Source organism: Eleutherodactylus coqui, chromosome 1 (assembly GCF_035609145.1).
Source record: "Eleutherodactylus coqui strain aEleCoq1 chromosome 1, aEleCoq1.hap1, whole genome shotgun sequence".
NCBI classification, from domain to species: Eukaryota; Metazoa; Chordata; class Amphibia; order Anura; family Eleutherodactylidae; genus Eleutherodactylus; species Eleutherodactylus coqui.
In genome coordinates this window covers 198,808,895-198,873,975 of record NC_089837.1, presented here as the reverse complement: position 1 = coordinate 198,873,975, position 65,081 = coordinate 198,808,895, and the positions used below count along the sequence as shown (strand labels likewise).

General features: G+C 43.7%; 2 protein-coding genes across 6 annotated transcripts in view; one reads left to right on the top strand and one right to left on the bottom strand.

Annotated features, from left to right (window-relative positions):
* Positions 1 to 5,914, top strand: part of RNASET2 (ribonuclease T2) — a 56,858-nt gene extending 50,944 nt beyond the window's left edge. For both annotated transcript variants that reach the window (XM_066605395.1, XM_066605389.1), the window contains exon 10: positions 5,542 to 5,914. In XM_066605395.1, the coding sequence (XP_066461492.1) occupies positions 5,542 to 5,721 (180 nt within the window). In that variant the 3' untranslated portion in view covers positions 5,722 to 5,914. The remainder of the gene's footprint in view (positions 1 to 5,541) is intronic.
* Positions 5,915 to 17,922: 12,008 nt separating this feature from the next.
* CCR6 (C-C motif chemokine receptor 6) lies at positions 17,923 to 50,881 on the bottom strand. Of its 4 annotated transcripts, none has more exons than XM_066590667.1 (3): positions 50,801 to 50,873; positions 29,138 to 29,237; positions 17,923 to 19,634 (listed from the first exon to the last, which is right to left on the bottom strand). In XM_066590667.1, the coding sequence occupies exon 3, from the start codon at positions 19,608 to 19,610 to the stop codon at positions 18,531 to 18,533; it is 1,080 nt and encodes a 359-aa protein (XP_066446764.1). In that variant the 5' UTR covers positions 19,611 to 19,634; positions 29,138 to 29,237; positions 50,801 to 50,873; the 3' UTR covers positions 17,923 to 18,530. The 4 variants fall into 4 exon arrangements, with proteins under 4 accessions (XP_066446764.1, XP_066446774.1, XP_066446753.1 ...); XM_066590677.1 differs by lacking the exon at positions 50,801 to 50,873 and adding an exon at positions 49,838 to 50,065; XM_066590656.1 differs by lacking the exon at positions 50,801 to 50,873 and adding an exon at positions 33,034 to 33,066.
* Positions 50,882 to 65,081: the final 14,200 nt, after the last annotated feature.

Here is a 65,081-nt window from a genome sequence, read left to right as displayed (position 1 = left end):
GTGAGACAGCCTGAAATTGGGCCTTTGGCTACATTTTCAGAAGTATATTAATAAGTTTATTAATTTACATTTTGTCAGTGAGCAGATGTGGATCTGCTTTGCCACACACGGATTTGACTTGGGACTAAGGCCGCCTGCACACGAGCGGAAATCCCGCCGCGGGATTTCCGCCGCTGAAAGTTTGCATAGGAGTGCATTACAATACGCACTCCTATGCAGACGGCCGCGGTTTGGCCGCGCGAAATCTCGCGCGGCAAACAAACCGCGGCATGTCCTAATTTTCTGCGGGGCACGCACTCACCCGGCCGCCGGCTCCGGTCTGCGCATGCGCCGGCTGCGCGGCAGCCGGCACATGAAAGAGCCGGGGCCGCCAGGCGCGGGTGAGTACGCGCTCATCCCTGCAGGCGCTCGGGTCGGATCGCGCGGCGAGAATTCTCGCTGCCGGATCCGACCCGCTCGTCTGCAGGCGGCCTAAATCTGAAGGCAGCACCTATTACCCCAGTTTTCGCCCTTTCACCCCTCCAACTTGGATCTGTTTGCTGTGGGGTCCCATAGACTGTTACTCACCAAAATAATCTGTTATATCGCAGTTGACACTACACAAGAACAAGGCACGGTATCTGAGAGTATGAACAGAGACAAAACCAGACCTTGGCTCTGTACTTCTTTATCGCCTGCTGCCTGCCTTGGATTTTGGTACTGCTCCTGTGCCAATATCCCTTGGCTTTAGCCAGTTTTTTACTACTCTCCTGTTCAGACCTTCAGGTAATGTGAATCGGCGCAGTGCAGCATCAGCTGCCACATTAATGGAACTATCTGTGCATGTAATGGTTTGGGGGCCCCACAGTAAAAGACCAAATCCTGCTTGGAGCAATCAAGGGTGAAAACCAAGGTACCCCAGGTACTACCTCCACAAATAGCGCAAAGTCAATTCATGGGAAGTTAAACCAATATAAATGTTTGACCATCAACAGATAGCATAGTAGATCACTGCAGCAGTGCTGCAAGAGCTTCAGTGCAAGATAGCAAATTTATTTTTGCTACCTCCCGATTCATAGGGATTGGCACACAGAATGGTTTTACAGGATGTACAATCCCCGCAGGGAAAACATTCCCTAGTGGCGGTCGTAAACATAAATTGATGATGATTAGCAACATAGTGACTCTGGACCAGCCACATTTGGCTTCAGGTTTATGTGGGCCCTTGGACACTAGAGTCTCAGCGGGCTCCTGCTTTTTTTTACATTTACCACATTTTTAAAACACTGAGTTAACTTTATGTACTGTACCCGAGTATCACAGAAATAATGCTTTGGTATACTTGATTTAACAAAACATTCTTGGCAACCCATTGTGTTCTATAGAAGTTTGTACTACCTATGTGAGTCCACAACATCCAGTATGACCGGAACAATTATACAGCTATGCTAAGAGTTCTAGTTTCACAAGCTTTAAATTAAATATCTTTGAAAAAAATACAAGTAGTACAGCAAGAAAAAAACTATGTTTAGTGTCGTAGTAATCATACTGGCCCATAGAATAAAGTTGTCATTTTTGTTGCAGTTTGTGCTCTGTATAACTGCTTTCATAGTTTAAGATCAATTTAAGAAATGACATTGGTCACAAATAGTGGCAGTTAGAGCATTTACTATATCTCCTGGGTGGCTCAGAGCAGCACCATCTGATCAACACAACACAACAGTTTTATGAAACTGTCTAAAAGAAAAACTGTATTTGTTGCCATAGCAACTGATCACAATGTGGCTTTTATTTTTCAAGAGCAGAATATGAAATGAAAACCATGCTGTGATGCAGTGTTTCCCAACCTTTTCAACCTTGGGGCACCCCTGGGGAAATTTTTTTTACGATGTGGCACCCCTACCAAAAGGGGTGTGTGGTTAGGGGTGTGGCTAGGGTGTGGTCAGGGGTGTGGCTTATTACCACATATGATTTTTACCTCCATAGTTATAAAAAGGACAGTGCTGTTTAAAAAAACACACAGGGAAGAGCGCTGGGTGAGCTATTGATATACATTATATTTAAAATTAACATGCTGCGGAATTCCGCACCTCAGGTCCGTAATCCACACGGGTTTTGTGCAGATTGTTTCCGCACCGTGTGGATGATTTTCAAAATCTGATCCACTTTACTGCTACAGCTACTATAGATTCCACAACTAATCCACCCTGTGTAGTAATAGTGTCTGTCCATCCCCTCCCCATGTTGATGGCCCCAGTAGTCATAGTGACCCCCTATATTGCTGGCCCCAATTGTAATAGCGACCCCCATATTGGTGGCCCCAGTAGTAATAGCATCAACCATCAATAAGAAAAAAAAGACCTCCCCTTGCTGCAGCTTCTGCTTGCTCTTTCCTTGTTTTTCTGTTTGTAGGAGTATATCCACCCCCTCTGCCACTCAGTCCCAGTGGCTCGCACAGTGCATAAACATAATACGGCAACACAGGTTCTGTGAATAAATGTCTTCCTGCTTTGATAGTGCTCGTTTTATCAGGATAGCTGGAAAACGCGTTTCATTTACATATAAAAAAACTTGTTCACTTTTTTTTTAATGTAAATGAAACGCGTTCTCCAGCTATCCTGATAAAAAGAGCACTATCAAAGCAGGAAGTAATAGCGACCCCCTATATTGGTGGCCCCGCTAGTAGTAGTGAACCCCTGTATTGGTGGCCATGGTAGTAAAAGCGACCCCACAGTGGCTTTGGTAGTAATTATTGCGGCCCTGGCAGTAATAGGTGACCCCTATTGTGGCCCTGGCAGTAATAGGTGACCCCTATTGTGGCCCTGGCAGTAATAGGTGGCCCCTATTGTGGCCCTGGCAGTAATAGGTGGCCCCTATTGTGGCCCTGGCAGTAATAGGTGGCCCCTATTGTGGCCCTGGCAGTAATAGGTGGCCCCTATTGTGGCCCTGGCAGTAATAGGTGACCCCTATTGTGGCCCTGGCAGTAATAGGTGACCCCTATTGTGGCCCTGGCAGTAATAGGTGACCCCTATTGTGGCCCTGGCAGTAATAGGTGACCCCTATTGTGGCCCTGGCAGTAATAGGTGACCCCTATTGTGGCCCTGGCAGTAATAGGTGACCCCTATTGTGGCCCTGGCAGTAATTGGTGACCCCTATTGTGGCCCTGGCAGTAATAGGTGACCCCTATTGCGGCCTCAGTAGTGATAGCAGCCCCCTATTGTGGCCCCAGTAGTGATAGCGAACCCTATTGCAGCCCCAGTAGTGATAGCAAAACCTATTGTGGCCCCAGTAATAATAGCGACCCCTCTTGCGGCCCCAGTAGTAATAACGACCCCAGTAGTTATAGCGACCCCTATTGCTGCCCCAGTAGTAATAGCAACCCCTACTGCTGCCACAGTAGTAATAGTGACCCCTATTACGACCCCAATAGTAAAAGCGCCCCCAGTAGTTATAGCAGCCCCTATTGTAGCCCCAGTTGTAATAGCGAACCCTATTGCGGCCCCAGTAGTAATTGCGGCCCCAGTAGTAATACCCACCACTATTGGGGCCCCAGTAGTAATAGCAACCCCTATTGCTGCCCCAGTAGTAATAGCAACCCCTATTGCTGCCCCAGTAGTTATAGCGACCCCTATTGTGGCCCCAGTAGTAATAGCGACCCCAGTAGTTTAAGCGACCCCTATTGCAGCCCCAGTAGTTTAAGCGACCCCTATTGTGGCCCCAGTAGTAATAGCGACCCCAGTAGTTATAGCGACTCCTATTGCTTCCCCAGTAGTAATGGCAACCCCTATTGCTTCCCCCAGTTGTAATGACAACCCCTATTGCTGCCCTAGTAGTAATATTAACACTACAGTAGCCCCAGCAAAAATATTACCCTCCTTCCCCCCCAGTAACAACATTAACCCCCCCCCCCTCCCTTTCCCCAGTAATAACATTAACCCCCCCAGTGATAACAACCCACCCTCCCCAGTAATAACAACCCCCCCCCCCCCCCCCCCCCCCAGTAATAACAGGTACTGGTGTATCTTGACGCCACCAGCACATCCCTATCTTCCGTTTGGCTAGCAGCATCTGTAACCTCCAGCCCAGGCAAAAAGCTATACAGTGTGATTCCCTTGGCTGGCCGAGACACAGAGGTGTGCAGTGAGCTACGCGCCGGCAAGTGTAGCTGTCACTCACCCCCGGGGCTCTGCGTGCTGCTGTCGCTCCTGCACTGCAGCTCTCTGGCTCAGAGGTCTGACTCACCCCCAGTGCTCAGCTTGCTGCCCTCGATGCTCCACCACTGCCAGTGTCGCCGGCGCCGTGCACTTGATCCTCCTGCTGCTCACCCGGCATGCATGCTGGCCACCGGATCTGTGAGGCTGCCGGCTCTCTGGATTGAACACGCCCCCAGCCAATCACAGGCTGGGGTCATTAACTTTTCTCAATAAAGCTGTATTATGTCACGACGAGATGACAATGCGCGGCTGCAAGAGGACACGCTGGCACCCGGCTGGTGATTAACTGAGCTGCAGGAAAAGCTTGAGAAAGGCTGTTACATCAGCCGAAACGTCGCTCTGCCATTTTAACCTTGGCTGTCTCAATAAAGATGAGTACTTTCTACTCAAGAAAATGTGAAGATTTTCTCTTTGCTGTGCTGCTTGTCATTCACATATGGATTAACTGAGCTTCGGGGGCACGGCAGAGCACACTGAATGACAGACAATCAGGAGGTAGGGATGTGCCCTGCCACACCACTATCTTCACATAATTTCCAGCCAGAAAACCGCAGCACTCCTAGCAGCCTCTCGTGCCGCGGCACCCGGGTTGGGAATAACTTCTGTGATGGGATGCTATTGGCAACAAAGACCGTTTTACTACATGATTTAGCATTTTTCCTTTGCTAACTCCTAAGTGATCCATGATAACACAATTCGACTGTAATGGCCATTTCAGGTTTAAGCTGCAGCCTAGTAGAGTACACCACAGGATCTGCACAACAACCCCTTTAGGTAAATTAAATTTTGGCGGAAAGTAAATACACTAAGATTTCTACCTGTCAGCATACCTGACATGTCTGTTACAGGAAATAGTGTACTTTTATTCCCCATGGAATAACCATTCTGGAGTTTCTTTTCTTAGAACTCTGCATTGTACCTTACCTTGTGGGATTTCTTCTGGGGATTCCGTCACAGGTGCCGAAAACTGCATAGTGATGGAATGGAACCGCCGAACGTTAAAAAAATGGAACCAGTCAGTATCATTAGTGAAACAGACATTACTTTGGTGTGTGTTTGACAAGGGTTCAGGTTGTTTCTGTTACATTTGGAGTATAGAATAGTGTAGTCAAGAATGTTCAAGCTGGGCTGATAAGATAGGACTCCAAACACCATGTCCTTAGAGTAGCATAGAGCAACACCAAGAAGTAATAAACAGACTGTCTGTTTCAAAAAACACAGGAATTAGGTTTTTCCTTACTGCTTGTGCTTGGAAATGGGTACAGCATAAAATTTGACAGAAAATCTGCATAAAAAAGATTAAGTATAGAATCAACTCTACATGAATCTCTTGCTGTTGACTTTTCAGAGTGAAGATACACAAACTCTTGGACAAATTGAATTATGTTTCACAAAAGAATTTAAGATGGAAAACTGTACACACGCTGAAGAGATCCAAGGCGACCCACACATGAAATCAAAATCACAATATCTGCCATTACATGTCTGTGAAGATGGCTTGATATTTTATCCACCTGTAGAACAATAGGCTGCTAAAATTCCAATAGTAAGATGTATATATTTTCAAAATCGCTTCTTTTGTCTCACAGTTCTGTTCTGCTTTTGAATTTTTCTCTACTATAGAAATCGGTACAATTGATATTGTCACTTTTAATTATTTTATTGTGCCACTGGTGGTTCTTTGATCTATTCATTAAAAATAAAGATCATTTTGGGTATTGCTTATTGCCCCTTTTTCATTTTTCTCTTGCACTCATTTTGTTTTGTTTTTAGCATTCGGTTTTCCCATGGAAATTAATATATCTACACCCAGACCCAGGGGATTGGCTGACCTGAGCAACCACACCCAGCCAGCTCAATTAACCCCCCCACCTGTGCAGGTGTGCTCCTGGAACCCAGAGTACTACAAGTTCCAGAAGCACAACCTAAGGGCTTATTTAGACGACCGTATATCGGCTCGGTTTTCACGCTGAGCCGATATACGGTGTCCTTCTCTGCCGGGGAAGGGGGGGGGGGATGGAAGAGCCAGGAGCAGGAACTGAGCTCCCGCCCCTTGGCACTATTTGCAATGGGAGGGGTGGGGGCGGAGCTAAGCGCCGGTACTTAGCTCCGGCCCTTTCTCGCCCCCTCCGATTGCAAATAGGGGAGAGGGGCGGAGAGGGGGCGGGAGCTCAGTTCCTGCTCCTGGCTCTTTCATCCTCCTCCCCCTGCAGACAAGGACACCGTATATCGGCTCAGCGTGAAAACCGAGCCGATATACGGTCGTCTAAATAGCCCTGACGTTCACACTGAAAAAACACAAGTCCAGGAAGTTCAACCTACTATTCTACAATGCTGATCCTTCCCAACTCCAAATATGCCAGATAGACTAAAGGTACTTTCACTGCGTAAATCTCATTTGCTTGTCATACAGCTTGTCATACTGTGAGTTCCTTTTGTTACCTATCATCATAGAATTCAGTTTTTACTAGATTCTATGAGTCACCGGTAGGATGCTTCACAGTTTATTTTTTTTCGGGGTCTTAGTAGTAGGATACGCTAATTCCTCATGTATTTTTATTGATCTTTGAGTTAGATAAACGCACAACTTTAATTGATGGTCAGGTTATGAGGTCAATGGTTCACAGCTCTCGACGCGTTTCTCTGCTCATCATGCAGTTCATCAGGATTTTTATGAACCCCTCTTAGACCAACAAAGCACAAGAAAAGAAAAGCTATCTTTGAGTGAGAACCTTGTCAGGTGTGGGATAGCCAGATAGGTTATTATTCAAAATACAAAGTAGTCAGATTTCCCCCAAGATGGCCGCCACTATTCATTTTGGCTCCCTTACTCAGACGTGTGTCCTCTGAAGATGTCCGCAGACATAGGCTCGACCACTGATGAATGTCAGTCCATTCTCCAGATTTATGAGCTATTGCTGGGCCAGACAATGTTGCCGATGTCTCATACACTGCTCTTCTAGGATTTGTAATCCCTATCTCAATTTACTATCAGATGTGCTGCTTTTCTATAGTCCTAATATTTCATTGATCCCAGGTAACAAAAGGAACTCACAGCAGTCTTTGAATATTGTGTTGCTGCAACTATACTGTTCACTACACTCCTAGAATTGAATCTATGCTCCTCTATAGCGGAAATGCCTGTAACTAGGGGACTAATATAGAAAACTACTGAGAATTATTTTCTCCTTGCATGTTCGTCTGAGTCGTCTTTATTTAGGCACTAGCATAGCCTCGCTCTCTGTATGACAAGCGAATGAGATTAACGCAGTGACCTGTATGTCACAGAAGTTATTGACTTACCTCTTTGGGTGCCCCCCCCCCCCCTTCCCGTGTTGCTCCTCGGTCATCCTGGTTATGACAAGGACTATTCTTTTCTTCTTGTCGGGCGGGCAGCAGCTCTTGTAGGCGCGGAAACGAGCCTCTTCTCATCCGCGCATGCGCAGTAGTTTCTTCAGCCGGGAAGCCTTCCATGGGACGCGCGCCGCCGGTCGGCGAATGCGCAGTACACTCACTTCCTGGTTTCAGATACCAGAGGAGTGAGTGTCTGCCTGCCACTGCTGCTGGACGAGAGGCACCGACGTCATCGGGAGCACGCATGTCGGAGCATATACAGTGGTGCACCATGGGAGAAGACCCGCGGCGCCATCTTTGAAAATAATTTCTACAAAGTAAAGAAAAAGCTGCTGCAAGTAAGGGGAAAGAGCTATTTAAATAGCTTTTAATGTATCTATTAAGCGCTTTGATTCGCAGGTGGTCTCTGCAGAAAAAAAAAAAATTACTTTATCTGCAGGACAACCCCTTTAAGTGTTCAGCAATAACCCAATTATTAGCCCCAATCTGCTTACAGAACACATGGCTAGGCTTGTAATGGAGGAAACACCATTGGCTTTCAGGGCACAACTCAATGAATTTCAGGCCCCATGTCACACTTGTACAGGGAAAAATAAATTGACTGCCTAAAAAGAACCCTTCTCCTTTTTGACATTCCCTAGATCTTAGATAAAATTAATGTACATTTCTCAAGACATGGGGTTATTACAGAGGCCTGGTTGGAATGCCCACATGAGGCAATAAAACTGGGTATCACACCTTTCATACTTGCTTTAAACCCAATACCTTTTATTTGGGGGTATTTATCAACCTCAGTAGTAGGGACGGTGTAGAAAGTGACGCTCTGTGAGCCTTCGCACCTCCTCAGACTTGTATGCTTGATGAAGTGCGGAGATCTAAAATAGAAGGCGCTCGGCAACCTGCTCCTGGAACTACAGGAAAGTGAACGTTTCCTGGGACTTTTTGTATAGCATGTATGCATTATAGGTAGCGAACTGAATAAGGTAGATCGCTACCTTTTTGTACCAGGTTCTGGTCTTTCGCTTCACCTGGTATGGCTGAAGCAACTGGTTGGACAGGTCTACACCCCCTATAGATTTATTGTTGTCTGTGACGCAGACAGGTTTTCTCTTACCTATATGTGAGGCCGGGTCTACAAAAATCTGTATGTTAGAGCCTTATAATTGTAAACACAACTAGTCACACAAAAAAACAAGCCCTCACAGAGCTCAATTCATGGAAAAATAAGTTATCAGACTTTGAATGTAACATAAAAAAAAAATTCAAAAAGGTATTTTATTGTTAAAAATCCTAAAAAATATTTAGCATTTCAATCATACCAGTCAACAGAAAAAAATTAAGGACTATAGTTCAAAACCAATACAGGTTTAGGTTGTTTGGACCCGGGATCTAAACCAGGGGAATCAGATGACTTTTAAAGAAGCCCAGAATGAGCTGTTATTTACAATATTTGTAGCACAATGTAACATCCAATGAGCATAACCTCTCTTTCTCATACACCTACTTGTGCCATAAGATAATCAATGTAGGAACAGTTTCTCTTGGCCCTCAAAATCTCTCCTACAGGTTTGGCCTTGGTAGTGTGACAAGGATGATTACTGTCTGCACGGACTGGTGTCTTTTTTGCTAAGGGTTTCCAATGAGTTGGTGTGAAAAGCGAAGATTAACTTCATAATTATTTATGTAATGGTATGGCAGACGCAGGACACCTTCATAAAAGGAGGAGGTCATCGATGCATATTGCTGAAAATGGATTGTCCGAAGAAAAGTGTTTAGTGTTTTTATGTTTTCCATTTGATAAGCTGGATCTCCTTTTTTTTTCTTTTTTAAAATCTGAATAAATCTCAAATAAATATTAACTTGTAATATTGTTGCTCAGGAAAGGCATACAACCCCTCCAAAACTTTTAGTGAGTTCTCCATCACCACATCCTCAGGCAGAGAGTTCCATAGTCTCACTGCTTTTACAGTAAAGAAGCCTCTTCTATGTTGGTGTAGAAAGCTTCTTTCCTCTAGGCATAGAGAATGCCCCCTTATTACAGTCACAGTCCTGAGTATAATTAGTTCCTGGGAGAGATATTTTGTATTGCCCCCTGATATATTTATACATAGATATTAGGTCGTCCCTTAACAGTCTTTTTTTCTCAACAAAATAACCCCAATTTTTATAACCATATGGGTGTCATAGTGCGCCCATTCTATTTATTAATTTAATTGCCTGTCTTTGAACCCTCTCAAGCTCTGATATGTCCTTCTTGGGTACCAGTGCCTAAAACTGTACAAAAAATTTAATGTGTGGAATAACACATGAAAAAGCTTTAGCAGAGGTAGTGTGTGACCCACCGTAAGCTCTTCCGCTAGAGCTTCTCGGGCCACCTTCTTTTCACCTGCTGTGTGACGCTTTCTGTCTCTCCAGCACAACACAACCATACTCATCTGGATCGCTCTCTTTTGGTCTCTGACCAATCTTCTTTTCTTTCAGCATGTGCACTGTATGGTTTACAATTACTGCTGTTCTTTTATTCTTCACTGGAACAACAGCAACTGTCTGCTTTGGCTGATTGACCTTTCCCTTACAGCCTACTATTGGATTTCTTAGAAGGAGGGGCTAATGGCTTTCTGGTTCATGCCCATGCGTTGCCTTTATAGTCACAGAGAGCTTATTCTTTTTTTTACATATAGAGTACCCCTGCTTCCAGATTTCTCAGTTTTTTTCTCACGTACTTTAAACTAACCTTAATGTCATCCCTGGATGCTCTAGTGTCTTCCAGGTCTCTTTGGCAATAGGTCATCTGCTCCAGCAACCAAGGCAGTTGCTGCAATTTTTCTCTATCTTTTTTTGCAGAGGCAACTTTTTCCTTCAGGTCTTTTTCATCTATTTTAAACTCCTTCCGCATAGCTTGCAGGTTACTTTCTAAGCGTAACTTAGCATCCTAAATCCTCATTAAGGTCCTCCAACTGAGTTTTTATTTCTTCAACTTGCTGTTTGAAAACTCTCTTAGACTTTTCTAGTCTTTCCTGATTATTTTCAGCCTTATTTTTATTATTTTCAGCCTTATTCTTGGGGTGTACACCACTATTGCTACTGGGGGCCACTGTGGGGTGTCACTATTACTATTGAGGGCCGCTGTGGGGTGTCACTATTGCTACTGTGGGCCGCTGTGGGGTGTCACTATTACTACTGGGCGCCGCTGTGGGGTGTCACTATTACTACTGGGGGACACTGTGGGGTGTCACTATTATTGCTGGGGGCCGCTGTGGGTGTCACTATTACTACTAGGGGCTGCTGTGGGATGTCACTATTATTACTGCGGGCTGCTATGGTATTTCACTATTATTACTGGGGGCTGCTGTGGGGTGTCACTATTGTTACTGGGGGCCACTGTGGGGTGTCACTATTATTACTGGGAGCCGCTGTGGGGTGTCACAGTGATACTGGAGACTGCTGTGAGGTGCCACTGTGATACTAGAGGCCGCTGTGGGGTGGTCACTGTGATACTGGGGGCTGCTGTGGGGGGAGGGTCACTGTGATACTGGGCGTCACTGTGGGGGGATCACTGTGCTACTGGAGGCCGCTGTGGGGGTGGGGGGGATCACTGTGATACTGGGCGTCACTGTGTGGGGGGGTCACTATTATCGCTGGGGGGTCCACTATTATCGCTGGGGGGGTCACTATTATCACTGGAGGTGTCCCTATTATCACTGGGAGGTCACTATTGCCGCTGGGGGGGTCACTATTATCACTGGGGCCGCTGGGGGGGGGTCACTATTACCGCTGGGGCCACTGGGGGGTCACTTATCTCTGGGGGGTCACTATCACTTGTGGGGTCACTATTATTGCTGGGGGCCGCTGTGGGGTGTCACTATTACTACTGGGGGACACTGTGGGGTATTACTATTATTGCTGGGGGCCGCTGTGGGGTGTCACTATTACTACTGGGGGACACTGTGGGGTGTCACTTATTGCTGGGGGCCGCTGTGGGGTGTCACTATTACTACTAGAGGCCACTGCGGGTTGTCACTATTATTACTAGGGGCCACTGCGGGTTGTCACTATTATTACTGCAGGCTGCTATGGGGTTTCACTATTATTACTGGGGGCTGCTGTGGGGTGTCACTATTGTTACTGCGGGCCGCTGTGGGGTGTCACTGTGATACTGGAGACCGCTGTGCGGTGTCACTGTGATACTGGAGACCACTGTGGGGTGTCACTGTGATACTGGAGACCGCTGTGAGGTGCCACTGTGATACTGGAGGCCACTGTGGAGTGGTCACTGTGATACTGGGGGCCACTATGGGGGGGGGGTCACTGTGATACTGGGGGCCGCTGTGCGGTGTCACTGTGATACTGGGCATCACTGTGGGGGGATCACTGATACTGGGGGCCACTGTGATACTGGGGGCTGTTGTGGGGTGTCACTGTGATACTGGAGACCGCTATGGGGTGCCACTGTGATACTGGAGGCCGCTGTGGGGTGTCACTGTCATACTGGGGGCTGCTGTGGGGTGGTCACTGTGATACTGGGGGCCGCTGTAGGGAGGGGGGGTCACTGTGATACTGGGGGCCGCTGTGGGTCACTATCATCGCTGGGGCCACTGGGGGGGGGGTCACTATTATTGCTTTTGTGGTCACTATTATCACTGGGGGGTCACTATTATTGCTGCGGTGGGTCAATATTATCGCTGAGGTTGCTGCGGTGGGTCAATATTATCGCTGAGGTATGTTTACATGTGGCGGAAATTGGCAGGGCTGTTTCAAAATAGACAGCGTGCAGATTTTGACTGCTTTTTGGATGTGGAAATGCTGCAGAATTTTCCACAGAAATTTCCACTGAGGACATTCTGCAGTATTTACGCGTCCAAAAAGCAGTAAAAATCTGCACGAAGTCTATTTTGAAACAGCCCTGTCCTTTTCAGAACGACGGGGGGAAAATAGTACGTCATGATAAGCCCCGTCCCCTGTTGTGTTGGCATTTTGCAGTGAATAAGTGGGTTTTGGGTTGCAGTTTGGGCACTCGGTCTCTAAAAGATTCGCCATCACTGCTATAGTCTGCCTGTAGAAGCAGAAGATATGGATGAACTCTTTCTACATCAGATGGCCAAGTTCTCAAAAAAGTATTCACATAGTGATCATGGGAGATTTTAACTATTCAGACATTTGTGGGGAATCTCTTAGGCAAAAGTAGTGTGTCCAACAAATTCTTATCCTCTCTTGCTGACAACTTTATCTTCCAAAAAGCAGAAGAGAAAAAAAGGGGATCTTTTATATTGGACCTAATTTTTACCAACAGAGAGGAAATGGTCGAGGAAGTTCTGTTGGCTGGGACTTGGAAGGCAATGATAATGACATCCTTCTATTTTAGATAACAAGGAAAGTAGATGTGAGAGGACTGAAACTTTAAAGTTGGATTTCTGAAAAAGGGTAAGAAGGATTCAATGGATTGATGTTCTTAAGCATAGAAATATCCAAGAAGGATGGGGAATTTTGCAAAATGAGATTTTTAAAGCACAATCGTTAACAATCCCTAAAAGAAGGAAGAATGGGTAGTATTTTAAGAGACCAGGATAGATTAACATAGAACTTAAACACATGCTGAAAAATAAGAAAAAAATGTTTATCACATGGAAAGAGCTGGACATATCTAAAGACAAGTATAATGCACTCTGCAGAAACTGCAGGGCTAGTGTCAGAATAGCTAAAGCCAATAAGGAATTGAGGTTTGCAAGAGAGGCCAAAATCAATTTAAAAAAAAAAGGATTTTAAGGGTATGTCAAAAGAAAAGTCAAAGATGCTATGGGACGTTTACAGCATGAAAATGGTGAATTGCTTAAAAATGATATTGAGAAGGCTGAACTTTTAAATTCCTATTTCAGATCTCTTTTCTTCAGAAAAAATATGGAACATCAACTGATCTTCCCTGTGCTATTGGGGAAATAAAAGGATGCAGGCCATCTATAAGCAGAGAGATGGTGAGGGAACACTCAGCTAACTTAAATGAATTCAAGTCTCCAGCTCTAGATGAATTACAACCTAGGATACTGAAGTAAGCAGCAGAGGTAATTGCTGAATCTCTCGCCGTAATCTTTGAAAATTCCTAGAGAACAGAATCCTGAAGAAGGGCAAATGTCTGTATCTTCAAGAAAGGGAATAAGGTAAATCCAGGAAACTACAGGCCTGTGAGCCTGACTTCTATACTGGTAAAGATCTTTGAACAAATAATTAAACCGCATGCATGCAAGTACCTGGATGAGAACGGAGTAATTAACCAGAGCCAGCATGGGTTTGTAACAAACAAGTCATGCGAGACACATCTAGTTTCCTTCTATGACAGTATCACGAACTAGGTTGATCAGGAAAATGCAGTGAATATACTTTAGTAAAGCATTTGACAAAGTATCTCATACCATACTTATTGAAAAAATTACCAAATATCGGATTGACAAGGCAACTGTTAGGTGGATTCACAACTGGCTAAATGACCTTACTCAAAAAGTGTTCATAAATGGTTGCACATCCAATTGGAAGAATGTCCCAAGTTGGGTACCACAGGACTCTGTCCTGGGCTCAGTGTTATTCAATATTTTTATAAATGATCTAGATGAGGGAATTGAGAAGCTGATCAAATTTGCCAACTACACAAAGCTAAGAGGGATAGCTAATAAAAAAAAGACATAGACAAACTGAAGCAAGTTCAGAGAAGAGTTACCAAGATTGTGAGCGGTCTGCAAAACATGTCCTATGAAGAACGGTTAAAGGATCTGAGAATGTTTAGCTTGCAAAAAAGAAGGCTGAGAGGAGACTTAGCTGTCTACAAATATCTGAAGGGCTGTCACAGTGCAGAGGGATCAGCCCTATTATCATTTAGAAAAGGAAAAACTAGAAGCAATGGGATGAAACTGAAAGGGAGGAGACACAGATTCGATATTAGAAAAAACTTTCTGACAATGAGCGTGATCAATGAGTGGAACAGGTTACCAGGGGAGGTGGAAGTCTTCAAACATTGGCTGGACAGGCGTCTGTCTGGGATTATTTAGTGAATCCTGCATTGAGCAAGAGGTTGGACCTGATAACCCTGGATGTCCTTTCCAACTCTACAATTCTATGATTCTAAGTAGAGAGCTTGGAATACGATGACTGAGTTTTTATGAACAATGGTTATCAAGTTTGCTTGATCAAACAATAGTATTTGGATTCTTATAAACTCCTGGATCATGGTTTTTTATTAGTTACCCATTAGTTGGAGTGTCGAAACCCAAAAAAAATTAATTCTTACTTACAGGGAGTAAGTGGGTTCCTGGATGGCTCCTGTGTCACAGTGGATGCAGAAGATGCTACAAATAGCTGCTAGAACCCTTATGAGCACTACGTCCACCATTAACACTGCTTGTATGCAACTCGCTTAATTGGCCTTTTACTGATGGACAGAGGAGCAAGGGATGCTTATATAGGTGCTCAGCTCTCTGTCCTGATACTACCTGCCCAAAGCAGTATGGGTTCTGTGTTTAGCAGCCATTTTCATTCCCTAATGATGGTCCCCTAGACAAAATGAGCAGTTAGAAATAACTAAAGGCATCTATTTATATTACTGTACACAGTTTTTTTCACTATCTATTTTTTTCTGTTTCTCAGATAACCCCTTAAAATATTTTTGCTTGTGTTTTCTTTTCTTACTTTGTCATATATTGCTATTTCTATATAGCCAGATTCGTATAAGCATCAGTATTAAAAAAAGGCTTTTCAATTTGTAAACTTTATTTGAAATTTTTGAAGTCTATACAAAAAGAATATAACAGTGTTACATGTTAAATATCCTTTTATATTATAACCACTCTGCAACACAATCAAGACATCCTATAGGTGAACATTTTAAATCATGCATTCACACCCGCGTTTGTTTCTTTATGCTATCTTGTTAGAAAACGGTTGCAATACATGTGAGAGTGAGTGTGAGCAGATTGTGAAATTGTTCTGGGACATCAGCTGGTCCTCCATAAGTTTACACTCATCCACAACTGTTCAATTTTCTTGAAAAAGCAATTTCCTATAATAACATTTAAAAATACTCAATTCGAAGCTACACTTTAAGGTTAGCATTAAATTAAAATATAATCACAAGAGATTTTCTATTATCCATCTCATAATGTGTGACCCTAAAATAATCTTTGGTGATGTGCACTATGTACAGACATTAGATACTGTAAATTGAATTATTGCATTTATTTAAATGAATTTTTATTTTTTTATCTCAATACATTCTAAATTAGATGCGTATTAATTTAATTGCATGACATTGTATATCAATAATGGAGCTCCATTTTTAAACGGGTTGTACCAAAACTGACTTCATATCTATCCATAAGATAGGTGATAAATGTCTGAACAGTGTGGGTCTCACTGCTGAGACACCCACTAATTTCGAAAACACTGAACCAGTGTCCCCTTCTTCTCATCACTGTGGGCTCAAGGCACCCACCAGATGTAATGTGGATACTGAATGGAGTGGCAGTCGCTCATGCACGATGCCATTAAATTAATTTCAATGTGATTGTTCCCAGCAAGAGAAACCAAGTAATCTTGTAGATATGATACCTTTTAATGGCTAACAAAAATACATGATGTAATAGCGAGCTTGCGAACCTCTCGGGTTCTTCGTCAGGTTAAAAATGGATTAGATCTGAAGAGGCATGAATATTTGTACACACTTATAACATACATACTTATGACAAGGCACAGACATGGATGTGATTGGTTTGCACTTAAAAGGAATACTGCAACAGAAAACAAACTTTTTAGGCACTGATAGCGTAGTAAAAGTTTTATGGTACCTGAATTACGGTGGCGGCTGGGGGGGGGGGGGTTGTCAGGCTAGGAATGATGGTAGAGGTACACAAATATTTTTAACTAGACACTGATAAGAGATTATAAGTTTATGGTCCCGGAAATACTGTGGATGGGGGTTTTCACCAGGCCAGCAGTCTTATCTGTGTAATAAATGTCTTCACACCTACCATTCACGCATAAATCCTGGGGAATAATTTAACCCACTGTTTAGTGTGTCAAAAAGTCCATGGTCACATCAAAAAGTCCATAGTCTACAGCCAAGCCATTAGATACAACCGGATCTGCTCCAACCCAACAGACAGAGAGGAACATTTGTACCATCTTAAAAGGACATTTTTAAATCAGGGCTACCATCCCACCTCAATTGATGACCAAATCACCAGAGCCACCAGGATACGCAGAAATCAACTACTCCAATACAAGGAGAAGGAAAGAAACAATCGTTTGCCTCTAGTAGTGACCTACAATTCGCAACTAGAGGTAGTAAGGAAAACCGCAAAGAAACTCCATTATACCCTACACAAGGATGACCGTCTGAAAACCATATTCCCAGACCCTCCCCTTCTGTATTACAGGCAACCTCCTAACTTGAGGAACTTTATAATCAGGAGTGTATTGCCCTCTGACACACAAAAAGGAACTTATCCCTGTAATATAGGGAGCTGCAAGACCTGCTCACATATACTGACTGTGGACAGGATACGGATCCCCAACACACAGCAGGACTATAAGATCCCAGGGACATTCACATGTTCCACGTCTGATGTTGTGTACCTGATCATGTGCAGTAAATGTCCTGTTGGGGGGCTTCATGTGGGAGAAACAGGGCAAAGACCGAAAGCGAGGATGAGGTCTCATCGCCACACGATTAAACACAGAAAGAGAGAATTACCTGTGGCCGAGCACTTTTCTAACCATGGACATGACATATGAGATGGATATGAGAGTTTTGATATTGAAGGGTGGTTTCAAGTCACAAAACCATAGAAGAATTTGGAAATATAAATTGATAACAGCTTTTGGCACGCTGAACAGTGGGTTAAATTATTCCCCAGGATTTATGCCTGAATGGGAGGTGTGAAGACATTTATTGCACAGATAAGACTGCTGGCCTGGTGAAAACCCCCATCCACAGTAATTCAGGGACCATAAACTTATTATCCCTTATCAGTGTCTAGTTAAAAATGTTTGTGTACCTCTTGTAGCATTCCTGGCCTTACGACCCCCCCCCCCCCCCCCCCACACACACACACAGTAATTTAGAGACCATAAAACTTTCACTCCACTATCAGTGCCTAGACAAAAAAAAGTTTGTTTTCTGTTGCAGAATTCCTTTTAAGTGCAAACCAATCACATCCATGTCTGTGCCTTGTCATAAGTATGTATGTTATAAGGGTGTATAAATATCCATGCCTCTTCAGATCTAATCCATTTTTAGCCTGACGAAGAGCCTGAGAGGTTCGCAAGCTCGCTATCATTACATCATGTATTTTTGTTAGCCATAAAAAGGTATTATATCTACAAGATTACTTGGTTTCTCTTGCTGGGAACAATCACATTTTGCTCTACTGGCTAACACGGTACCAAACCTTTGTTTTCATTTTAATTCATTTCAATGGGACTCACAGTAATAGCCGAGAACATGCGCTTTACTATCTCCAGCAGTCCCATTGAAATGAGTAGAGCAGCACAGTGCATGAGTGATCGTCACTCCATTCAATCTTCTGCTCACTGTAGGGGTGCAATGATCCCACAATGAGGAGGGGAGAGGACACAGGACCCCAGTTCTCAGGATCAGTGAGACTTCCACCAATCAGACTTTATCACCTATCCTAATCACTTCTATGGAATTATGGAAACAGCATAGCAGAGCCCACTCTGCTGTTTCTGGAACTCCTGGCCACCACATGCAACTGGTGCTGCCCATTAAATCAACTCCAGTATTAACTTGTGTAAATGAGTTGATATAGTAAAATGATACATATTTTAAGCTTTAATTGATTTTCATTATAGCTAGAGATAAGCTTGTGTGTGTATATATATGTATATATATATATATTTTATTTTTTTTTGGATTATTTAGCTAGATTATACTTTATTTACAATGGTAGAGGATACATGTGATAAAGCCTTTTTTACAGATTACATAGTAAAGGATGAGCCACCTTCACTTGCAGATATTTCACTTGTTTTCCTTGAAGAGTAAATGTCAGAAGACGCTCTTGACCAGTGAGTTATAGGTGTGCAAAGTTTTCTAAAGCAGCATAGATCTTGCATTATTTTCAAAAAATAATTTCGAAATTTTACACCAATGAAAGCATAGATCACAGGATTTAAACAGCAGTGGAAGTAAGCTAATGTTTTTGTTATAAACACTGCATACCACTCATTCATTGTTTCTTGACAACTTGGCACTTGATCTGCTTTTGCAACTTTTCTCAAAAGAATAACATTATATGGAAGTTGGCATATCAGAAATATGATGACCACAGTGACAACTACATTAATGGCTTTATGTCTTTGAGAATTTTTAGCTTTCAAGAGGGCTTTAACAATAGAGACATAGCAAAAAAACATGACAGCAAAGGGAATCAGAAATCCTACACTGACCTCAACGATTATAGCTGCTAACTTCCATTTAGATGCTTCCAAATATTTAGGGTACTGCGCTTCACAGACTAAGCGGTTTGTATTTACTGTATAGGAAGCACTAAAAATGTATGTGGTGGCGGAGAGTATGACAGAAATGATCCACACTGACAAGCATAGTATTCGCTTATATGCTAAGGCCATTGTTCTAAGTCGAAATGACTTAGTGACTTGTACAATAGCGACATATCGATCAATGCCTACACATGCCAACAGCAGCATGCTGCAATTGAAATTTATCACATAAATGCTTCTTACCATTTTGCACATAAAGTCCTTGAAAATCCATTCATCATAGTAATATACTGCCCAAAATGGAAGGGTGAAAATAAATAATATGTCTGCTATCGCCATATTTAGTAAATATACATCCGTCATATTTTTTCTTCTCCTGTAGTTAATGAATGTTATCACCACTAGTATGTTCCCCACCAGCCCAAATACAAATATAAAAGAAAATGTAACAGGCGCAAAAGTTTTCAAAAACACTCTGACACTTTCTTGACTGCAAGGCTCTTGTGGTATGTAGTCTATATCCGGATAATATGTGGTGCTGGTGCTGAAGTTTGCCATTTTCTCTGTGCCAGTTCACTGGATCTGAAATTTTAAAAAAAGGCTTGTTAACTACTTATTCCTAAATCTTAAAATATATATGAAATACAGTATTTAAAAAAAACTGTCCTTGTGACCCATAGCAACCAATGAGTAATAGATTTTTTTTTTCCTGAGAAGCCTCCGTTTTTGTGAGCTAAATCTTACAGGGGCTGTCTGGGAATGCCACAAAATGGCTGCCATTGATGTAGCCTGAGGCAACCTGTCCTAAGACGGGACAATGCACTTGCAGAATGGAGAGGGAAGAGGGCCGAGGGAAGAGCCTAACACTATAGCTTTCAACACTGTAGCTACTATAAAGATTTCACAGTAAATACAGTACCAAGCAATTTACATAATGCCATTGCCAGTAAAATAAAAGTTTGATTTATAGTATACATAGTGGGCTTCATTTAACAACGTTGCTAAAAAAAAAATTGTTGGCCATGGCAACCAAGCAGAGCTCAGCCTAATTTCTTAAATTGCTCAGGGATATATTGAACAGGCAATCAATTGATCACAAGTTCATGTCTCTTATAGGGTCTATCTGTGTACTTGGCAATTTATACGAGTGCTTTTAGTGGAAGCATATTAAGCCCTGCCACAGGTAGGGCTTAATAGGCTAAAACCCATGGTAGACCTGGGGGCCTTCACAGGAACCCAGGCTACTAAGGCAACCCATTGGCAACTTCACGATCGTGTCACGGGGGCTGATGGGTAGCGGGAGAGAGCCTCCCTTGAGCTACATGTTTAGACACTACAGCATTTAAACAGTTAAACAGCCATAAGTGGAGATAGCTCTGACTGTGGCCATTGCTAGCACCTGTAAGAAACAACTTATAGCTGCTGTGTATTGAGCTTAAGTCATGTACCTGCTCCATACTCTCCCTGACAATCCATGACCGATGTATATGTCATAGGTCATTAAAGTGTTTCATAAAATGCTTAAGTACTACAGCCTTTACACTGCCAGCCTCCGGTACACATTTGGTTTATCCTCTCCTAGAATACAATAGTGATCACACACAGCCACAGGCAGAATACATAACAATTAAAGAGGATCGGTCAGCGCTCTTGACATGCCTCTTTTAGTAAATACTTGTATTATGAAATAGCACTTCTGGAGCATCTTGTCAAAACACAGATTTTTAAATTAAGATACTCTGGAACTGTTATCTCATACAAACATTTACTATAATAGACGTGTGGGAGGTGACTAGTCTCTTAAAGTAATGTCTTCTTTCACTGTACACATTCTCTTTGCTTTTCTTCTCCATTCAGCCGACACGGCTATAACGACTTCCTCTGATGACTCTCCTGCCTCTATAGAAACACAAGTTCACATCCCAGACCAAACCTTTAAATTGATTCAGACCCCAGCCTTAACACCTACATTAATTCAGACCCCAGGTCACCATTCACGGAACAATTATCACCTTTTGTTACTAAACAATACTAAAGTCCAAAATTCCCACCAAACAGTGGAAGATATTAGTTCTACACAGGAGCGCTGTGGATCATATAAGTAATTATAGAACAATTAAATCCAGTGACGTGATTGGAGTCATTCACTTACGCTATTTTTCTCCATCTGGCCCAGACTGCCATGGCAACTTCTTTCAGTTATGATTTGTAATGTAATAATAGCATTGACTTTAATGCTTCACACAGTAATAGTGCCCCCTAAACAGTAATCATTTCCAGAACACCCACACAGTAATAGTGCCTTACATACTATTAGAGTACCCTTTGTTCTCCCACACAGTAATAATAGCTCCTTTTTTGCTCCCTACACAGTACTGCATCCTTTTCTGCCCTGTACAATAGAACTGTTCTCCACATAGGAGTTGTCAACCTTTGTGCTCCCCACAAAGAAGTTCTCTTTTGTACCCCCGTATAGTATTTAGTTATTTTGTGCCCCCCACTATTGGTGCTCCCTTTGTGCCAGAAAAAAATGTAAACAATCACTATACAACTTAGACATTTCACTTTCAGCTACTTATTGTCTGCAACTAAAGCACTCTGTGGCTTTCCAGTTGTGATCACACTACAAATCCCAGCATCTCCTTATAATTGCTTTGTACTAATGATAACAATAGGGAATAATTATCAATAGCATTTTTCCTACATTTGCAAACAGAGTATTGTCCTAGATCTGTACTCAGCTCACCCCAGTGATGCAACCTAAAAGGCTCATGCCCGACGCGGTCTCCATTATTACTATATGCCGTGTTTTTTTTCATGCTCGCAGAAATCCGCAATAGAATTCCACATGTGAGCATTGGCAGGCCGAAAGCTATTTAGTTCGATAGAACCTAATAGCTGTGGAATTCACGTATGTTTTTCCACACCGGGAAATGCATAGCAATCCCGTCTGTGGGCATTCACCCTTACACTGGCATTATCATCAGTTGCTTTTGTTTGAAGCTGGGGCAAGTGGGACCGCACACAGCACCAGCCTCTCATCCATGTTGTAGGGAGATTGCACTACCCAAGAAACACCCCCTTATTCTTCACTGCCACATCTATTAATGCTATTCTGTTGCCTGGTCTAGGAAACAATCTGTGCCCAGGAGCTGCCCACAAACAGAGTTAATGCCAGCATTCACCATTCTTCAAGCTGGCAGAATGCACCAAAATCTCTGCCACCTGTGGAGAAGAAGAGGGAGGTAGACCACTGGAGGATCTGGAAGCTGGTAGTGAGAAACACAGGCAGTATGATGCAGTGATGTTAGTGTGCGCCAGGATGCCAATGTCCTCAGCGCGCTCCTCACTCTTATAGACTGCTACATGTGGGACTAAGTAGAAGGGTAAGGAGCCAATGGCTCTCTAGTCCAATACAGTTTTCAACTGAATATGTGTCCTTAAACCGGTCTATTAAGCACCCCAATGACCAACCAGTTTTTCTCCTTGAGGGATTAAGTAACTATGGTAAAAATGAATAAAAATGTTTTAACTTAAAAATCACAAATAAATAAGAATAAAAATCACCATTTTTCCAATAAAATAAAATTTAATATATTTGTATTCCCATGTTCCTAACAACCAGCACTATAAAGTCATTGTGTTATCTATGGTGCATGGTGCACATACTGTAGCAAGAAAAAAACAAAAAAGTAACTATAGATGTAGCAGCGTCAGCCTTGAAGAATGGCACACTACATTACCGATGTAGGTCAGCCGGTGCCACTACACTATATATGTAATGCAGGTACATAGCATAGTCGCATCAGTAGATTGCTGTATCGTGCTAACATGAGATGCATTACCTCTGGCCTATCTGTATGTGAGAAATGCTGATTTTGGTCATCTTTTCGCCCAAAAAACAGAATGAAAAAAGACCTAAAAAATCATAAGGGCCCCTGAATGGTACCAATAAAAATGTGAACTCATCCCACAAAGTACAAACCTTCACACAGCTCCATAGATGGAAACATACGGCTATGCATTAAAAAAATTATCTATGAAAAATACTTACTGTTCAAAAATATTAAAATCTAAAAAAAAAACCAGTAACTAAATTTTGTATTAATGCAACTCTACTGACCTGTAGAATAAAATTAACGTGTTAATACTGCAGTGAACGGCATGCAAAAAACCCCTAAGAAACAGTAACAGAGGTACATTTTTAGATACATTTAAGCATCCAAAACATGCAATAAAAAGTGATCAGAAAGTCATCTGTACTCCAAAATGGTACCAATGAAAGTGTAAGTTTGTCCCTCAAAAACAAGCAGTCACATAGCTCCATACTCCGGATTTAGTAACCAAAAATATTGGCAAAAAATGTTTTGTTTTTTTAAAGGTAGGAAAACATGCAAAAATGATATAAATTGTGTACTGCCATCATTGTATTTACCCACAGTAGAAAATTAACGTCACTTATGCTGCATGGTACATTACTGTAGTGGCCTGAAACATATATATCTGGCCCCTCCATAATTGTCATACATGTCATGTCTTTAGTGTGTATGCACTGTGCAAATTGTCCTGTCGCTAGTTATGTGTATTGCACAGCTGCAGCATGGAAAATGTAACAAGTTTGTTTAGTCACGTGATGTTGTATATGATATATGTGCTTGCAAAGTGTGGTTCTGAGGTCTTCTGTCATCTTCAATGATAGAGAAAAGAGTGAGAGTGCCAGCCACATGGGAGTACCTTCAACCCTCTTGTGGTGAAGTGATGGAAGAGGAGGAAAGGTACCCTGAGGCCTTCCATGCCAGGAACCACCTCTGAGGAGTATGAGGAGTGAAGGAGTCCACCGTGCAATGTTCTACAAACAAGTCTTGAGTGAGTGTCAATGGGGTGTTGCGTCCTCCTCCAGAGTTATTCAGAGTCCCGGAGTGTGTGTGTCCAGGAGTGGAGCACCACAGATAACTTAGACTGTGGACCTGATTTCATCCTGTGTTCCCCTCCCTGACCATCTGCTGAAACACTGTCTTTCCTGCACGTGCGAGTAAGCTGTATTTCTTCAAGTACAAAGTAAAGTTTTCAGTCGCTACCCGTTCCCAGTGATTGAGGCATTCAAAGTTTATCAGTGTGTGGACTCTAATTATTTCTACCACCAAAGATTTGCCGGTGTGAAGGAATAGTGGCATCATGCATGACAACTTCAAGTCCACTACACATATTTAGGTTGCCTGGAAGAGGCCTAGTGGTGCCTTGGCCGAGGTTCCGTTTGTGGGAGGAGTCTGGTAGAGCCACCGTGACAAGTGACATCTCTACCCCCGCCGGCTCCTCAGCATGTGCCTCGTGTCTAAGTAGTCGTGGGGCACCACACTATCAATGAAAAAATACTAGAATTGCTGTCTTGATCATTACACCTCCCCAAAACAAAATAAAAAGATCAAAAAGTCAGATGCACTCCAAAACACTACCAATGCACACATGCAATTAAAAACACACCCTCACACAGCTCCATAAACAACAAAATAAAAAATATATATCTCTCTGAATATGGTTCAGAAAAAAAGTTCTATGAAATATGCTTTTGTTGGACAAAAGTGTTAAAAAATAATATATACTGGTAAGATTAACATCATTTATACCACAAGGTGCATGGCATACAAAAAAAGAAGATAAACTATCAGGGTTGTGTGGTTTTTTTTGTGCCGCTTGACAACTAAAAATACGATAAGGCTGCCTTCATACTGGCCTTAAAATCAAGCAATAAAATTTGTATGTTATATCGAAACCAGTTTCATTTTAGCCTGATGAAGGGTTGATAAGAAAGAACCAAAAGCTTACTGTAACATCATGTATTTTTGTTAGCCATTAAAAGGTATCATATCTACAAGATTACCTGTTTTTTCTTACTGAGAACAATCACACTTTGTCCACATGTGGAACAATTCCGTACTTTAAAAAATTGTTTAGCAAATTGTAGAATGCTTTTTCTTCTATTGCCCCTTGTAAAAATGAAACATTTGGGGCTAAACCTATGTATTATTAGAACAATAGTAATTTTTCATTTGCAAGGCCCAATCTTAACAAAATCCCCCAAACACCTGTAGGCTCACAATGCTTTCTACACCTCTGGATAAATTGTTTTGAGAGGAATAGTCTCTAAAATGGAGTCACTTTTGGGAGTTCCCATTGTACTGGTACTTAAGGGGGCTCCACAAATATAACAAGACATCCAAAAATTCGCGCTAAGGGTTTAAGAAGCTGGACGGGAATGTGTATGCGCTGTATGGGAAGAATACAGGGAGCAAGCAGAGGAAGAAGCATGGTGGCAACCCCCTATAAACCGTGATAAAAGCATGCTGTGACAGCACACCAGTCCCTCCTACGAGGGGAATAAAATTTCTTGATCTGCTTGGGGGCATTGATGTTTTCTTCTGATTTCCAAGATCTCTCCTCAATACCAAAGCCTTGCAAGTCCACCAAGATAAACAACTTGCCTATATTTGTGTTTACATCAAGAATGTCTAATTCATTCATATTTCATCCTGCTGAATCAAAGGACCTGGATGCAATGTCCAGGTCTTTTGATACTTTTGATGATAATCTGAAGCCCCAATCCATTATTGATCCAGAAAGAATTGTTTCTGCCAATACCACTCGTCTCAATGATACACCGCTGGGAAAGATCTTTGTCTCAGCCTTCCAAAGGGCATGCATCCTTGCTTAGGATGACTCATGTCTCCAAGCTGGCATGTCATCTCGGTTTCAAGAAGACACTTGAGTTCATGTCAAAAACAAGTTGCATTTATAGGTGGCACGAACACAACACATAACAAGTTCCCTCCAGATATAGGGCTCAACATCAAGCAGTGATTTTTTTTGACAGGATCTTTTTTTGGTCGTCCACAAACAACACTTTGACCAAGAGACAATCCCACAGTGGTGGCAGAAGGTTCCGGAGTAAACTTCAGAGGATGCCCACTGCAAGCTCAACAGAATCAGGTGGCAACACGCTCCTAGAGATGCTTGGTCTAACTGTGAATATTTCTTCATGCACTCTGTCATCCAGTGAGGAAAGCCTTTTAAATAGGGGCCGGTCCTTCATTGCTCCCACGTTACCTGATTTTTATACACCAGATAAAGATATTGAATGTTTCTTCAGGGAACTGAAGTTAAAAGTCCCTCTTGAAATTGATGAACCAATAGGATCCATTTTTAAATAATGACCTTGGATTGTAAACTGGCGAGTCGTTTTTGCCCACCTAAAAATAAACATTTTGTAGAGTAATACATTTCGATAGTGCACAATGATTAGGAGCTTTTGTGTCTAAGTCAGTTAGAGGTAACTTGTCTAGATTAGAAAGGGCTGTACTTATCAGCCTTCAAAATGACAGGTCCATTGTCATTACGTGTGTTGATTTTTAATAAGTACGATTTATGTTTGTAAAATTTTATCCCAACTAGGTGATAACGACACATACCAACCACTACCTGGTGATCCAACAAGCTCTGTATTGAATGAGCTGTCCACTATAGTTTCCTAGGTCATTGACACTAGGATAATCTCAGAAAATACTGGTGAGTTCTTCATTCCTTAGGTGCCTCGTATCCTGGTCTTGTACACTTTCCTAGTATACATAAATGACTTACCTCCTCGTTGGGTCACCTAATAGTGTCAGAAGCAAATTGTGTTTTTTCAACCTACAGCTTGTTTTCTGAACAAACTTCTTAGACCTTTTGCTACTATGGGTCACTTCTATTTATGCGATATTACTGATGTAATCAATTAAAATTTCTTCTACTGAAGTTGATTTTGAGGACACTTTTTCAGTTACTATGAACATAAATAGTCTCTATGCCAACACACCCCATGAGTTGGGCATTATGCAACTTAAACATAACTTGAAATCCTCTAATAATTACTCCCCATCTGAGAATTCTTGTATTTTGAAATGTTTTCTAGGGTATTAACTAGGAACTACTTTTTATTCCAGAACCAATGGACAGCAATGAGGAGTAATGTTGCACCAACCTTTGCAGTTATTATCAGAAATATGTTTGAGGAGTCATATGTGAATTCTCATCCTTTATTTTTATAGCACTGTATTATTTTTTATGTTTTATCAATGACATCTCCACTCTGCATTGAATTTGGATTTCCCCAATATTTCCTTCATCATAACATCATATCCAATAAAAGCCATTTTCTTGGATGCAAATTCTGAGGTAATTGGCTGTAAGATAATATTTGATATCTATCACAAACTGGCTGATAAAAAGTAGACATCCCCTGAGTCTCTTCCTCGTAATCAATTTATGAGAGTGAAGAGAATTATTTCAGACCCCTGTACTGGATATGCACGTATGAAAGAGATGGCTAACAAATTCTGACAAAGGGGCTATCCAGCTTCGGTTCTGGAAAAACATTTGAATGCTGTATTCTAATTTCCATGTGAGACTCTATTAGAATGTGATTGTTCTCAGTTAGAGAAACCAAGCAATCTTGTAGATATGATACCTTTTAATGGCTAACAAAAATACACAATGTTAGAGTGAGCTTTCGGACCTACTCTTGATCCTTCATCAGGCTAAGGTCCTGAAGTAGGTCAGAAAGCTCGCTCTAACATCATGTATTTTTGTTAACCGTTAAAAGGTATCATATCTACAAGATTAATTAGTTTCTCTTACTGAGAACAATCACATTTTGCACTACTGTCTAACAAGGTACCAAACCCCCCTTTTTTTCATTTTAGACTCTGTTAGCAAACAGGATTACAGGACAAACAGGTAAATGGGTCCTGTTACGATCGTGTGGGCAGGCAAAGCACGGGACCCACACGATCGTGACCAAAGGGGACGCACATGGGTATCATCAGGGTCACACGGGACTCACACCGATTTCAGGCAACTGACCCTGTGCTACAAGGAGGAATGAGAATGGCCCTACCTGAGCGGGGACATTGCCCCAATAAGGGCAGCCCAGCAGTCTTCGGATCTGGGCCCTAGCTGATCCTAGGAGCCACGCACCAGAACAGGATGCATTCACATGCCACATGACAGACCCAGAATACACTGCATACAACATGCAACCACTAGTAACAGATTGGAAGCTGAATATAAATACCAGGTATTGGTTGACATTTTGTACAAGATGTTGAAAGCTAGCAGGCCACTTCACGGCTCCTGGTTATACTGCTAGTCCCTACACTAACCAGGAGTCCAGCAGAACCGGACACCGTTCACACCACACGCTGCAACAGGACACAACACAGATTGCAGGACACACAGCAAGCTAACACAAAACTGACAGAATTTAAACATACAAACGGACATGAACCAAGTCACACTGCAAACTTCACCAGACAAGCATTCATGACTACTTACCTGAGGGGCCATACAGACTGACCAGGAGCTGGGTTTATATGTGAGCACAGATCCAGGGGATTGGCTAGCAGACAGTACCACACCCAGCCAGCTCAATCATTAACCCTGAGAGTGCTGTGCTGCTGGAATCACAATAGTACTACATGTCTCAGCAGCACAAGTAACAGGTCCCCTGTGTCACAATGGTAAATCTGTCTGTGCATTTTAAGACTGTCTAGTCTAAGTTTAGAGGACTCACTTGGCTTACTTTAGGCCAAAGATTGTGCCCAAATTTTGGCAGAATTAGGGGAAATTTAGATCACACTCCTTTTTTGGACAAATAAAAAAAACTGTCCGAAAGCATTTAAAAACACATGATAAATGTGCTACTAGCATGTAAGACATTTTTCTGTCATTATTTGTGCCAGAAAACTGTGTATTTTGCATAGCAATTACGCTTTATTATCTTCAAAGTTGTCAGAAATTTGTAGATCATTTCAGCCAAGCCTTTATGTAAAAAATCTCCACTTCTATGTAAACCACAACTTGCATGTAAAGTAAATTGGTTTCAAGATTGCATGTTACAAAGGCTGACTGTGACACAGTTAGAATCCAGTGCAAAGGTACTTTGGTTTTTCATAGCCACATTGTTCTCATTTATCTTTGAAACCACGCATACCTCAAGCTTGCAGATATGTTTTATTGTGACAAAGATCTTGGCCGGAAAAGTAGTACCTTACCGTAAATTAATTTTCACAAAATCTTTGTGGAAAATGTAGAATGAGATTTCCAGAGGCTTTTGTATATAAATACCCCCTTTTTACTTTATTTTCAAATTTCCTGAAAGAAAGAATGAATACCATTTGCTATATTGATACATGATGCTAAGTATTCAATTTAAGTAAATGCTGCAAAAATGTAATAAAAAGGAAAGTCTTATAAGGCAAACATTCAAAAACATTGAAAAATTATTTATAAAATTGATCAGGAGGAATTTCAGATTAGAAGTATTATTTTCTTCAGTTGTTATGAAAGGGACTATGGGAGAAATTTATGTAGCCTGGCATTTCCTGCATGGGCTTTGTAAGATTTCCCCCAGCGCATGGTGTGCTGAATACATGAAAAGGGGCAGTTTCATACACTTTCTGTGCTGTGGGAAAGTTTGGTTATCACAAAAAGGGGTTTACTATTGTGGTGGAAATGGGTACAATATCTGTAAATTTGCTGTGAAAACACCATCATTCCATTACCTGATGGAAAGGAACATAAAGTGGCTTCATTTATAAACTGCAATTTAAACCCTGCAGCTTATGCAAGAGTGTCTAGTATATAACCTAAGATATGTGGGGTGTACCACATGAAAAATAAAAACTTGTTTTGCAAAGCACACTTATGACTTCGTTTCTGCAGCAGCAAAATGAGTTGTTTGTTGTGCATATTAAAAACATGGGTTTCTTGAAAGTCTATGCAAATAAGGAAGATGAAACAATACCTCTGCAGCGCCACCTATTGGATGGCAGCATTCCTTCAAATCAATGTCTGACCCTTTATACAGGTCTTTATAACAATGATTAGGAATTGACCAGGATCAGAAAACCATACACAGACAGCTGTTTTGCAGTTTTTGCCCCTGATCAGTCTGCAGGAGGTGTCTGGTTTGGCTAGTGGGAGGCCTGGGACGTGGGTCAGGAAATGTATCATCTCTCCTTAAGGAGAGCACCTAGAAGGTGTGTGAGGAGACTTATAAGGCTATGTAAGCTCCTCCCGGAAATATATGCAAATAAGGAAGATGGAACAATACCTCTGCAGCGCCACCTATTGGATGGCAGAATTCTGCAAATCAATGTCAGACCCTTTATACTGGTCTTTATAACAATGATTAGGAAAGTCTATGGCATAGGGAAAGTAGTAAAGCCTTGAGGCAGTGGTGAGCGGAAGCACCGTCTTTTGAATAGAGAAGCTGCATGGATATTAAAACGTAACTCTAGGTAGGTATCCTACAGGATTGAATTTAATAAATTATCTGGTATATTTGTTTTAAAAAGCCCAAGGAGTTTATTCTCCTCTATATATACTTTTTATATTTTAGTAAAATAGTTGTAATGTTTACATAGTAACATATTATGTAAGGCTGAAAAAGATATATATCCACCCAGTTCCGCCAATTTTCCACATTTAGGGAAAAAAATTCCTTCCCAACTCCAATCTGGTAATCAGAATAATCCCTGGATCAACGAAACTTCTGAAGGTATTAATGAGGTTTATGCGCATAAACGATCGACGATGAGCTGAACGTCGATCGTTCAGTGTAAATAGCAGCCGTTCAGTACTTAATGGCCGCTACGTTAAGTCAATGGAGAGGGGTTCGAGAGAGAGCGAGGAGAGAAATCTCCTGCAGGCCGCTCTGTGAACACACTGGGATGAGTGCCAGGCATAGTTTGCCCAACATTCGTCCCGTATAAATGGGCCTTACCTTCAGAAGGGTTGTTGATCCAGGCATTAGAGTACGGAAGGAGTTTTTTGCGTTTGCGTTTATCCTAAATATCTAAATGGCTCTGAAAGGGTTGATTATTTTTTTCCCTATTATTTGATTGGTCTATTTTTGTTTTAAATTGTTAGAATGTGTTCATACTTTTTTGATTTGCTGCAGATTTTGTCGCAGATTTTGTCATAGATCTGCAGCAGATTTCCCCTATTCAAATCTGCTGCATATCTGTACCAGAATCCGCAACAAAATCTGCAGCAAATCAGAGACATCAAAACAGACACACTTATGCACACACCTGACAATTATGCTACGACTAAGAGCTTATTCACATGGGTGTATATCGGCCTGGTTTTCACGCCCTGGCCGACATATGCTGCCCCTCTGATGCATTGGTTTACATTGCACAGGGCAATGTAACATTGGTTTCCTCTATAGCTCTAATAACTCATCTGACTCCAACTTAAAATTTAAAACATTTTTACATTCTGCCCTCTCTCTGCCCCTCACCACTGTTTGTAAGGGGAGGGGTCAGGCTGGGACTTAGCTCCACCCCTGTCCCAGTCCTCTCATTGCAAATAGTAGCAAGGAGCAGAGAGGGGGTGGGAGCTTAGTGCACTAGCTCCCGTCCCATCCCACCTCCTCTCATTGCAGAGAGGGGCAGCGTATATCAGCCGGGTGTGAAAACCCGACCGATATACACCTGTCTGAATAAGCCCTGACTCCTATGAGCCTTTGCAATCTTGGCTTGGTGTAGAAAAACAAAATGTTCCTCAAAATTTTAACAAACAATGTTAAATTTGTACGTCTCCTAAATGGTTAAAAAAACAAAAATGTAAAAAATGTACAATTTGTTCAAAATGTTTCCCATTTTTGCTCTTTTAATAAATATACACAAATTCCATCGGTCTATTTTACCACCTAAATGAGGTACAATATGTGGCAAAAAAACAATGTCAGAATTAAATGGATATGCAAAACCTTTACAGAGTTATTCTATGTTAAAGTGATTTGTCAGATTTTTAAAATTTGGTCTGATCATTAGGGCGCAAACAGCCTTGATCACTAAAGGTTAAACTGAGCACCCAATCAAATAAGCAAATTGCGACATTCTTTGCTCTAGCGAAAGTTTTCTGGTTCTCTCCAAAAGCACGCCTACGACTGTTTATGTGTTATTAGTTTAGTTAGAGTGTGTTTGTCTTTAATTGTGCCTTTGAAACATTTACACAATTGTGGTTTTGATACATTTCATCAATACTAATGATGAATCCAGAAATTCGGGTGAATCTAAAGGGTTCAATTACTATGTCTTGCAACTGTATGCCATGTCAAAAAAATTATTTAAGTAGTAAATATAATATATTAATAATAGTCATGTGTTGTCAATGTCGTGCCATTATTGCTGCGGGCAAACAAAGCCCAGTGGAGAAAACTGGAGCAGAAAAGTTGGATCTAATAGGTAACTTATGCTTGCTCTTTTTTTTATATAGCTTCCAATCATTGCCCAGTTTGGGCTGAGACTATGATAGCAAGTAGTTCAATACACATAAATGTTTTTCTGCATGTACACATACTGTCAGTTGCCATAAAAATTTAAATGCAGAACACATCATCAGATGACAATTTGTGGGCAAGAATTCCCCTTAGAAGCCACTGGAAACTCAAAATAATGACATCTGTTTTGGATCCATAACAAACCCATATTCAGTGACAAAGGACAATAGAGGATTGTATTTTGGGTCATATCTTCTATTATTTTTAGAATAATATTAACAGTCTTGTGACTTTGCAATACCAGACATAGCCCATGGACAAATGTCCCACTAATTGTAGAGAAAAAAATACTCTTTTTTTCTAATCCTGAACAAACCTATCAATTTCACAACAGTTTTGCCTTTAAAAATGGCATTGCTATATTATAGCATTCTAGATTTTCGACCTCATGATTTATATACTTTGTTTCATATTGTTCACTGAAAATTAGTGCCTTAAAAACTTATAATTAAGCAACCAATAAATCTTCTATTAATTTTTTACATGAAAGTGTTGCATAAAGTTCAGTAATATAAGAGAACCCAACAAATTAACTGAATATTTCATAAAATACTAAAAATATACATGAGAGATTCTATATACAAAATGTTGTATTACCTGCTTTGATGCAGCACTTCTATTTGCAATACCATATATTCGTTATAAAATGGGCCAGGAAACCACCTGCCAATTTATAACTTCCTTAGAATACAAATACACCTCAGTATATCCATTTATGGCTGTTCGCCTTCATTTCAGTCATTTTGCATGCTAACATTTAGCACGCAATGCAGCAGAACTAAAGTTACAGACATGAAATGAATTTTACTGTATATAGCAGTTTCAGAACATAATGACAAATGTACAGTACATACCTCAATAATTATCTAGCAACATTAACTCCTTGTGAATGCAACCAAATTTGCCTATATAGCAAGATAGCTATTTTTTTTATTCCACCCTGAAACCTAAGTATAATAACTTTTTAACAACTGTAATAATTGTCGGGTGGCATGGCCTGGTCATGACGGTAGACTGAGGCATAGACTGAGAGTTCCACTCATACAGAAGCCCCAGAGTACTCACTAGCCCTTTTCATCAGCAGCAGGTAACTTCCAGATGGTGCACAGGTCATAGAAGCCTGGGGTCCTTTCTTGGTCAGTCTGTCTGGGCTTGGGTCTCTCCTAAGGCACATGTTTTTCCCCTCTGGAGGAGGCCGATCCTTGGATAGGTTATTTTTCGCAAATGGAAGGATTGTTTAAGCCATTGGTCTTATAGGGTGGAATGACTTTTATTTTGTCACCTTATTTCTTTTTTTGTGTGCTGTTTGCTTAATTTTTGATGTCTGTTGCTATTATTCAGGCATGCTGGGGCTTGGGTCTGAAGCCTGACTGCACCCCTCTTGTCACTCACCTACATAGCCTTTTACTGGATGTTTCCACTAATTATGTTTTGGTTCCTTTGCCTCCTGGCTTAGTGTCAAGGGAGTAAATGCATTGTTTAGCACCTCTATCAATCTATATTCTTCTCGTCTCTTCTCCTCTAGCTTTTGCTTTTACCCTCTTTTTCCATGCACACACCACCCATCTTTTGTTCTCTCCCTGTCCTTACTGCACCTACAAGCATAGCAAGGCACAAGTAAAATTTTGCTCTATTAAGACACAAGGGATGAATATCCCTGAAAAAGGTTCTAAGGTCCTGTATCATATGCATAAGGAAGAGTTTTTGCAAGAAACCTATTTCAGAACCAATCAAATCCCTAATCTTTCAAAGAGGTATTACAACACTTGGCTTCATATTCCTAACCCCAACTCCACATCTACGGGTGTTAGTATAGGTATATATAAATTCCTTCCGCATTCCATAGTGGAGATTTGTTGCAACACAGAGGGGAGAATCTTATTTTTTAAGGTATCTGTACACAATGAGCTTTTTACCTTAGCCAACTTCTATCTTCCTAATCAGAGTAAATCCTGCAGACTTTTAAAAACCTACCATTGGGCAGAAGTCCTGGCTTGGATGGGTTTAACAATAAGTTATATAAGACTCTCCACGACCAACTCACACCATTCATGAGAAAAGTTTTTAATTCTATTTCTCCTATCTTCCCCTTTGCTCCTCAATATCTAGAATCACATACTACCCTCCTTCCTAAACACGGTAGAGAGCCTACTTGCTGTTCTAACTTTTGCCTTATTACCCTAATTAACACCAATATGAAGATTTTTGTGAAACGTATAGCCCAGAGACTTGCTTCCTACTACCCTCTATAACACATGATGATCAATGGGCATTTATACAGGGTGCAGGAAGCATGAGATAACACCATTAAAACCCTACTTCTCATGTCCTGTGCCCAAATACGTAAAATTCCTGCATGCCTCCTTTCTATTGACGCTGAAAAGGCATTTGAAAGAGTTAATTGGATGTTTTTATGTAGTTCTCTGGAACAGATTGGTATTGGCCCTTTATCGCTCAGTCAGATTATGGCACTCTATGACGAGTTTATGGCAAGAGTAAGGGCTAACGGTATATTGTCTGATCTCCTGCAGATCACAAACAGCACTAGACACAGCTGACCACTATCGCCTTTATTATCCTTTCTTACTATGGAGAACCTGACTGTAGCCCTACAGAATATCCCTAATATCTAGAGTTTACAGATTGGGCCCCAACACTATAAACTTACTCTATTTGTGGAGGATTTGTTGGGGTATATTTCAGACCCCATAACATCACTCCCCTCCTTAATACAGGAATTTGAGATGTTTGGCTTCTATTGCAATTTTAAAGTCAAATACTACAAATCTGAAGAGTTCGATATGTCCCTTGCTAGTGCCACAGTGAGCCAATTAACATGCTCCTTTCCACTTAAGTGGAAACGTAGTGTTCTCAAATATTTGGGTACCCAAATCCTGATGGACTTTGCTCATTTATATCGCTTATATCATGTCCAATTTTACAACTTACATTAAAAGATTTAACAGACTACTCTCAGGACCTCCTGGTTTGGCCAATTTAATACTATTAAGATGGATATCCTAGATATTTATATATTTTCCAAACATTCTCTATAGTGGTCCCTGCATCATTGTTTCAGTGCCTGTCAAAGGCGATTAATCCGTTTGTATGGGAAGTCATTAGGCCACACATTTACATGTTCACTTTATGTCGCTCTAAGGTGTTGGAGGGGGTGAAGCCTGACTGATTTTAAAAAATACCATCAGTTACAGATTTTTATGAAAGTGGCTGATTGGTGTCAATTAACTCAATGTAAAAAAGTGGGTTCATTTGGAGGAGACCTTGTCTCCTTTACTATTAACATCTCTTCCCTGGATTGACCTGCGATGTAGGTGTATGCTTTCCCTTTCCTTTCTTACCCAGTATTTCCTTAAAATGTGGCATAAGATTCTTCAGACTACTGGTATATCACATAAACCGGGTCCACTTATAACTTTATTTGATAACTCTAGTTTCCCGACAGAGGTAGGAGTTACTTCATTCTTGATTAGGTCTCCTGCTGACTACATCTATTTGGCGCAGGCCTTGACAACCTCTCTGACTTTACCCTCCTTAACATCTTTGCAAAGCTCCTGCCCAGAGAGGTCAATGTCATGGTTGTCATATATTCAAATACAGGGCTATATTACCACCTTTCACAGATATTGCTTACTTATGTTCGATGCAACGTCTTTGGAGGTCTTCTGATTACTGACCTTACCTCCCTCCCGGGTATTGTCCTTGATGTATGGCTTTCTTTATATTGTCATATATTAGGTCCTGGGAAGCTAAGCTTAACACACAATTCTTTGAAGAGAATTGGCAGAAGGCTTTCCTATTAATTCATAAATTACCCTTGGCCAGTTTTGCACAGGAGAAAAATATAAGATCTTAACACAGTAGTATAGGGTTCCTATCTTGCTCCATGGGATGTTTTTCTCTGTGTTGGATTGATGTTGGGGATGCATGGCTGTACATTCGGTGTATTAAAGGGGTTGTCCCGCGAAAGCAAGTGGGTCTATACACTTCTGTATGGCCATATTAATGCACTTTGTAATGTACATTGTGCATTAAATATGAGCCAAACAGAAGTTATTCACTTACCTGTTCCGTTGCTAGCGTCCTCGTCTCCATGGTGCCGTCTAATTTTCAGCGTCTAATCGCCAGATTAGACGCGCTTGCGCAGTCCGGTCTTCTGCTTTTCTCAATGGGGCCGCTCGTGCCGGAGAGCAGCTCCTCGTAGCTCCGCCCCGTCACGTGCCGATTCCAGCCAATCAGGAGGCTGGAATCGGCAATGGACCGCACAGAAGAGCTGCGGTCCACCGAGGGAGAAGATCCCGGCGGCCATCTTCACCAGGTAAGTAAGAAGTCACCGGAGCGCGGGGATTCAGGTAAGCACTCTCCGGTTTTTATTTTTAACCCCTGCATCGGGTTTGTCTCGCGCCGAACGGGGGGGCTATTGAAAAAAAAAACAACCCGTTTCGGCGCGGGACAACCCCTTTAACTGTTTAAAATGTGAAGAGACTTAATACTATTTTGTACTGTCATCTCTGCAGGGCCATATCAGGTCTTTATCAGGATATTATCCTTAAAAGCCTTTCAGGATGGAATAGTGTTTATTAGGTCTTAATAAGGACAGTGATTTTTCCCTATATTCAATGACCACTGGCCCCTTCGCTATCATGGTTTTTAGGATCTAGCCAGATCATGTCATGTTATTTACACTTGTAATCCTTCATTCCTATAAATTTTGGTTGGTGTGCAGGTTGTTGTAGGTGATTTACCATATACTGTGGTTTTCATGACCGCTTCCTTGCATACATGGGCTCTATTTTGGTCTATGTTTGTTGAGGGTCTACAGTCCATTTTTTAATGTATATATTAGAAGTTGTGTTTTAGGCTTTTTTCACCTTTCATGATAATGATTACTTTACTTTGGTGAAGTCGACAGACTCAAATCACTATATCCTTCAAATCGTTGTCCGGCCAAATATTGTACTGCTGTACTGGCTACATCGCAACTAACAAAAGTGAATGTGATTGACCAAGTTAGGATTTCTGCTTACTGTTGTGGTAATTTGAGGGATGCATCGATACCACATTCACTTTCATCACTTGCAATGTGGCAGCACAACATTATCATCTTTAGCTGCTCAGCAAATGTTGTGGTGTAGCCTAGGCTAAGGTAAAAAAAAAGTCACACCTTATAAAAACCAGGGCTTGAAAAGAGAATGTTCCCTTAACTTACATATTTTCTGACAGCAGTCAACTTGAACAATGTAAAAGTCCTACCTAGTAATGTACAGTTCTAAGGGGTTAAATACCTATGCATATATATCTATGTTTAGTATTGATGGACTTTATACAGTGTATATTCGTGCTGCAAGCTTCACAAATGAGTGTTTTTTTTATAGTAACTTTGTTGCTGTATATGAATGGGGAGTGAGCTGCCTGCGGATTGGCTGGTGGGCTAGGTACAAAAGGCAGGTCCTGGGTGTCTTGCAGAGAGCAGACAGCCTTGTGAGGAGTGAGGTGCCCTAGCACTACTAAAGAGCTGGGTTTTCCTGTACTAGAGAGGGAGCGGATGCAACTCAGATTCCTACAATGGCGCTACCCAGCTATTGCAACGAGAGTGCCAGCCAGAAGTCTGCCAATTGTCCAAAGAAACATCAACCGCAATTACTGACTGCAAATGACAAGTCATCACCAGGAGAGAGACCTCCATCCAGAGCAGATAGACCAATAGTCAGTACCCGTATATTCAAGTTTTGATGGTATATAATAGTGAGTACCATCTCCCAGGCTCATCACCAGTAAAACAGATTATTTTGACTTCATCCTTGTACAACGTCTCCAATGGTACTGTGCTAATAATTAGTTGGAACAGGGACTGCATATTTCAGCAAGTGGATTTAGTCATATAGATAACCGAGGTACCTGCAAGACTAAGTTGCTTTAGAGGAGACTCTTATTTTCAAACAGCATCTGTAGAGCTATTTATCCTTGGCCAGGGTAAACCCTTTATTGATTGAGATAATTCTATATTTATGCACAATATTAAGGACACCCTATTCTTAGACCAACTTAAAGGGGTTGTCCCGCGAAACAAAGTGGGGGTATACACTTCTGTATGGCCATAGTAATGCACTTTGTAATGTACATTGTGCATTAATTATGAGCCATACAGAAGTTATTCACTTACCTGTTCCGTTGCTGGCGTCCTCGTCTCCATGGTGCCGTCTAATTTTCAGCGTCTAATCGCCCGATTAGACGCGCTTGCGCAGTCCGGTCTTCTTCTTTTCTGAATGGGGCCGCTCGTGCCAGAGAGTGGCTCCTCGTAGCTCCGCCCCGTCACGTGCCGATTCCAGCCAATCAGGAGGCTGGAATCGGCAATGGACCGCACAGAAGACCTGCGGTCCACCGAGGGTGAAGATCCCGGCGGCCATCTTCGCAAGGTAAGTAAGAAGTCACCGGAGCGCGGGGATTCAGGTAAGCACTATCCGTTTTTTTTTTAACCCCTGCATCGGGTTTGTCTCGCGCCGAACGGGGGGGCTATTGAAAAAAAAACAAACCGTTTCGGCGCGGGACAACCCCTTTAAAGCATTAATCGAACTTAGTAAACTGTTTGCATGGTATCTAAATAATGCTACTGTATGTTATTGCCATACTATTCTTTATCATACATTCAGTAATGCATTGTTTGTTCAACTGAACTAGTGTAAGCCTCTTCATCACTGGCGTCATATTCCACCCCTGTGATCTGTTACCAAATTATGACCATTTTCATGCAATTTTGCAACACACAGTGTTTTTTTTCAAAAGTTGCAAAAGAGTACCTGACAAAAAGCTAACTCAAGCAGAATGTAAAACTGTGTAGTTCATAAATACAGCATCTACACGTACATGTCTAAAAGAACCAAGATAGTATATTGTATAGTGACTACAGAGTAAAATAGATGAATATGTTTAAAGTTTAAATATACCACTCATGTCTACATCTATCATATATATTGTGTGTAGTTAACAGGTATTGTTCTACCAAAATATGCAGTTTTTTCCCCAGAAGATGCACAATATGTTGGCTATAAAAAAAAAGAACAAAAATTAAACTACTATGCCACTTGGCATTGGACAGATACTGCAACAGGGTTGTCCAACTGTAGAATATTTTTTTAAAAATGGCTGCAAATGTGGTACAACAATAATAAAAGTAATATTCACCTGTTCATTGCAGCTCTTGCGGTCACCCCAGTCTTTGTTTACAAACAGCTACCACCTGACCACTGCAACCAATCAGAGGCCACAGTGGTCATGTGCCGTTCTCTTGGCATTACCACTCAAATGCTGAGAGCCATAATGCCAGGAGAACAGCAGGTGACTGCTGCAGCCTCTGATTGGTTGCAATGGTAAGTTGGTAGTCTATAAAACACACCCCAAAACCAACATTGGGTTTCAAAGCATCAAATTCTTTAATACGGCTATAAAATAGTAAAATATCAAACAGAAGAGGAAGAGCATATTTTACACAGCATTTTTGCAAGTAGATGAAGCAATCTATATACAAAATTAAAAAAACAAACAAATCTAGAAGTATAGGGTTGTCATTGTGCAGCGTCCAAGCAGCGGGCCCAAGCCAAGAGACAGCGGGGTAGAGTTAAGGCCTTGTCACAAGACTCTACCATCTCCACCCGGAGGGTAACGAAAGACACATCCAAGGGGTCGAGGGCAGTCTATTAAACAGGAAAACCCAACTGCGGTTTACCTTAGTCCTTTTGTCATGTTTGACACCACCATTCCATCCTCCGCGGTGAATTCTAGACGATGGAATAAGGAGTCCACACACGCAGAGTTGAATTTTAAAGGCAGAACCGTGAACGGTCAATAAAGCCGTTTACTTGGAACACAACTTGAATAAATCCAGAAACAGTCCAAAACAGTTTCACATCCACCGGCGAGACACTGGTGCAGGAGGTGGTGACAGGGAGGAAACATGGAAGTACAGAGGAACTTTCACAGGCCAAGTTATCTGGGGATCTTTGTTCCCGGACACCTTTCCACTAACGCTCGCCAACTCTCTACTGATACACACTCATAGAGCAGGACGTACACACAACACTGCACAGTGGGGACTCGCAATCCTTGCCGTTTCTCTCTCTCACTCCTTAATTCTCTGGCTTAGGAAGAAGGAATCCAAAGTACACATATGACATCCTCTCGGCTTCTTCCATCTTCCCTACACACAGACTAAAGGTGTCTATGTGCAGACAGGCTTCTGATTTGAGTATCTCAGGCAAAAGGCTGATAGAAGGAACCACTCTATGATGTTCATATGTCCTAACCTTGTATATGAATAGGTGTTGTCTTTTTAGGACAACCACTTTTAGGGCGTTAATGTATCAGAAGTAGGAAGGTAGGTATGTATCTATCTATGATGTGGCAAGTAAGTTTTTAAATTCTAGGCAGAGGTGGCATATAAGTTTTGAAAATGACAGAAGCTCTTAGCTAATAGAATTTACAGCTTTTGACTACTCATGGGCGCTATTACAAAGTTCCGCTTATGCTAGCGATTTAGAACTTTTTGCCATACTGCTCTTGCACTTAGAAGTTCAGCCTGGCAATTATCAATAAACTGCAAGGGCTAGCGGCGGCTGCTGGAGTACGTGTGGTAGTGCTTCAGGACCAGGAAGATGCTAGTGTAACACAAAATAGCTGGATTCCACTGCTTGGAAATCACACCTCTGAGCAAGGGTGATCTTATCAGCCTGAAGCAGATGGTTGTTATGGCTCGATGGCCACAAAAGGTCCATAGTATACCAACCAAGAAATGGAAATGGACTGCCGGTGCAAGGTCAGGCCGAGCCATGTTAAGACACTTTTTTGGTTGTACATTTGTTATCCCCTTACGTTCCCCTATCGTTGATAAAGGGTTTTTGGAGTGTTATGTTGAAATTACCCTAGATGGTTTGTCTTTTCCTTGGCTGGCCAATCTAGTTCAATGGTTCTCTGTGAATGCTGGTGTCTAACAGCCAGGTAAGGTAATCTCAGATAATAGTTGATGATGGCTTCATATATAGTCTGTGCATGAATGAAGGGTGGGAGCATTGTGATGAAGATGTTGGGGTCCAGTTCAAATGTTTTGCTTTAACACTACAGTGAGCTATTCAACTAGGGCTTCCTCTTCACTATGGCATGATCCTGCACCCTGTGTGTGCGAACAGTTACTATTGCAGACGGAGCAGTGGCAAAAAGTTTTTGCTGCAGGTAGTTACTTTTTGTAAGGAGAAGATGATTTCCTGGTTCACATATATGGGAATTTATCATCCTATTCTAGAGTTAAAGATTATTATATTCCTTATTACCATATATTTTGAATTGTTATATTAGGTTGCTACTCACAGTTTGGATGAAACTTCTCTTCTCACAATAGGATGAAAGGAGAGGAAACTAAAGAATTTCTTTTGTGCATTTTCTATTACTAATTTAGTGTTCCTTTACCTGTTTTCTCAAAACACTGAACATTTACAGCATGAGCAGGAGAATATTAAAGAGGCTGTCTGGTAAACCCAGCCACACTCTGGCCCGAGCACTGTGTAAGTAGAGAACCCGCTTCTACATCCCACATATCTCCTTCACTTTAGGCCATAGCTTACATCTGCCTAAACAGATAGCTGGGACGTTTAGGGATTATTACCAGTTGCTATACAACCTGTCCCCATATATCTCAGATCAGGATCGGTCCTCTCATAGAACCTTAATTCAATCATACCTCCTAGACTCTAGCTTTTCACATCTCTCTCAGGAAGCAGTCCTATCACTAGAAGCCCTAATCTCACAGGAAGAACTCACTGTCAAGCTAAAAGAATCATGCACAGGGAAAGCTCCCGACCCGGATGGATTCACGATCTCATAAGACATTTTCCGACGTTTTGATCCCACATTTCCTACAAGCTTTTAACTTCCTCACTTCAGGAAACAACCTACCAAGGGATACACTGAAAGCGTTCATTACAGTAATCCCGAAAGAAGGGAAAGGATCCCTCCCTGTGCCAAAGCTATACAGCCATATCCCTCTTAAATGTAGATTTAAAGCTCTGCTAAAAAATCATTGCGAATCGCCTATCACCCCTTCTCCGACATGTAATACACAGAGACCAGGTGGGCTTCGTGCCCCAGCGGGAGTCACGAGACAATACTCAAAGCCATAAATCTCATCCATCAGGTGAGAAAAACATCCCTCCCCATATGCCTTCTCTCTATGGATGCTGACAAGGCCTTTGATAGGATTGATTGGGATTTTTTACACAAAACCCTCTGCCACTTAGGACTAGGACATAACATGATGACCTGGTTCTCTAGTCTATACTCCTTTCCCTCTGCTTTGGTAAAAGCGAACAGTTTTCCTCCCTTTTCCTGATCTCCAACGGCATAAGACAGGGCTGTCCTCTCTCCGCTCTGCTCTTTATTTTGTGCCTGGAGCCCCTCCTTGTGCATATTCGCTCCAGGGGTGTAGAGATTGGAGACTCTATGCACAAGGTGGCCGCATATGCGGATGATCTCCTGTCCTTTTTAGCATCTCCGCACATCTTCTTGCCCAACCTTCTAGACAAACTCTGCCACTATGCTACTTTATCGAATTTTAGAATCAATTATCAAAAGTCTGCAGCACTAAATGTATCTCTGCCGCAGCCCCTGGCTGCTGAATGAAAGACTCCTTTTCCTTTTGATAGGTGAGGGATAAGATCAAATATTTAGGGGTCTACCTCACAGCAGATACCGCAGACCTCTACACAGCTAACTATCCATACCTCTTAAGCACCTGGTTTGGGAGGTCCTCGATATTTAAGATAAATGTCCTCTCCAGAATACTATACATCCTCCAGGCCCTACCCATTCACATACCTAAAATATTCTTCAGACATCTTTCCTCCCTGCTCACAAAGCTTATCTGGGCGGAGAAGTACACCCGAATAGCATGTAGCATCCTGGCTAGATCCAAGGAGATGGTCGGTTTGGGCCTGCCAGACCTTCTAGCTTACCACCAGGCTTCCCATCTTCTGTGCATGGTTGATTGGCATAGACATATTGACTCCAAACAGTCAACATTGGAACAGATGTTCTCTACAATACCTCTGACTGCTCTGCCTTGGCTGCAGAGAGACATTCCCCTGGAGGCCAGCTCTCACCCAACAATAGGCCCCACTCTCAGCGTTCTTCCTCGAGTTTTCCCCAAACCAGGAATCTCACCTATGCCTTTGCCCCTATTTCCCATTTTAGGAAACCCAGCATTTCCACCTAGTCTGGTAAGTGGAGCGTTTCAACTATGGCTTTGTAGCGGTAGATTTAGAGCATCACATTTTCTCTCAGAAAGACAGTGGCTACCATTAGAGGTATTGGAACTTATTTTAGAACCCACTCCGCTGACCTACTCGCAAATCCACCAAATCAGACACTTTCTTCTCTCGCTACCTCCCGCACTAAGACTCTACCGAGCGCAGACTCACTTTGAGCAACTATGCAGTGGGTCTGCTCCTTCCCATCACACCTTATCATGCATATATAACATACTAACTACACACTTAGAGCCACCATCCCCATCGTATATTCGCGCATGGAAAAGAGATCTGTCGCTAGCATTTACACCTGAACAGTTAACTAAAATCTACACGTTTACACATAAATCTTCCATCTCCAGTAAGATTCAAGAAACTGGATTCAAACGTCTCTCACGATGCCATCTGTTTTCCCTTTCTGCTGGTGATGCGGTACAGAACTGGGAACCATACTTCATATATTCTAGAACTGCCTGGTGTTGTAGAGCTTCTAGTCTGAGGTGTGGAGTATTGCCTCAAAATTTACAGATTTTGCCCTCCCAAAATCACCCGCACCCCTCCTCCTGCACCTGTGACATTCCTACATACTCTTACAGGCGCTCTGTGGTAAGGCATCTGATTAACACTTCGAGGGCTTGCATCCCAAAGCTATGGCGACAAACGTTACCTCACTCAATCTCAATGTGGTTCAACATGATCCGCGAGACGAGGGAGTTGGAGGACCTCATGGCATCCATTAAAGACAGGAAAAGTTCACCAAAACTTGGTACCATTGGATTGAGTTCCTAAACTCACAGGAATACAAAAATCTATATGGTCAACAAACCTTCCTGATACATTATTGGAGACCTATGTAGGGGTTTTAATACATCTTTCGCTCACACACCCCTTTTCCCCCCCAACAAAGAGGGGGGGGTGGGATTGTCTTTATCTCCAGCTCCACCCCCCTTTTATTTATTTTTTTCCCCTTCTACTGTCCTTTTTCTCTCTCACTTTTTCTTCTTTTACCTTAAACACATGTGTTTTCTGCACCCCCCTCCACTTTTTCAGTTCACCAACCCTCCTCTGGTTCAAGTGGACCAACAGTCAATTTCCAGAATGTAGAACTCCCAGACTCAACATTCCTGTTGGAGCACGGGTTCCAAACTTGCTTAGCCTCACCAACAACTTAATCCATATTGTGTTCCTACCTGTTGTGGTTTATGAGGACAACTTTTAGAAATTACGTAAATCTGTATATCACCACTGTATTTGGCAATGTTAAATTTTAATTATATTCTTAACAGATAAATAATTAAAAAGGGGTCTGTCTAGCAAAAATATTGTTTATTGTTAAATGCAGACATAATTATAAATATATCTTTACAATTATTAAAAAAATGTATATATCCCCAGATATTCCAGGACTAATGTAAGAATAGTGCCACCTACTGTTTCAATTCTGTATTCACCTCAGTAATGTTGAAAACTCTTGTACTTGTACTCTTGCATAAAAAATATAAAAGTATTATAGAAGTGATACCTTTATTGGCTAACCAGAAAAACTATACATGCAAGCCTTTAAGGCTACTAATACCCTTTTATCAGACTATAAGGGGAAATGTATACACAACATAAGAGAGACAGTGTGATTAATTTACATATAAAACTGGCAGAACAACAAATGGGAGGAAGAGCAGAGCATTAACATAATGATAAACTTAAGTCATATAACTGTGTATAAGATGAAAGGGGAGAGGTGATGATTAGGAAATTACAGAATAGGTTGATGGGTGTGAAGTGTCCAGGTAGTATGACATATACGCTGGGGCCAAATGTATGGAAAGTCCCCAATAATTTTTAAATTGTCATATTTTTCTGTCTGTTATTTTTAAAAAGTTCTCAGAGTATCAGATTCTCTGTTTTGCATGTGGATAAGAAGACAATGTCACTGTTCAGTTGTGCCAGTTTCTTCAGTAATTTTAAGGTCCATCTGCGTTCACAATATTGAGGTATCTTCCATTATCAAGGTGCAAACATTACCGAGATTTTTCTGCTTAACACAGTACCATGCTATGTTTGCTTTGTAGCCACCTCAGTAGTTGTTCTACCTGCTCAGTCTTGTTTTTCTCTCTGCTCGATTAGGTATGTGTGGTCAGCAACTGCTTATGAAGTTACTGTGTCTTCTCTGATGTCAAAAGAGATGCTGAGCAAATGGTAAGAGACTGAGACAGTGTTACTGTAGAGAAGCCAGACTCAGTAAATGTGACCTTCTTTGAACATTTACTGAGGTGGTCTGGACACAAAAAGACTCTCCCATAAAAACAATAGGTGGCGCTATTCTAACATTATTTCTGGAATGTCTCTAAAATGAATTAGTACCCAAGAGGTACTAGTGGCAGAAACAACAATAGCATTTCAAAAGGGCTAGATGCATATCTAATAGCTAATGCTATTTAGGGCTATAATTAGAGATGAGCGAGCATACTTGGTAAGGACAGATACTCGAGCAAGTATCGTCCTTACCGAGTACCTGCCTGCTCGCCCGCAAAGATTCGGGTGGCAGCGGGGGGGGGGGGGATCTCTCCCCCCCCCCCCAGCAACACAGCGCTCACCCGTGCCGGCACCCGAATCTTACTGAGTACGCTCGCTCATCTCTAGCAATAATCAATCTTAAAAGACTGGACTTGAAGGCCCTGTGTCATTTTTCACCCTATGTAACTATGATCCATTCAATTTAAAGGGTCAAAGGCGTATCTCTGATAGCATATATTGAGAATAGTTCAATAAACATATTTAAATCCAAAAGGATGCCATATGGCATGTGTTGCTAAAGTCGATCTCAAATCTACTCAACCTCCAATATTTAGACATTTTGAACCCCACCTAATTTACTTTTATGACCTGTTTAATTTTGAGTGCTGCAGTCATAATGGTGAATTAAGTTCAATGGACAAAGAACTGTGGGATGTCTGGATGTTTTGTCCAGAATACATATCCTAAAACGTTTCTGAAAGCTTCACTGAGATCAAGTGTATGATTAGATTAATTTGTTGTCCTGTTTTTGCTAAAGGTACCTTTACACAGGGTGATTATCATTAAAATTAGCTCTGCAAGCAGCAAATTTGATTGATAGTTGCCCTGTGTACAAGTGGCCGCTGACAGTACACTGAGCGACAAAGTCACTTGGTTTTTAGCTAACTTAAAAAGCAAGCAACTTTCGGGCCATGTAAACAGGAGTTGCTAAATCTGTTACCCTTGTCATTCATGGGTTAATATAACTTTTAAGTCTGAAACTCTCAAAGGGGTTGTCCCGCGCCGAAACGGCTTTTTTTTTTTTGCATAGGCCCCCCGTTCAGCGCAGGACAAACCCAAGGGATATGTTGAAATTAAAAAAAAAAATTTTACTTACCTGAATCCCCTCTGCAACTTCTTCCTTCTTTTCCTCCAAGATGGCCGCCGGGATCTTCACCCACGATGCACCGCGGCTCTTCTCCCATGGTGCACCGTGGGCTCTGTGCGGTCCATTGCCGATTCCAGCCTCCTGATTGGCTGGAATTGGCACACGTGATGGGGCGGAGCTATGTGATGTGTAGAAGGGGGCGGAGCCAGAACGCCACTCGTGCCCGAACCGACCAGAAGGGAGAAGACCCTTCTGCGCAAGGGCGTCTAATCGGGCGATTAGACGCTGAAATTAGACGGCACCATGGAGACAGGGACGCCAGCGCAGGGCAGGTGAGTATATAACTTCTGTATGGCACATATTTCATGCACGATGTATGTTACAAAGTGCATGTATATGGCCATACAGAAGTGTTTAACTTAACTTGTCATCGCGAGACAACCCCTTTAAAGTAGCACAAACCTGGCAGAGCTATTCTTGTTAGTGGGGGAGTTTGAACATTCCCTGTTGTCCATATTTAGCCATGATGGCGCGGCCAGCGGGACACGTATTCACGCGATATTTCCGGTGCTACAGCGAAAGTATAGCGTGACGGCCGGCTTCCATTCACTACAATGGAAGCCGGCCGCACGTATTCCGTTGTCAATTAGAGCATGCCGCGTTTTTTTTATGCGTTGCGGAATTCCTCAGTGTAAACATTGAGCTATTAGGTTCAATAGAACTTAGTAACTGCAGCATAACGCAGTGGATTTCCACTGCGTAAAACGCGGCAGAAATCAGGCCAAGGGCATTAGCCCTTAGAGGTGTCGGCCGAAGTTTGTGATGGGAGCTGCACACTAAAACCTTGCTCACACAGACGTTTTTGTACAGTGTTTAGCGCTGTGCTAAATGCTGTACAACGCTCCCACTCATTTCAACGGAGCTGCTCATTCAAGCGTCAAAGCGCAGCCTCTTCAACGCATGTTCTATCTTTGGCCATTTTCAGCCCTGCGTCACCCATTGAAATGAATGGGCAGCGGTTTCAGCACTGCTGAAAATGTGGCACAACTTGGTGACACGTTTTCGGCAGCACTAAATGCAAGCGCTAACTAAATTACCTAAGAAAAAAAAAAAAGGAATACTCATCTAGCTTCCGCCATCCAGGACTCTTCGGAACTCCAAGCAGGCGGCCGGGCACTTGTCAAGCTGACAAAGCATCTATTGCTAGTGGCAGGGATTGAAATCCCCGCCACCCAGTGAGAGATTGCTCGGATTGGTTCATCGCTGCTGTTGACGCTGAGTGACAGGAGACACTATATCTTTTATCAACAGCATTGAAATTCAGTTGTTACAAGTAAACACTTGAACTGGTGATGGAGGAGAAGATTTGAGCTCATTCATTAGCATTGTGGTTTATTTGAGGTCCCAAAAGTCTGTACAACTCACAGGGGACACTTGTAGGACAGCACCTTTTAGCCTATGTCCTACAATGACCTTTGTTTCATTCTAGGATATACCAGCACTCTGATCCTAGGTCTCAATAAGAGGCTGTCTGGGCAATTGTCATTTGCATGCTCAACCGTCAACGCCTGTCTCAGTCCTGTCACCCGACTGGCCGTCAGCTTAGCCTGTAAACCTATGTTTGGTCCTTAGCTCTTTTCAAACCCCCTGACGCATACACTGCTGTGCCTGCACTACAGCTAAGAGTGCAGACCCTGTGAAGAACAGAGCTCCGTATTCAGCTATTTCCCTAGCAATGCTTCTCCCAGCTGTATCACTAAATAGGTTTTCTAGTAAAAATTTACAGAATAGGTCGACTAAACAAATTAAAAAAAATGCTCATAACTGCCTATTCTATACTTTAAATAAATTAAATTATGGTTACAGTTAAACACGTACCTATTTTAATTATGATTTCTCAACAACCAGCAAATCCAGATGATAATTGGGGAGTGTTTACGAGTGTAAATGTGGTGCGAAATTAGCAAGTGTAAATGTACCTTTAATGGAGACTTAACCACGTTTAGTGCCTAGGGCAACATAATCTATAAATACAGCCCTGGATAAAGTATTGTCATAGTTTCTCAATTGGTTAGAAAATATGCACTTCCCTGAATGTCTTTTTAATGCCATGTAGAAAACTGGATATTTTTATTGCAATGCTATAGTCAAAAATAAAACAAATAGCTGACTAGAAAATGTATTCTATGCTAATCACAATAATTATCTTGGATCATTTGTGGAAATGCAAAATTAGACAACATTATCCACACTTCTTAATGTGGATCACTATTGTTTTCTGAATACAGATTGTCAAACTGAGGAATATTTTACCAAGATAAGGCCCCATGCACAGCTCCAAACTATTTTGTATGGAATCTAGACTAGGGCCTCCACTGAAATTCATGGAGTCTCTTCTATGCCTCCCGGTGAGCTTGTGCTTATACACAACCAGCTTGAACACACAGAGCTAAAGATTAACGGAACACTTCCTATAGTTGTGAACAGACATGTTGAAGTACCCCCCGCAGTAGTGCTCAAAAATGTCTTGCAGGCACCAGCGCCATGTAGTTCTGCAATCACCATTACGAACGCCTCGATAAAGCCACATGGTGCTGCTGCCAGCAAGACATTTTTGCACACTACCTCGGGGGAATACTTCAAAATGTCAATTCGTCGCAATGAGGCAATAGTACTGGAGTAATGGAGCAACAGAACAAAGAAAACTCACCTCTAGAGTTTGAACCGTTTACTCTTACGAATATTCCCTCGAAGAAGCGGGCAATAGAATGAAGTAATGTTCATTGCGTTGTGCAAAGGCAGAGTATCCATCGAAGTAGTGAAAATAAACGTCTCGCAGGCGGCAGCGGCACTCTCCAGGCGATTGTAATAGAAAACTATTCCTCAAGGCTTTTATGCTGCTCCTGTTGTGTTCGTCATGACGTACTTCCGCGATCATCCGATGCTTCAACAGCCAATAGTAGAACACTGTGTTAAGACCCGCCTTTATTCTTCCAACAGCCAATCACATACTTCTGTGTGCACATATTTGCAGCTTTGTTCGCACATTTCCACACCTACCTGAGCAACTAATCATTCAGTCTAAACACTACCCATGACAGAGAAACAAGTGACTAACGAGCAAAATGACAAGAAATTTAAACGATGGTCTACATGTGTAAACAGTCAGGGTTTGAAAGCAAACAAGTTGTTCACTTGGCTGAACAATTTTTCATTCTGTGGAAAAGCACCTTAAAGTTAAGAGTAATCCCTGATGAGACACCAGGGGCATTTGTGATTACTTCAGACTTCCATTACATAATGTAACTAAGGGCCCTTTTACACTGTAAGATTATTCAGGTTCTCACTGGATATAAGTGCCGGTAGCGACCGAATGATACTTTGTTCAGTTTCTGTAGGCATGAAAACAAAACAATGGCCAGCCTGTGTAAACAGGCCACCGTACCTTTATGAACGACAGCCTGTTTACTGCCAATGGATGTGTGCGGTCAGATCTCCAGCCTGCTCCGCCTTCAGTCAATGAGCGATTATTGCTGGGACAACTGTCAGATGCTGAAGCATACTTTTGAGTACAAACAACGTTTTGATCACTTTGTAATTCAATTTTGGTTATTTTTGAAAGATGAGATGACCAAAAAGGGGATTCTAGCATTGTTTTTTTGACAGTACTTACTGTGCAGGACAAGTAATAGATCAGACTTTTATGGAAGCAGTTCAGAAGAAGCTGAACAGGTTTTACTTCCTTCAATCCTGAAGCCTAGGCACTTGCTAACAACCCTTGGCTTCAAAGCAGCAATCAGGGACCAATAGAATTGGTCTCTGACCATGTGGTTGCTGTGATGTCCAATCACAGCATCAACATAAACTCTATTTACAAAGTAAACTTTTGCCCGCCCCTTGTTATGCCTATATCCTTGCACTTGTTACTTTGTGGGAGGAGAGACAGTTAAAAAAACCCACAAAAAATACATTTTACATCAATCTTATACTTTTATTTTACATTAGGGTTAGCTATTTGTGTGTCGTCTGTGTATTTGTACTTAAAGAAAAAAAAAGAAACAATAGTCCTCTGTTGTGTGTAATTACCATGCCCCATAGTAGCTTCATGGTGGAACAGGAAGTGAAACAGAAGCTGTGGTTGAAGTAGAAATGTTTTCTGCAAGTGATGGTGATGACAGCAATAAGCTTTCTGTTAAAGGGCCGGTTGGCACAAAATGCAGCTGCCGCTGCAGAGTCCGGAGGTTCAGGGCATGCTGCTAAGGTACTCCAGGACATGGACCACTCTTCTGCTGAATGGGAATCCTCAGAATAATTTTCCCCTAATATTCCAGAATTCCCTTTCACACCAGGGATAAATATTAATGCGGGAAATGTTAAACCCCTTGATTTTTCTAGACTTATTACAGATGATCTCTTGGCGCATACTGCTCATTAGATAAAACTGCTTTTGGTCGTTATCGTGCTTAAAAATGAAATTTCTCTTCATCTTTTTAGGAGAGGCTCGAAGGTTTGTACCAAAATGGGCTGATTTTTGGAATTGTTCATAATTTCCTCCACCTTGACTAAAGCCCGAGTTCCAGCAGCAGAAAAACATCCCCAAAGCATAATCCTGCCTCTACCATCTTCACTGTGCAGATAGCGTTGTTTTGGTGATGCAGTGTTGGCTTTGCGCCAAACATACCTTTTGGAATTATGGTCAAAAAGTTGAACCCTGGTCTCATCAGATCATAACATGTTCTCCCACATACTTTTGGCAGACTTGATGTAGGTTTTGGCAAAAAATAGCCGGGCTTGGATGTTTTTTCTCAGTTAGAAAAGACTTCTGTCTTGCCCCCTCCCCCACAACCCAGACATATGAGAGGATTATAAGATTACAGGAGATGGTTGTCACATGTACTACACAACCAGTACTTGCCAGAAATTCCTGCAACTCCTTAAGGCCTAATGCCCACGGCCAGGTCAGATTCCGCCTACAAAATATCACAGCAGAATCAGACCCGGCACCCCCCAGAGACCCCATACTCACCTCTCCAGATCCGCCGTGAGTGTCTCGCCCGGCGAGCATGTGCAGTGCAATACATGACACGCCAACGGTGGGCTGTGACGGGAATTTTGCGGTACTTCCGAAGTGCCCATTGCTCGGAATATCACAAGAGAGAGGTCTTCTATTGACTTCAATAGAAGCCATCCGGGTGATTTTCCGCATAGAATAGACGATGCGGCGATTCTCCCCCGCAAGTGGAAAAATCGCAGTTGACTTCCACTTGTGGGCAGGGGAGAATCGTTTACCACAGCATGTCTATGGATGGCCATTGCTGTAGAATTTGTGGCGGGTGTCTGATCGCGAATTCCGCAGCAATAATCCATCCATGGGCATTCAGCCTTAAAATTTCTGTAGGCCTCTTGGCCCTCCCGGACCAATTATCTTATGGTTTTTTCACCAATACACAGAAGTGATGGCCAGCAACAATCAGCAGAAGTCCTGGGAATGGCATTAAAATGCCTGAATAGGGCGATCTGTCTTTTTTTCCCAGTGCTGTACGCAGGCAAGTCCCTTCCCCTCCCTTTTTTATGCTGCCATAGAAGTCTATGGAAGCTTGGTGCTTATCATGTCAAAAGATAGGTCAAGATATATCTTTTCACGCCCCGTATAAAATATTCAGCTGGAAACGGTCACGTAGGTCCTATTTTTTCACGCATGTATATTTTACTCAGCAAAAAAACCATTTGCCTGAATGAAGCCATTGAAATCCAAGGCTTCGCACGGTCACGTTTTAGGGGTGTTCTTTAACACATAAATACAGTCGTGTGAAGCCCTTATCCTGAGATGTTAGTGAGATGACTGCTGTAAAGCTTTCTCTACAGATCACACACGACGTCTGAACTGAATATCCGTTACATTTTTGCAGATGGCCAGAACTAACGAGCTTTGTGGAATTTGCTGTGTTTTTTGTATATGTACTTGTGTTTTTCTGGGCAGATTTTCTGCTGCGGTATGTGTTATGTTTTTGGGGATACACTCGTGGTAGTTATTTTCCAACATTAGCAAACATTTTCAAGCAGATTCAGTGCATTACCCCAGGGGAAAATTTAAAAATCCACAGCCAAACGCTATTTGGTGTGGATTTAATGTTTTCCATTGATCTCTACGGAGAAAATCCGCAGCAGATATGCGAAGTTTCCACAACATAAACAGACATGCTGCACATTTCACAGACGCAGAGTTTTTTAAAGTGTCATGCTATTCTGCAGCAGAAAAAATCTGCCATGTGCGGAGATTTGTTATAACTCACTGGCTTCAGGGTGGTTTCACACAGGCGATAAAATTGCGCGATGCAAGAGTGAGTAAAAAAGCAGAGTATGAAATCAATAATTTCCTTCACATTAGCAATGTTTTCACTAATGCGTTTTTTTCACCTCCCATGTTTCCCTATGGAGCCTCCTTTTTATCACATTGCAACTCAAACTTCTGATTTTCGTGCAATGCATTTGTAACATTAGAAAATCTTATTGACTTTCGCGCTAAAAAAATTGTGCGATTTTATTGCAATCGGACGCGATATGAGATTATTCTGACAAAAAAAGCAGCAATCTCTGTGGAAAAAAATAAAAAATAAATCGCTGGAACAAGGACATGATTTTCTTGCGGCAAAATCGCAATCACCCGTGTGGAATTAGCTTTATGCTATATATGCTGCAGAATGTTCACAGCAATTCTGCAGCGTTTACTGCCAGTCTGAAGGCAGCCTTAAGCTAATTACATACGGGCAAGCACGATATTGAGCTGTGAAACTCGGCCTGATATTACGCTCGGGAACGTAAGATGTAACCGCAGGTGTGCAGCGTTTTTGTGTCAAAACCACCTTCCATAACTTCAGTAAAGTTTGCGATCCTCTGGCGTGGCTTCTAGCAAGTGTTTCCTATTGTTTTCAATGGGAAACCTCGCATAGCACCTTGATAGGACGTGCCACGATTTTTTTCCGCATCGCGATCGGGGGAAAAAAAAACCAAACAAAAAAAACCAAAAAAAACTCATGTTTATAACCCCATTCAAAAGACTGGGGTTCATATTTGAGCAAGATTTGTGTATCTCACAAAACGCAAATCTTGCATGATTTTCTTGGCTGTGGGAAAGTGGTCTTAAATGGCCACTCTGGCGAAAAAACATATTTTTCCATATTGCTCTCATATGCCTGTCGCACTCTGGAGGTCACTTTCATGCAGTGCAGCCTTTTGTCTGATGCTTATCAGCCACCATCTTGATGGAGAGCTTTTTTTAATTTCACTTTCAATCCGAGTTCTAGATTCTCAGTAAAAGCCCTACTGCATGCAGTAACATAACAAATAAGCTTATACTCACCTATCCCAACTCCCGCTGCGTCCCGCACCGCTGCTCACTCCTCTGCGCCCGTTTTTGTCTAAAGGCTGTAGTCCCACACGGTTTACCGATCTCTGAGCTCTGTTATTGGCTGCAGCGCCTGTGACGTCCCATAAACAGGTTGGGCAGCCTGTAAACATGATGTCACAGGGGAGACCCGGAGCCACAGTGCAGGGCACAGCAGGAGTCAGGAGGAGCGAGTATAAGCTTATTTGTTATGTTACTGCATGCAGAAGGGCTTTTACCTATAATATAGAACTCTGACAACCCCTTAAAGGTTATACCATTTTGCCTGCTGGTGGAACAGTTTAGTTATCATTACCTTCTATGTTGCATGGATCTACCAACTAAATAAGCTACAGCCCATAAGTATACAGTTAAGAGGATGAGCTGTGATCTTCTCTATTACAACTGTGTGACAGAAGCTGTGTGATCATCATCAGTAACTGTGACAAAAGTGTCTGAGGGTATTCGCGTATCTTGACGCCACCAGAAACTCCTGGTGGCGTCAAGATTGACAGGGAATGGTGGTGGTGGTGGGGTGTGACACCCCCTGCACCTGATTGGCTGCACATCTGTTAGCCCTGGAGGTCCTGCAAGGCCACTACAGAATCCCCGCTGGCGGGGTTGAGCAGGGGAGCAGACTGGCAGCGGTGAGCGCCGCTGAGGGAGCAGAGAGACATCGGCGGCTGTGGGATCGGCTGGCATGGACCTGCCAGACGGCTGCTGGGACACACGACTGAAGCGGCGGAGTGGACTGGCAGCGGGGAGCGCACAGGCAGCGGTGAGCGCCGCTGAGGGAGCAGAGAGACAGCGGTTTAGGGGTCGGCCGGCATGGAGGTGACAGACGGCTGCTGGGAGATAGGACTCAAGCGGCGGATTGCAGCAGGCTCTCCGAGCTGCCACAGCAGAAGCGCGGCCCGCATTCATGTGTGGCAGCGGTGCAGCTTTAGGCTGACAATTTGTGGTCTTCTTAGGCATACATTATAAGATTTTAATGATGCCATGCTACAGCGGTAACATGGCAGCATTTACAGCTCACGATGTGCGCCTAAGAAGATCACAAACCATCAGCCTGACGCTGCTGCCACACATCAATGTGCACACTGTGCTGCTAGGACCATCAAGACTTGACCCTATTGGGAGCTGGGGGTGTCAGATGGGCGTTCCTCCTGTCAAACCCCTAGCTTCCGGTGGCGTCAAGAAACACTAATACCGTGTCTGTGTTCCCTTTTAAACTGTTTTTGTGGTAGAATCCTGCAACAGCATCACACAGACTGAGGATCTGACTAGAAAATGAATTCATAACCCAAAGAGCTGTCAAAACTCTGATCACATGACCATCTGAGGAAAAAAAGGCTGGCTCACTATATACACTGGGGGTATGCCTGCATAATAAATGAATTAAAAATAAATTTCACTGCAGTCGCCCTTTAACCCCTTAAAGGGGTTGTCCCGTGAAAGCAAGTGGGTCTATACACTTCTGTATGGCCATAATAATGCACTTTGTAATATACATTGTGCATTAATTATGAGCCATACAGAAGTTATAAAAAGTTTTTTACTTACCTGCTCCGTTGCTAGCGTCCTCGTTCCCATGGAGCCGACTAATTTTCGCCCTCCGATGGCCAAATTAGCCGCGCTTGCGCAGTCCTGGTCTTCTGCTCTCTTCAATGGAGCCGCTCGTGCAGAATGCCGGCTCCGTGTAGCTCCGCCCCATCACGTGCCGATTCCAGCCAATCAGGAGGCTGGAATCGGCAATGGACCGCACAGAAGAGCTGCGGTCCACGGAGGAAGAGGATTCCGGCGGCCATCTTCACCGGTAAGTATAGAAGTCACCGGAGCGCGGGGATTAAGGTAAGCGCTCCGGTAAGCTCTCTTTAGGTCCCTGCATCGGGGTTGTCTCGCGCCGAACGGGGGGGGGGGGGGGGGGGTGGTTGAAAAAAAAAAAAACCCGTTTCGGCGCGGGACAACCTCTTTAAGGACACGGCTCTTTTTTTACTTCCATTTTTGTTTTTTCCTCCCCCTTTTAAAATAATCACTTCTTTTATTTATCCATTGCCATAGATGTCCAAGAGCTTTTTTTTTCGGGACGAGTTGGATATTTCAATGGTACTATTTAATGTACCATATAATGTACTGAAAAACATTTAAAAAGTGTAGTGAAATGGAAAAAAAAACTAAATTTAGCAATCTTTGGGTGCGTCTTGTTTTTACAGTGTACACACTGCAGCAAAAATGACCTGATAACTTTATTCTATGGATCAGTATGATTACTATGATACCAAACATATAGCTTTTTTTTTTGGTTATGCTACTTTTATTTTCCCAGTCTCCACGACAGCACCACCTGAGATAGCCTCCTCCTGGTTGGACAAAAACACACAGAGGTTAAAAAGCTCCCCCCTCTCCCACCTTCCTCAGTGTAATCCTGTCCTGCCAGGAGGCAGGATCCCCGAGAGGTGCTGGTGGAGACGCCAGCATGAAGAAATACTTACAGCAGGATGGAGGGCAGTGGGTCTGCCTGTCCTCCCTTCCGGACGAGTGGCTCCCAGGACGCCACATGGGGTGGTTCCCTCAGGCCAGGTTCCTCCGCAGCGGTCATTCTCCGCCGTCCATAGGACCGGGCACGGTGCTCCCGGAGTCCCTTTGACGCGTCGAAGGGGGCGGGGCGCCGTGTCATGTGTTCAACGCGATAACGTCATCGCGTAGGTGTCGCTGGACGCGTCGGAGGGGGCGGGGCTGGGCACGGAGGCGCCAAATTTGAAAATAAAAAGGAACCTGAGAGAAGATAAAACTCGAACAGGTAAGCCATTGCTATTAGGCTGGCTTATATTGCTCCAAGGTGTCTGCAGCACTGTTTACAGATGAGTGCTCCAGCACTGGACATCGCCGAGTCTTTAGCCACAGCCGGCGCCGTAAGTAGCCACTGCGGCAAAAGTGTTTATGCAAAAAATCCAATGTATAATGTTTGGAATGTTGCATCCTTATCCGCAAAAAACTGTCTGCCAGGGGGATAAAAAAGATGCCCCTCCCAGAAGGAACCCCAAAAATGTGCAGAGTGCGGATTGAGACTGCCAGCTACGTATGAAAGGCCTCTATGCAAGGCATGCATAGCCAGGCTGGTTAAAGAGGAATCAGAGGGATTCCTGGAGGATGTCAGGAAGCTGGTCAAGGAGAAGTCCGGTCAGCTCTGACATCGCAAATAGTGCCACCAGCGCGGGCATCCAGGGCTAAGCGCCAAAAAAGGGCGTACAGCCAGGAAGAATTTTTAGACTCCGAGAGCTCAATCGGGACAGAGCGGGAAGAACCAGTGCCCGAAGAGTCCTTAGATGATGAAGACTAAGAAATATCTATTTAATCAAGAAGACTTAGCAGAGCTCATTAAGTCGGTCAGGGCTACACTCAAGATGGAGGAACCCAGAGAGCCACGTACTATACAGAACAAGATTTTGGGGGGGTCCAGGGGAAAGACGCAGACATACCTTCCCAATCCATAGCAACATTTCCAAGCTGATTCAGAAGGAATGGAAAAAGCCAGATGCAGGATCTTTCTCCTCTAAGGGGGTTAAAAGACGATACCCGTTCGAAGAAGAAGTGTGCGCAAGCTGGGAAGAAGTACCCAAAGTGGATGTCCCGGTGGCCAAAAGAACAGCTCTGCCCTTCGAGGACGCCATGCAATTAAAAGATCCAATAGATCAGAAGGCTGAGGGCCTCCTGAAAAGATCGTGGAAGACAGCAGCTAGCATACTCAGCCCGGGGGGGGGGGGGGGGGGGGGTCGCAGCCACATGCGTGGCCAGGACCCTAGAAGTGTGGTTGGAGCAGCTGGAGCTCCATATAATGAACAAAACTCCAAGGGAGCAGATTATAAACTCTCTCCCTATCCTAAAGATGGCCACAAACTTTTTGGCAGACGCATCCGCGGAGACGGTAAAGCTCTCAGTAGAGGTGACAGCCCTGTCCAATTCAGCCAGAAGAGTCTTATGGCTAAAGTCCTGGTCGGGCGATTTAGCCTCAAAGAACAAGTTGTGCTCGCTTCCATTCCACGGCCAGTTTCTCTTCGGCCCAGATCTCAACAAAATTCTCGAGAAGGCGTCCGACAGGAAGAAGGGGTTCCCAGAGGAGAAGCAACTGAGGGGAAAGACCTTTTTTGGGCCCCAGCCCCAACAGTCCGAATCTTATCGGGGCAAGGGCAAGACAGGCCGCTGGAGTTACCCCAAGGGGGTATAGGGAGAAATTTCCTCTTCAACCCCCACCAGGGGGATCCAACGAAACAGAGACCCTGACGCCATCCCAGTGGGGGCGAGGCTGGGGAACTTTGCGGATCGATGGGCCGCGATTTGCGAAGGCACATGGATCCCAGAAGTCCTACAGCAGGGATACCAAATAGAACTAGTGTCCCTCCACAGAAGAAAATATGTTACTACAAGGGGCTCAGCACAACAATTACGCCTACTCCAGCAGAGCATTTGGGACCTACTATATTCAAACGCAATATCCTCTGTACCTCAGAATGAAGAGACTCGGGGCCACTACTCCAGACTCTTACTGATAAGGAAACCATGCTGGAAGTCATGCATGATAATAAACCTAAAGCCCTGAACGCCTTCATCAAATACCGAAAATTCAAAATGGAGTCAATCTCCTCAACAGTGAAGCTGATACCAAGGCGAGCCTATATGGCGTCTATAGATCTAAAAGACGCGTACTTTCATGTGCCGATCCACAGGGATTCTCAGAAATACCTGAGGTTCGCACTAGATACGAGCAGAAGAACAAGTCATCTTCAGTTCAGATGCCTTCCCTCCGGGATTTCCTCAGCGCCCCGAATCTTTACAAAAATCATGGCAGAGGTAGCAGCCTACCTAAGGCAAAGATCAATCCTGATAATACCTTATCTGGACGACATCCTGATTGTAGCAGAGTCCAGAGAGCTCCTGGCGGAACATCTGGCGACGGTGCTCGATCTGCTCCAATTCCTAGGATGGATAATAAACTGGGAGAAATCCAGCTTAGATCCCAGCAGAGAAAAAGTATTCCTGGGCATAACGCTCGACTCGGAGACTCAATGCTCCTTTTTTTCCGAGATAAAGATACAAAAGATCCGTCAGCTGGTAAAGACCTTTCTGCGGAGGCGGTCATGTACAGTCCGGGAGGCCATGTCCCTCCTAGGAAGCCAGAGCCCTGCAGATAGCAGTCCTTTCAGTCTGGGACAGAAGACAGTCCTCATTAGGAACAAAGATATGCATCCAAAACTCAGTGAAAATATCTCTGCGTTGGTGGACATCCCCAGCGAACCTGCAAAGGGGAGTCCACTGGATACAGAAGCCAGCCACACGTTACGACAGACGCAAGTGCCTGGGGGTGGGGGGCGCACGTAGGAGACCAACTTCTACAAGGTCCCTGGCCGCAGGAAATAAAAGGTCAATCCTCAAACTACAGAGAACTCCAGGCAGTTTGGAGGGCCCTCCAACAGCTAGGGGATTTGATAAGAAATCAGCACAAAGATCCTGTCAGACAACACCATGGCGGTTGCCCACATTCGGCGCCAGGAGGGGCACAAGGTCACCAGCCCTACAGAGTATCTTGCAGAAAATCTTCCGCTTGGCAGAGGGCCGAGTCCTCTCAATTTCGGCAATACATCTAAAGGGGGTGCTGAACCAGAGGGCAGATTTCCTCAGCAGAAGACGTATAGACCTAGGAGAGTGGTCTCTATCTCAGGAGGCGTTCAGAATCCGACGAACAGGTGGGGACTCCCACAACTGGATCTATTTGCAACCAGGTAGAACACCAAGATGAAGAACTTCTTCTCCCTCAGACCAGGGGAACAGCCAACAGCGGTAGACGCCCTGAGCCAGGATTGGGGAAAAAAAGCTTGTGTACGCCTTTCCTCCAATACCATTGATTCCAAGAGTGTTACAATACTTCAGATCACAGATATGCACACTAATCCTGGTGGCCCCCTTCTGGCCAAAGAGAAGCTCGTTCGGTCTTCTAAAAACTCTGAGCATCCAGGACCCAGTCATCTTCCCAGCCCAGGCAGATCTACTGACGCAGGGACCCCTGAGCTACCTGAATATAGACAAACTCCACCTAACAGCCTGGATCTTGAGGAATCCACACTGAGAGGAAGAGGGTTCTCTGAGAAAGTAATTGGGACCCTAATGTCAAGTAGGAAGAAAACAACCAACCTTATCTATCAAAAAGTCTGGAAGAGGTTTACCTCATGGAGGCAGGGGAGAGATTCCCCAGGCTCTTGGAGTTCTTGCAAGAGGGCCTGGATATGGGCCTCTCCCCAAGCACCCCAAGAGTTCAGGTTGCAGCCCTTAGTGCTCTATTTGACACAAAGTTATCAGAGAGCAGGTGGATTAGCAGATTCCTGACAGCAGCAGATCGGTTATGACTAGAGATGAGCGAACGTACTCATTTAGGGCAATTACGCGATCGAGCCTCGCTTTTTTCAAGTAACTGTCTAATTGAGCGAAGATTCAGGGGGCGCCAGGGGTGAGCAGGGAGTTGCAAAGGGGAGTGGGGGGGGGGGGGTGAGAGAGAGCTCCCCCCTGTTCCCCACTGCTACCCCCCCACCCCCGAATCTTTTCGCCCGAGTAGGCAGTTACTCGAAAAAAAGCGATGCTTGATCGAGTAATTGCCCTAAACGAGTACGTTCGCTCATCTCTAGTTACAACCTAAGCCCACAAATATATTTTTGGACTGGAATCTAAATTGGGTCCTGAAGACTATGTCAGCAGAACCCTTCGAACCGATCGAAGCGCTGTCAATAAAGATGCTCACGATTAAAACAGTCTTCCTGGTAGCCATTACTTCAGCAAGACGCGTTAGTGAACTACAGGCCCTATCTATCCGACACCCGTTCCTTAAAATCACCGACACAAAGTTAGTGTTTAAAACAGACCCAGCCTTTATGCCAAAGGTAGTGTCACCCTTCTATAGAGCTCAGAATGTAGTAATCCCCTCATTCTTCAATAAACCTAAACACGAGAAAAAACCCTAAACTGCCTGGACGTCAGGAGAGCGGTCCTGAGCTATATTGACATCACAAGTCACTGGAGACGGGACGACAACCTGTTCGTCCAGTTCTTTGGCCAAAAGGGAACAAAGCAGCAAAAAGCTCCATAGCCAGGTGGATCCGCCTGGCCATTACGGAATCCTATAAGGCTCTGGGGAAAGAAGTCCCCTTGGTTCTTAAAGCCCACTCCACAAGGGCAGTAGGGTCCTCATGGGCCGAGCATAGTTAAGCGTCTGTTGAACAGATATGCAAGGCCACAGTTTGGAAGAAGCCGCACACTTTTATTAAGCATTATAGGGTAAAGGTGCAGCTGGACGAGGGCATGGCCTTTTGGCAGCAAGGTCCTCTCGGAGGCAATCCCACCCTAGATAAAATTTAGTTGGTATGTCTCAGGTGGTGCTATCGTGGAGACTGGGGAAATAGGTGATTATACCTACCCGATAATCGGGTTTCTAGGAGTCTCCACGACAGCACCCGTGCATCCCCCCCCCCCCCCAAAAAAAAGTACTAGGAAAAATTTACGGAATATAATTTCCCTTAATAAAAATATAGGTTAGGTAAAGATTTAGGTTAAGCTCCTACCCCGGCAATTTGTTAGAAACCACTGAGGAAGGTGGGAGCTTTTAACCTCTCTGTGTGTTCCTGTCCAACCAGGAGGAGGCTATCTCAGGTGGTGCTGTCGTGGAGACTCCTGGAAACCCGATTATCAGGTAGGTATAATCACCTATTGTTTTCGAAGTTATTTAATTTTTTAAAATTATTTTCTGCCGCCATAACTTTTTTTTTTGTCGACAGTTTCACGAGGGCTCATTTTTTGCAAGACATTCTGTAGTTTCCGTCAGTACCATGCAACTTTTTACTACAATTTTTTCTTGGAGACGGGGTGACCAAAAAAGCGAATTTCTGGTGTTTTTTTTTTTTTTACAACGTTCACCGTGCGGGGTAAACAATGCATTATTTTCATATATCGAACTTTTACAGATGCAGCAATACCAAATATGTGTATTTGTTTTATTTAAATTTTTATTATAAATATGGCAAAAGGTTTTTTTTGTAACCTTTTATTTTCTTTAAGTAAATTAGTAAAACTTTTTAAAACTTATTTTTACTTTTTTTTGGGACAAGAACTTGCGATGCTTTGATCACTCCTGCAGTATGATGTAATGGATGATCCGCAGCAAATAGTGCCCATTATACCTGCATATTTGCGGAAAACAATTGCAGTTTCCGCAAGTGGAGAAAAAAATTGCAGCATGTTCCATTTTTGTGCGGATTCCACACCGACAGCTTCCATTGAAGACAATGGAAGCAGTCCGATCCGCAGCCCGTCCACAATCACATTGCGGAAAGGTCGCGGATTTCACATCATCGCTAGATGACGTGGGAAAAGCAGAACAAATCTGTGCTGCGCATATCTGACGACACGCCGTGCGGACCATCCTCAGTACAGATGAAAATAGAAGTGATCAGGTACGTGCGGGCCCCGCTGCTGGCAGAGCCGGATTGTGTTGCAGGATTCTGCATGCGGAATCTGGCTCTGCAGTGTGCAGGAGGCCTAAGAGACAACCTGCAACCGCATTTTATGGAGTGGGATCGCCCCACGATCCCCCTCCATACACATCCCAAACCTGCAGGACGTAACAGTATGCCTGCAGTGTTAAGGTACCTTTATATAGGAGGTGAAAAGTACAAGGGTGATAGTTGGGCGGTAGTCCGTGGAACGGCTGTTGGGCGCTTATATGTCCAGCAGTCATACAGTGTAAGTCCAGGCTCACGCGGCCGTAAGCGGAATCCAGCTATGAGCCCGGCCATGACCCCATGTACGGCCATGTAATGTACTGCACATGACTGTAGTCATGCGCAGCACTTTTTTTGGTTGTATTGAAAGTGGAAGCCGTCCGTCCCGCGGCCCTTCCACAATCATCATTGGGGAAAGGTCGTGGGATCCGTGTCATCGCCTAGCGACGGTGCGGCCTATTCTGCACATCCGCAGAACAGAATAGAGGACGCCGGGCAGGTACGTGGGGCCACCAGCTGGGCACAGGGTCAGATTCATGCAGGATCTGACCTGCCCGTGTGCAGGCGGCCTAGAGGTGCCTTTAGGATCTGTGGTCGATGTGAAAAATATGTAATTATGACCGAAACTAAAAAACACCAGTAATTATTAAGAAATAAATTAAACACAAAAACTGTGGTTTCTATAATAATAGGTATTTTGTGATGCCACCAAGAGACTTTAACCGGTCCGGGCAGCAGCCCTCACCCCCCGCCGGCTCTCTCTCCCGGGCAGCAGCAGCAGCCCTCACCCCCCGCCGGCTCTCTCTCCCGGGCAGCAGCAGCAGCCCTCACCCCCCGCCGGCTCTCTCTCCCGGGCAGCAGCCTTCAGCCCCCGCCGGCTCACTCTCCCGGGCAGCAGCCCTCAGCCCCCGCCGGCTCACTCTCCCGGGCAGCAGCCCTCAGCCCCCGCCGGCTCACTCTCCCGGGCAGCAGCCCTCAGCCCCCGCCGGCTCACTCTCCCGGGCAGCAGCCCTCAGCCCCCGCCGGCTCACTCTCCCGGGCAGCAGCCCTCAGCCCCCGCCGGCTCACTCTCCCGGGCAGCAGCCCTCAGCCCCCGCCGGCTCACTCTCCCGGGCAGCAGCCCTCAGCCCCCGCCGGCTCACTCTCCCGGGCAGCAGCCCTCAGCCCCCGCCGGCTCACTCTCCCGGGCAGCAGCAGCAGCCCTCAGCCCCCGCCGGCTCACTCTCCCGGGCAGCAGCAGCAGCCCTCAGCCCCCGCCGGCTCACTCTCCCGGGCAGCAGCAGCAGCCCCCCGCCGGCTCACTCTCCCGGGCAGCAGCAGCAGCCCCCCGCCGGCTCACTCTCCCGGGCAGCAGCAGCAGCCCCCCGCCGGCTCACTCTCCCGGGCAGCAGCAGCAGCCCTCAGCCGGCTCACTCTCCCGGGCAGCAGCAGCAGCCCTCAGCCGGCTCACTCTCCCGGGCAGCAGCAGCAGCCCTCAGCCGGCTCACTCTCCCGGGCAGCAGCAGCAGCCCTCAGCCGGCTCACTCTCCCGGGCAGCAGCAGCAGCCCTCAGCCCCCGCCGGCTCACTCTCCCGGGCAGCAGCAGCAGCCCTCAGCCCCCGCCGGCTCACTCTCCCGGGCAGCAGCAGCAGCCCTCAGCCCCCGCCGGCTCACTCTCCCGGGCAGCAGCAGCAGCCCTCAGCCCCCGCCGGCTCACTCTCCCGGGCAGCAGCAGCAGCCCTCAGCCCCCGCCGGCTCACTCTCCCGGGCAGCAGCAGCAGCCCTCAGCCCCCGCCGGCTCACTCTCCCGGGCAGCAGCAGCAGCCCTCAGCCCCCGCCGGCTCACTCTCCCGGGCAGCAGCAGCAGCCCTCAGCCCCCGCCGGCTCACTCTCCCGGGCAGCAGCAGCAGCCCTCAGCCCCCGCCGGCTCACTCTCCCGGGCAGCAGCAGCAGCCCTCAGCCCCCGCCGGCTCACTCTCCCGGGCAGCAGCAGCAGCCCTCAGCCCCCGCCGGCTCTCTCTCCCGGGCAGCAGCAGCAGCCCTCACCCCCC

Excerpts from the sequence above, each read along its gene's own strand:
- CCR6 (XM_066590685.1), bottom strand. The coding sequence starts at position 19,610 with ATGGCAAACTTCAGCACCAGCACCACATATTATCCGGATATAGACTAC.